General features: G+C 38.4%; 6 protein-coding genes across 8 annotated transcripts in view; 2 read left to right on the forward strand and 4 right to left on the reverse strand.

Annotated features, from left to right (window-relative positions):
* Positions 1-440: 440 nt before the first annotated feature.
* Positions 441-4428, forward strand: grpr (gastrin-releasing peptide receptor). Its single transcript, XM_085411598.1, has 4 exons — positions 441-1039; positions 2028-2379; positions 2693-2806; positions 3500-4428. Exons 1-4 carry the CDS (start codon positions 669-671, stop codon positions 3767-3769), a joined length of 1107 nt encoding a protein of 368 aa, XP_085267724.1. The 5' UTR covers positions 441-668; the 3' UTR covers positions 3770-4428.
* An 8206-nt stretch (positions 4429-12634) lies between these two features.
* On the reverse strand, positions 12635-20748 carry vegfd (vascular endothelial growth factor D). The gene is made up of 8 exons (XM_085411610.1): positions 19859-20748; positions 16742-16946; positions 16542-16662; positions 15041-15110; positions 14781-14908; positions 14580-14692; positions 13554-13719; positions 12635-12825 (listed from the first exon to the last, which is right to left on the reverse strand). Exons 1-8 carry the CDS (start codon positions 19970-19972, stop codon positions 12807-12809), a joined length of 936 nt encoding a protein of 311 aa, XP_085267736.1. The 5' UTR covers positions 19973-20748; the 3' UTR covers positions 12635-12806.
* Positions 20749-21283: 535 nt separating this feature from the next.
* pir (pirin) lies at positions 21284-36098 on the reverse strand. Of its 3 annotated transcripts, none has more exons than XM_085404414.1 (10): positions 35928-36098; positions 34776-34894; positions 34600-34692; positions 33035-33115; positions 27376-27582; positions 25777-25861; positions 25004-25048; positions 23544-23626; positions 23037-23103; positions 21284-22903 (listed from the first exon to the last, which is right to left on the reverse strand). In XM_085404414.1, exons 1-10 carry the CDS (start codon positions 36046-36048, stop codon positions 22785-22787), a joined length of 1020 nt encoding a protein of 339 aa, XP_085260540.1. In that variant the 5' UTR covers positions 36049-36098; the 3' UTR covers positions 21284-22784. The 3 variants fall into 3 exon arrangements, with proteins under 3 accessions (XP_085260540.1, XP_085260548.1, XP_085260555.1); XM_085404422.1 differs by having other exon boundaries at positions 34776-34872; positions 35928-36062; XM_085404429.1 differs by lacking the exon at positions 35928-36098 and adding an exon at positions 35746-35865 and having other exon boundaries at positions 34776-34872.
* A 1594-nt stretch (positions 36099-37692) lies between these two features.
* Positions 37693-43084, reverse strand: LOC146678892 (uncharacterized). Its single transcript, XM_085404442.1, has 10 exons — positions 42953-43084; positions 42409-42619; positions 41602-41786; positions 41303-41518; positions 39738-40152; positions 39373-39494; positions 39038-39277; positions 38641-38802; positions 38363-38452; positions 37693-38274 (listed from the first exon to the last, which is right to left on the reverse strand). Exons 1-10 carry the CDS (start codon positions 43076-43078, stop codon positions 38104-38106), a joined length of 1938 nt encoding a protein of 645 aa, XP_085260568.1. The 5' UTR covers positions 43079-43084; the 3' UTR covers positions 37693-38103.
* A 4070-nt stretch (positions 43085-47154) lies between these two features.
* LOC146678893 (uncharacterized) lies at positions 47155-52751 on the forward strand. The gene is made up of 7 exons (XM_085411621.1): positions 47155-47230; positions 47361-47479; positions 48425-48521; positions 48784-49126; positions 49607-49732; positions 49900-50039; positions 51664-52751. Exons 1-7 carry the CDS (start codon positions 47219-47221, stop codon positions 51880-51882), a joined length of 1056 nt encoding a protein of 351 aa, XP_085267747.1. The 5' UTR covers positions 47155-47218; the 3' UTR covers positions 51883-52751.
* Positions 52752-53179: 428 nt separating this feature from the next.
* ace2 (angiotensin I converting enzyme 2) overlaps positions 53180-58687 on the reverse strand; it is an 11109-nt gene continuing 5601 nt past the window's right edge. The window contains exons 9-18 of the mRNA XM_085411634.1: positions 58560-58687; positions 57725-57869; positions 56498-56596; positions 56134-56256; positions 55811-55983; positions 55168-55226; positions 54954-55051; positions 54756-54872; positions 54062-54256; positions 53180-53603 (exon numbers count right to left, since the gene is read on the reverse strand). The exon at positions 58560-58687 is cut by the window's right edge and continues 99 nt beyond it. Coding sequence (XP_085267760.1) covers positions 53507-53603; positions 54062-54256; positions 54756-54872; positions 54954-55051; positions 55168-55226; positions 55811-55983; positions 56134-56256; positions 56498-56596; positions 57725-57869; positions 58560-58687 — 1234 coding nt within the window. The 3' untranslated portion in view covers positions 53180-53506. The remainder of the gene's footprint in view (positions 53604-54061; positions 54257-54755; positions 54873-54953; positions 55052-55167; positions 55227-55810; positions 55984-56133; positions 56257-56497; positions 56597-57724; positions 57870-58559) is intronic.

Genomic DNA, 58687 nt, shown 5'->3' on the forward strand with positions numbered 1-58687 from the left:
TCACTTGCAACGTTGAACCTGGAACAACATTTTCATGATGGTCTGGGAACAACACCAATTTTGTGTCTACTTGTGTTTTCTTTGTTAATATCAAAATGTAATTGAAGATCATTTTAGTGTGACAAACATACAAAAACATTTTCTATCTATCTATCTATCTATCTATCTATCTATCTATCTATCTATCTATCTATCTATCTATAGTGTAAAAACAGACTTAATATGACCTTTGTTTACATGTTTTCTACAGTACATACCCTCCGTGCTTCATAAAGTAAATACATAGACAAGACTATTTTAGTGATACTTAAAGTTATACAATTATAAAACGTCTTTCTAGTTTGATCCACCTTTAGAGAAAAATGTAACTGTGAAATAATAGATTTTTTTTTTTTTTGCTTCTTTTGTGTGTTTCATTTTCAGGCTTTCTCTCTAAAATCAAATACCACTGACACACTTATTGATTGCTCTTTATTGGTGCACTTTGAGTTCCGCTAAGCGCACCGGGTGGCCGCTTGAGACCTGCACACGTCATCAAAATATCACTATAACTTCTCCAGTTGTTTTATTTTTTGGAAACCCTGAAAGGACGTGTTGTCATATCTCAGAGTTTAAACATTTATCCCAAATTATCTCTGGAACAGTCCGTTGGCTTGACGGTGGGGGAGATGGAGCATCAGCATACAAACGCGTCGCGCAGCCTCATTTCTCCTCCAACCCCGGCGCAGACGATGTTGTACACCGGTGTAGCCATCGCTTCTGTTTACGGTGTAATCATTGTGTTGGGGCTAATCGGCAACATCACACTCATCAAGACGTTTTACTCTGCCAAATCCGTCCGAAATGTGCCGAATCTCTTCATGTCGAGTCTTGCGCTCGGGGATGTTTTACTGCTGGTGACCTGCGCTCCGGTGGATGCCAGCCGCTACCTGTCAGAGGAGTGGCTGTTCGGCAGACTGGGCTGTAAAGTCATCCCCTTCATCCAGCTCACCTCGGTTGGGGTTTCTGTGTTCACTCTCACAGCCCTGTCCGCTGACAGGTAGGTTTTTACCAGTGTAACTCATCATAACTAGGATAACTTAAAGCAGCATCCATAAAGAAGTTAAACGACTGTATGTCTTCTATTGAAACCACAGGACGTAAAAACTTAATGTCTAAGTAGATATTTACCTGTGTATCGATCCTCGGAAAATTACGCATGACAGAGCTTCTGCTCTGGTCTGTTGCCACGTGTAAGGCTATAAATGCAATCAATAGCTACACAATCATAATTATTTGTTATAAATGTATTAGTTAGAATTAGGAAACTATTGCTATTATATATAACAGTCACTGGTACAGCTTCGTAAAGCAATTAAAAGATGTTCTAAGTTTCGGCTTTTGGTGAAAAACATAAATGCTGCACCTATAATGTTCCTGTGCATCCTGTGCTTCAAGAGTTTGTTATCTGAATAGCCTATAATGCAATCCTAAACCTGATAGAGGAAAAAAATACCTTAAACATATCTTTGACAAGAAACACGATTGTTTACATGTTTGAATGTAAGTATGCGAGGACAATCAATTCATTTTGCTGCACATTTCCTAGACCTCTTTTCTCCACTCCTCTCTAAATAAACAATGTTAAAGGATTTTACATAGAAAGTTTGTTCACAAAAAGCTGCTGACCTCTGAGTTTTCCCAGCTCCAGACTGTTAATGGGACAGGAACACACCTTTGAAAACAACAGACGCTGTAGATTCCAAACTGGTCTGAGTCAGTCACTATTAAGGAACACTGGTCAATAAGATGGAAATAACGTGAAACGTACTTTGATGGAAACAGGCAATGGGAGATCCTTTATGGGACAAAACCCTGTTTTAGATGCAAGGATGTGGTAGGTTTAATTAATGTCTACTTTTAGATTTCACTTAGAAAGCACTGACTGCCTTGCATGCCTCTACAGAACACACAAGGTCTCTTTGTCTCCTTGTCTAACTGCGCATGCATGTGTGTGTGTTTAATTTACCTCTGTCTGTGTCTTTTAGGTACAGGGCCATTGTAAGACCCTTGGATGTTCAAACATCAACCTCCACTACCAGCATTGTCCTGCAAGCATTGCTTATCTGGGTCTTGTCCCTGATCCTGGCAATACCTGAGGCTGTGTTCTCTGACCTCCACACCTTCAACATCACCTCCACTAATGAGAGTTTTGTTACCTGTGCTCCTTATCCCCATGGAGTTGAACTGCACCCTCAGATTCACTCCATGGCCTCTTTCCTCATTTTCTACATAATACCACTGCTGGTCATATCTGTGTACTACAGTTTCATGGCTCAGAGCCTGATGAGGAGCACCTGCAACCTGCCAGTGGAGGGAAATGTGCATGCAAGACGACAGGCTAGTGTTAAATTTGTTACTTGGCAAGCTATAGATCAGTTTAGGTTATTCTTATGACATGAATCCCCACTAGAAATTTACTGTCAACTTAAAAATGATCGTTGCTTGTCTCTTGTCTTTATTATGCTACCAAGGAAACAAAAACAGTCAAAACAAAAAATTAGGGGAATAATTCTCCATACTGGAAAAAAATGTATTTCCACCATGTTTGTAGTCTTTTAAAATGTACCATATATTTCCCCTGTAAATGTTTGTTATGGTCCTCAAAATCTGAATTAATCTAAACATTTTGTTTTTTGTATGTGAACAGCAGATTGAATCAAGAAAACGCTTGGCCAAGACAGTGCTGGTGTTTGTTGGTCTGTTTGCACTATGCTGGCTACCCAGTCACGTTATATACTTATACCGCTCCTATCACTACTCCCAGGTAGGCAAATATTATTATTATTATTTTTTTATCAGAATCAGAATACTTTATTGATCCCTAGGAGAAATATTGTTGGTTACAGTGCTCCAGTACAAACAGTAACAAAAATAGACAATACAAGAAGTAAGAAATATCTATCTATCTATCTATCTATCTATCTATCTATCTATCTATCTATCTATCTATCTATCTATCTATCTATCTATCTATCTATCTATCTATCTATCTATCTATCTATCTATCTATCTATCTATCTATCTATCTATCGTGCAAAACGAGTGTAGCTATTGCAGTATTTGCACTGTTACAACTCATCCATCTAACACACTGTGTGTTAGGTGGATGAGTTGTAACAGTGCAAATCAGTTTATTTGTTTCTGTCTTTTTGTGTATTGTAAGTGGAACATATCTCAACTTTAAAAAAAATCTATTCTGCACAAAGTTATCTGATATATCCATTGATTTATTAATTTTGGTTCCATCCCTGATCTGAAAATGCCGTCAGCGCTTTTTGATTTAAAATATGCTATTTAAATAGAAATTGTTGTTTTGGAGTGTATGAGAAATCTGTTCCTGTTGGCTCACATAAAGTAGATCTTTTTAAAAAGAGTCAAGTCAGATGAATTTAGGTTTTTTAAAAAATATTTTTAGATACCTCAAATCTAATCTTTTAATCTCTTTCTCGCCTGCCAGGTGGACACCTCGTTGCTTCATTTCGTCTGCAGCGTTGTAGCTCGTATCCTGGCCTTCACCAACTCCTGCCTGAACCCCTTTGCCCTCTATCTGCTGAGCAAGTCCTTCAAGAAGCAGTTCAACCAGCACCTGTGCTGTTGCTGTCGCATCATCATCAAACACTCACAGAGCCCGATACATTACAGTACACGTGTGACTTCTGTCCGCAGCTCAAATCACTCTATGACTGTCATTAATGGTAGGCAGCTCGGACAGGAGGACTGTGTGTGAGCGTGAAAGTGAACTGCATCATGCATGTAGCATATGTTTGTGTGGTTTTCTTGTGGTTTCAGTTCTCCACATGATACAATAAGCCCAAAGAGTGATGTCTTCTCGAAAAACATTACACATCTACACAGTCAATTCAATCAATCTTTTGTTGATGTCCTTGAATCTTTTGCGGTGTGTAATATTTGTCTTTGTTAACTGTTAACTGTCACAAAAAACACAACAGAAATAGAAAAAAACACAAGGAAAGTGTTTCTGGGGAGACAATAAACCGACGGACCAGTTGCAGGAACCCAAAACATGGTAGGTGTGTTTTATCATGATTCATATAATACTGATGACGGATTTTTAGGCTAATAGTTAGGCTAACACCCTTACCTCTCATATTTTCTTTCCTCACAAAACTGATAAATCCTTCACTTCTTTTAAGTGTCTCCCAGTGCAATTCTTAGCATATTTTGGTTCCTGCAACTGGTCTGTTGGGTTATTGTCTCCCCAGAAACACTTCCCTTGTGCTTTTGGAAATCTGTTTTTTCCTATTTCCGTTGTGTTTTGTGTGCTTTTGCAGCGTTTTTCTTATTGCTGGTGTTTTCGTAAGTTGCAGTCCGTTTGGCCTCTCAGGGCCACCGTAGAATAATCATTTTCCTTAAATAAGAAATTTACACAATATATTAATGTTTTCTATAACTGTTATAGGAAGCGAACAGTTATTCAGTGCAACTCATTTTTAATTTTACAGGGCCAATTCACAACAGTACAACATCTCAAAGCGGTTTGCATTGCTGGGTAACGACCCTGCAATACTAGAAGGAAAACCCCAACAATCAGTTTAGCTCCTGTGAGCAAACACTTGGTGACAGTGGAAATGAAAAACTGAAAAGGAGAATACGTGGGCAAATTTAGCTTAAAGACACCAGAATTCAACAAAAGCAAATCTTGAACTAATAATTCAACAGTGTCCTGTTCTTTTAATGACAAAGAAACGGTCCCTAGTGAAAATGTGACCTTTTCATTTCCTACAGACTTAGTGGACTTGCTTTTTTATATAGAGGAGAGGAACAAAAGAGTTTTTTCCTCTCTCTCTTATTTCCCTTGTTTCATGTTGCTGTGTCATCAGCAACATGACTGATTAGTTGGCCAATCATTTTAATTAATATGATGAATTAGAAACAACACCAGCACTGTGTAATTGGATATATCTGGTACTTTTGTCTTCTGCCTTATTTCCCAAAGGAAACAAGAAGGTGAGAAAAACCTCAAGCCTGGATAAATGTTCTGCTTCTTGAGAAATATCTCAAGCTTTAATTCCCAAAGGGAATGAAGCAGACCATTTATCCAGGCTTGAGTCTGGTAGTAGAAGTATACTAGCTTGTGACTCCCCGAGGTTGTTTGCGTCTCCTCCTGGTTTGAACCAGGGATCTTTTGTGTGTTAGCTACCGTACATGTTTTAACCACTGTACCACAAACGGGAAAACAGCTATTGAAACGTTGACACATTCAACAGTATTGTATGCATTTGCTATTATTTTGTTTTTAAAAATAAGCTTATCCTATGTAATCCGTATGCAGCCCCACTGATTTATATGTAAAACTTTGACCAAAACCAAATACAGCTGTGATGCTCACCCTCAGAAATGTATTTTGAATATTAACTGCCTCAGTTGGCATCGTGAGTAGTAAACAGTGAATGTAAATCCACACCTGTGGTATTTGGCAGCACAAGCCACAGCGATATTTTTGTTATGTAATTTTGCATTTAAATGCATTTCTTGGGCAAGTTAAATTTCGAAAACGTCATATAATTTGTCAGACTATCATGTATTGATCACTTTTCTCTTACAACAGGATAAAACTCATTCAAAACCAGAGCCCTTAGTCCTGTTGACCCTGTATATGCTACATATTTTCTACGCCAGCATGCTCACTGGCCATGATTATTCTGTACTGTCACATAACTAGATTTACCATCAGCATGTCACATCCCAATGTCCTAATTTGGTGTTTCACAGTGGGAGAAGATGTTGCCTGTAGTTGTAATACGTGTGTGCATATTTCAGTTTGGGTAGTGTTTGTTTAGTTGTGGTTTGAGCACTTTGCCAAATTTCTGTCCTGCATGGTCTTAACCCCCTACTTAACATGTCATCTGTACAGACAGGCTCATTCGATGATGAGTCTCAAATGTAAATAGGTTATTAACTTTAACAGTTAAATAAAGTCAGATACAGACCAAATCCGGACACACACTTTCATTTACGATCTGGAGGCTCCCCTAAAAAGCTCTCGGGTTATTTGTTGTATGTTAAATGTTCTGCCAAATGGTGAGATGTCTTCCCAGCATCTCCTCCTGTTCCTCTGTTGCTGTTTGACTTGCTGCTTCTGTAAGCAGTGAAATTATCAATAAATTCCAGCGTGTCTGTTCCATTTGCAGCTGTATACAATGTGTCCAAAGTGTAAATAGACCACCATGTTTGGCAGATAAGGAGGCATGGTCTGGGCCATGAGCTGTTCCTGTTCCTGTTTTTTTCCCTGCGGTTTTTACTCTGTTAGCTTTGTTTCTGTTGATTGTTCATCTGGAAATGTACATCTAAATCCTGCAGAACAGCCTGCATCTTAATGAGCTGTGCAGTCTTACAAGGGGTTTTCTTCACCATCAAAATGATTTCTGTTCATTTTTTAGTTACTGCTGCGCTCTGGTTAAGTTTAAGTAATGCAATTCAATTAACTTGGTACAAATTTTAACTGTAATTCAACCACTGGCTCTCACTCCTGTTCTCACTGAATGTAGAAAAACTGGGTTTACAAGCTTAAAAAAAATCTAACTGCAGTTAAATTTTCACATGGTTTTTTCAAGCCTGAAAATATGAATCTTGGTGTTTTAGTGTGCATGGCTCTCCCAAGATGCTGACCACATCGAGACATGCTTTAATAAACAGTTTATAATAGTTTAGTGAAAAGTTTATTTTGGCAAATTAACCACCTCTGAATGCTCTTTTCGTCATCTGCACGGTCACGTCTGTCCTCCTCATACATGCCTGTGCAAAAAGTATGTCTCATTGCCTTATATTTTGCTTTCAAAGAGTCACACTTTCTTGCAGCTTTTTAAAAAATGATCTCGAGCAATCGTTCTCTAGGCTTTCGGAAAGTCTTTCGAAGTTTTGGCTGATTTTTCACTCATTTTAATTCTCGTCCTTGTATATGACCGAAGGTTTTGTTGTTTGTTTCTTAAGCCACTTAACACCGACCTATGAATTATTCAAGCATAAAAAGGCATCAAAGTGCTATTATCTGAAGACTTGGCATATCCCATCATAGCTTGCAGCATGTTCATAAAAACTTTAAGGAAATAGGCAAATGGAGGGGAAAAGAAGAATGGTAAGGCCTGAAAAACTATCTGCAGCAGATGAACAGTATCTGAAAGTCATGTCCTTAAGAAATAGGAAAAGCCAAAGGAGAGATGCATCTGCTTATTCATCTACTCTTTACTGAAGTCTCATCACAGTATCAGTGGTAACAGGTCTGATGTAGTGTTTGCGCACTACTACTGTGATCTAGTGACAACTCATTCTCAAGCTAACTTATATTTTTTCTTTTCATTTTTCCATCTTCCTCTTCTTCTTTTGTTTTAAGAGTGTCGATTTATGAACAGAGCCTGAAGAACACTTTGAGTTCTCCTGAACTCGTCACACTTTTCACTCAGCTTCAAGGTCTGCGTTTGTGTAGGTGTGACATCCGTTTACTGAAATCTGTATCGATCTATGTGGCTGGCCACCTTGTTATAGTTAAGTGTTAGAAGACAAGCATTTGACATGTGAAAACTGTCAAATGTCATCATGTTTCCTTTTTGTCTGACTTGATGTCAGTATCCTTTAACATGAACTGTGTCTGATGAACTCACTCCTTTAGTCCTCCTGTAACAAAAGAGTGACACATTTTCAAATTCCATGTACATTTTTACCTGATAGTTGACTGATCGATCAGTGACACAAATCCAGTAACCAATCTTTAAAATGTGACTTAACTTTTAAAATATCACAATGTCTACTGCTCACCTCTGTACTGTATCGGACCCAGTAAATTAATGAAAAGGTTAAAGAAATGAAGAAATACTGTGAAGCTCCGACTCTCTGAAAGAAAGATCATTCATGCAGAAGCAAAAACCTTTCTCTGTTCAACAATGTGCTACACTGTAACAAAATTACAGATTATTTCCACTTAATGCACCATATCTTGAATCTTGAATCTTTTAAACAACAGCGCTTTATTTAGTCATTTTCACTTTGTTCACCTCAGGGAGTCAATGATGTAGCACCAATCCCTTCTTTTGGCCGGTGATGTGAGTCTTATATATGGCTGAACACCTTGAGCTTCAGGTAAGATAAGAGATTGAATAAACTGACATCCCTAAAATGAATAAATTGATCTAACTTAGTCACCTTAGGCAAATTGTACTTAGTTTTTCAAATAGATTTTGCAGTGCACCTGTTTCTGACCAGCTAACTCGTTTTTTTCTCCTTAGACCCTAAATTTAGTTTTTTTTTAAAAAATAAATTTTATTTGAGTTTAAAAGTTAATTTTAGGTATAATTGAAATGAGTATGTTTAAAGAATACTGTAGTTCAGCATTGCTACAATGAATACTTACACATTCAATCTTTTACATAAGTGGTTGTTGTGCCCAAAATGTTGGACAGGATTGGAAGAACAGAAGATAGAAGTTTGAATTAGTTCAAGAAATCTGCTCAAATTTCAGATAAAATAATGCATAATAATGTCACACAAAATATTCACATCATTTTAGTCGAAATGAAATCATCACTGTCATTTTTTCAGTGTTGTAGCTTTAAGTTCTTCATGATATGAAATTTCTACACTTCTCTCATATCCATTTAATATTTTCGAGAAGTAAGAATTAATGGATTTTAATGGATTCAGTTAGCAGAAAATTGGTGAATTAATGCTTGCTTGTAAAAGTGCAAAAATAGCTGTTTCCAATTATGTTTCTCTGCAATTCAAACAGATGAGTGAGGAAAAAGTCATCGCTCAAATTCTGCAGCAAGGGGGAGACAAAACTCTGTGTAGCTGAACTGACCTTTATGAATTTGTTTCCCTGAACTGTGAGACGCGATGACATTCAAACATCGTGGCATTTTGACTCTTTGTGATGAGTGCAAAATCAATTCTGACGCTGCCTAAAACATGTAGGAGACAAAACTGGTGTGCACGACTGAAAATCAATACATCCGCTGAACAACAACAGTAACACATAAATAACCACATTTACAAATGAGAAGTTGTGTTTGTTTTCTGTCTGATTAATTTAAACACTGTTAGAGATGATGGAGGTTATCTGGATGCACATATATAGGACGTCAGATAACAGACAGTATGTCAAATATCACACAAATGGAGATGTTTATTTATATGACAGTCATCAACAATGGAAAAATGGATGTCACGGGTAAATTTCTACAAGGTTATCTAAATTAAAGACACAAATACAATACACAATTATTATTATTTTTTGCAGTTAAATTCACTTTCCCCAAACCAGCATTCAGTAGATGCAGCAGTTTCAGTCTCGAGTGAGGACAGGCCTCTAACACATAGCACATGAGCAATCACCTCATTCTTTGCAAAATTGATTAAGCTGTCAGTTTGCATTGGGGTTGTGAATGAACAACCTTTTTTCAAGTGCAGTTATTGAGCTGTTGTCTCAGCAGCTGCTCAAGGACACAAAAAAGCTGTTTTGAAGTGAAGTTCTTGTTCTTGCTTCGTTAGAAAACAAGCTTCAGGTTTCCTGGAGACAGCATTGGGTTTTCTTTCCAGAAACGCCCTTTAATACATTCATTTTATCCTCTAAGTCAGTGTATCCCAACTACTGTGCCCTGGAACATAGGTGCGCCGTGGAAGATTATCTGGATCCACCTGGTTAGTACTCTAAGCAATCAGCGTAACGGGTAGAACAATTACATTCTTTTCCACTAGAGGGCAGTACAACTACCTGCTTTAATTAAATGGGTTGCCAGCTTCCAGTAAAAAAGAAGAAGATAAAGAAGAAATTACATAATAGTCATACTGTGTTACAAAACCTATTAGCAATAGATAAACATTTGAAAAGAAAGAGTAGTCAGTCTGAGCTGGATCCTGGAGAAAACTCAGACCCATATGAAGGCCCTAGCATAGTGGTCAGAAGAAAGCAAAAAAGGTATACTGGGGACAAACCGAGCCAACTCCACTATGTCTGGTGCGTGGGGAAAAATTATCAATTCGTTTTTTGTGACATTTTGGTTTGGTGGTGTGCTGTGTGATTTTTCTTATCTGAAATATGTGCTGTGGCTCCAAATGGTCTTACTGCTCTAAGCAGTGGCACAGCATGTCAGCAGGGTAAGAGTGCCTTGGCAGTCTCTACTTATAAGCAAAGATTCCAAGGCTTGCTTTTGAATCAATCTTCCACTGATATGCAGATTCTGATTATGTCATGTTTCATCCGTGCAAATGCTTCCGATGTACGCTGTAGAGCAGGGGTGTCAAACTCAAATACACAGTGGGCCAAAATTCAAAACTGGAACAAAGTCGCGGGCTAACAGTAATATTTATTGAAAAACTTCTCCAGATATAAGAATGAATCTTTTCTTATGGACTCAAATAAGTTTTGCTGGAAAACTGAATATGGAACAAGCAAAGCTTAATACTAAACAATATATATATTAGCTGTATAATACCAGTAGGCCAGCTGCGGGCCAAATTTGGCCCGCGGGCCAGAGTTTGACACCTATGCTGTAGAGTAATTTAACATGTTCGCCAGGTACCAAGAAGAACCAGGACCAGGAAGTCTTCATTCAGTGGGTATTATCATGTTAAATTCTCCTGCTTGGGACATTTTTATGCTGAAGTCAAATATTTTGTTCATCACTTCATGCAGATAGGGTACTTTCTCACCTTTTGCCCACAGCTCAGCTTATTGAAATCTCCATAGCTGACAATGCAAGAGTACTCTTTCCAGTAGAAAAGGGGATATCTTATCTTTAAAATCAGTATGACTCACTTACCTCCTTAAAACATGCCGCATCTTTCACAGTTAATCGCACTAATTAAAGAATAAATTCACCATCAATGGCTCTGTGCACCAAAGTGTTCCTTGAATTTTCTCTATCTGATGGGATTAAATACAATGTAATATGAGCAGCAGATCATAAAACCTCAAAAGATCTGCAAACAGCCAAACAGGGCACAGCACTGCTTAAATGAAATGACTACTGGATTACACGCTGTTGCTCTGTGCTTGACAGAATCTGCAGATTTTAATAAGGTGGGAAACACCTGCTTTTTATCAGGGCTGGGTGAAGCACAGCTCCCAGTTTTAGCACTAGCAGGTGTCTTTGAATCTGTACGTCTGCTGCCACTGACGTTCCTGGGAATATTGCTTTCTTTTTTTCAGTTGCAGTTTTCTTTTTTAAGCCTGACCTTTGTGTTTATATTCAACTACTGCTCAGAAGCTTGTCTTTCTTATGAATGTGCATTTTGCTGTTGGTGGCAGGTCCATATACATCCAGCATTCTGCTTTGATGTCTTGAATTTAATCGATATATTTACACGAGTTATTGGCAAATGAATAGCATCAAGGACTTGAACTCATGGAGCAGCAGACTTGGCTGTCAGAGGAGTATAACCAAGGGCTCATTCAAAAATGCATTTGCAAAAACATAAACTCCTGATATAATCCTCACTGTATGATGTCAAACTGGCAAGCTATGTTATAGCAGTGGTTCCCAAACCTTTTTTGCTAGGCCCCCCACGTCCTCCAACCACACACACCCATATTTTGTTTTCAAACTCCATTGCAGTTTATTCCACACCTCAAACCTTTTGTAAACAATTAAAAAAATAAAAGTTAACTGCAATAGAGTACAGGTTGCAATTAAATAAACCACTACCTTTTTTGAAAAAGCAGAAAAACAAACATCTTTAATTATTTTACGTATAGTTGTTTTTGTTTTGTTTTGACTGTGTAAGAATATTCAACATTGTTATCAATATATTTTTCAAAAAATGTCTCTCTGTGCAAAATGGGTTTAAAAACAACTGTGGGATACTGTTTGTCTGTGATTTGAACCGAGCGAACAAATATTGGCAGGATCAGTGTTTTGCCAAGGTGGATCCGGTTTACTCCACCTCCATTACAGACAATTAGACGTGGAAGTAGTGATGCTTTTGGGAACCACTGTGTTATAGCAGTTAAGAGAAGGGCTTTTGAACTCACAGGCCAAACATATTCATGTGCATTTAAGTTTGAAACTTCTTGGGTCATCATGCAGGGGCCCTGCATTTCACTAATTACAGGGTTCAGCAGTCACAATTTACATTTCCCACACTATATGACAAATGCTTTCTGTTTTATTTTACAGATTAATACATGGCTATGCTGACATTAAAACAAAAAATTAACACAAAATATTTTTTTAATTAATTATTTTTGACTGAATATTTAAAAATATTTAAAAACATGAACTAAAGTCAAAGGAACAAGATAGTCGGGATTTAAACATGCATCTGAAATAACAACCCTTGACTCAGTGGGTGTTGCTGACTGTATGACTGCATTTTTTAAGAGTGACATGTTTAAAAAACATTTCAAATAGATATCTAAGACAAGCTGAGGTTGTCTTATTTCGCTGGGGCAACTTGTAATTCCTGGTTATATCAGTCTTTATTTTCAATAGGGAAAATTAACCAGTACCTAAAAGGAACAAAACACTTTTTAGTTACTTATGAAACAGTCCAAACATTAAGTTCAAATTATAAAAATAGTCTTTTAATATAAACTATTCAGTGCATAAAACAAATGTACAAATCTTCAATTTTACACATTGATTAAAACAAAATTAAGCATGTTAAACATCAATTAACATGGTCATGTGAGCTAATATAATTAGTTAAAGTGATCTGCATAAATAGGACTGTAAATAAATTATAAGTCTTTTTTCTCTGCCTCCAAACATCCTTGGAGGGAAGGTCGTTGTAGTTTATTCCACAGTGGACGTCTACTTGGGCCATCTGCATCTGTGAAGACAAGAGGAGTCGTTTAGTTCACGCCTCCTTCACCCTGCATGAACCTGCACTCAGCAGGAGTGGATGTTGACATTCATCCTGCATAAATAGCTGCTAGGAATAACATTTTACTTTATACAGCATCTCTCTTGTGTTTTAGTCATCTTCATCTCAAAATTTCTGTATTTTCTGTTTGGAGACTGGCTTGTTATATGTGTAATGATACTTTCCATTGCAGATTAGTATATCTGAAAAACCCATCATTAGTCAGACAAGCCTTGGAGACATGTGCCATTTGCTGTGGCACATCATTTCAGCTCAAACAAACTCTCACCCATCTTTGCCCATACTGGGCTAATCACTGTGGCAGTGATAAAGATGGCTGCTGCCGATGTGAATCTGCTCGCTTGCTGGAAAATGGGGGGATACTTTTTGCTGAACAGAAGCATTTTGGTTAGCGGTAAGTACATTCGCCCTCAAGGTTTTCTGTAAGCAATTCCCAATAAGATCTAATCAAACGGGCCATTTTAAACCAAACCATAATCATTCCCCAAACCAATTATTTTTATTGCCTGAACCCAAGGAAACTGTGACTGAAATGTAAAATTATTATCCAATGAAGCTTTCTGGGAGGCTAAATTCTCCCATGAGTGCCTGTTGATAACTTCCCTTATAGATAAAACCTGAACAGAGATGTCCCAGACTAATTTGCATACTGTTAAGGTCCCTCCCTGGTCTACCTGCATGATGCCTCGTCAAAGCGTTGATGCTTGTGGGCACAGATAGAGGAGTTCACTTGACAGCGATGGGAGGTTCTTGACTGGAGTGTTGGCTCAGTTCTAGGAAGACAGTCACAGCGTTCCACGTCTATCTCACAATCTGGCATCCACGAACTGAGCGGAAGCTCTAAGAAAGACAAAATAATGAGGTAATTTTAGAGCACAAGCAAAGTACGACACAATTAGCTGAATCACTGTATTGTCACAGGGTTATACTTTGATAATCACCTTGCTGAAAAATGAATTTACAACTTTGATTTAAAAAACTGGAATTATGTGTAAAATGTAAATAAAATCTTAATAATAAATAACCCAGATTTTACTCACAAAAGAGCACAGAAAATATATCAAATATTTAAACTGAGTTTAAAAATGAGTTATTTTAAGAAAATACTAGCTAATCCATCCGGATTGTTATCAGTGCTCATTTCAAAAGCCTCCATCTCTGCTGGTGTATCTGTGCATTAGTGCCTCAGGAATTGTCAGTTTGCACATCTGAAATGTACTTTTAAGATCCACATATGCTCCCATTGACATCATTCCTCTCCCAAATATCCATCAGCTGAACTCATCACTTTAATGACCTTTGCAGATTGTTGTTAAAAGAAGAGTGGACGCTAAACAGACATGGTTGCGTTCCCATTTTTTTGTGATGTGCTACTGCATCAATTTCAAAATAATTTAAACTTTTTATGTATTTATGTATTTTATGTATGTTTAAAAGTTGTTCTCAGTTTAAACATTTGATAGGTTGTCTGTGCTGTGAAAATATGGGTTTGGAAAATTTGCAAATCATCACATTCTGCCTTTATTTGCATTTTACAGTGTCCCAAGTTTTTTAGATTCGATGTTGAAGTACTAGTTCACACAAACAGAGAATTAGACCTTGTAAGGTGGGATCTCATGCCAGTCCCGTCTGTTGCTCACAGCCACACATTTGATCCTAACAATGGAACTATTTGAAACGACAGGAACATGTTTGCATACCCGGTGTACTGGAAGGGTAAGGTATGCATCTTTCAGACGAACAGTCCCAAATGAATCCACTGGCACACAGTCTCTTGGAGTCCTCTGCCTGTGACAGCTGGCCCAAAGCACAGCTGCAAACAAACAAAATCACTTGAAAAAGAGGAAAACAAAAGATCAAACAGATTCAGCTGAGAGACACGAGTGGGGTTTGAGACTCACCCATTGCCCCTGTGAGGTTGAGCGTTCCGTCGTATTATTGCAGGCTCCAAACACTTGCACTCTGTATGGTTCGCAACTTTTACTAGCACAGGTTCTGGTACAAACTTGAATGGGATTACACTGAGGACCTAATAATATAAAAATACACACACATAATCACAAATATGCAGGTTTCACTGACTGACTGATGACAAATCGTGGTGTAATTAAAGGATAACTGAAAAGAAAATCTCTTAGTCTTCTGAGATGTGATCACTTACAGTTTTATTGACATATTCAGTAGTTGTGTTTCTGCAGGTGACGCCCTCTTGATTGCAGCAGCCACTACATCTGTCAGCAGCAGCAAAACAAGTAAAGTGAAATGTATGCACCTCCAAGTACGCGGACTGAGCACCTATCATTTTTCTTGTTTGAAGATAGTTCTTCATGTCTAAATGATCATAAAATATAACAGGTATGGAGGACCAAAACTGCCAAAATGAAATGGATGTGCTAGTAAATGCATCAGAACATCAGCAATGTTCTTGGAGAAACAACTGTTGGTGTCCATCAGTCTGGGAAAGTTTATACAGCCATTTCCAAACAATCTGACGTCTGCCATTCTACAGCTAGAAAGATTATTCGCAAGTGGAAAACATTCAAGATTGTTGCCAATCCTTCCAGGAGTGGATGTCTCAGGACACTGAGTCCGAGGTCAGTTACTGTAAGGCACGGAGGCATTTTTGCAGAACTGGAGTCTAATTAACTCCTCTCTATACAGTGTTGGGGAGTAACAGAATACGTATTTAAAATACAAAATATGTACAAAAAAATACAAAATAAAAACTGTATTCCTTTACAGTTACCATTTAAAAAGGTGGTATTCAGAATACAGTTAATTGTTGAAATAAATGGATTACATGGCGGTCTTTTCCTGTTTCATAAGGCTATGCTGTTGAGGTAGGTTAGCAGGGCATAGCCTTATGAATTGTTTTTCCTCCAAAACAATAAGTTCAGTTAGAGCACGCCTCTCTCTCTGTCTCTTGCTAGCAAAGCTGACCCAGATAACAAAGTAAAGCTAGTTGTCAGCTACGAGCCCGACACAGTACCCAACGTATTAGCCAGAGGTGCCTTTACTATGGTTCGGAGCCGCGGACCTGTTTTATATACGCGCGGAATAGTTTTCTATACGAGATCACTGCAAACAGTGCAGGCTTACCTAATGTCCACCTACTGTTACTCATTTTATATTAAGATTTAAAAATGTAGTTGGTATTGTTAAGGCGAATAACCTTCAGTAATAGTAATAAATCACACAGCAAGAGTACATTCATGTAGTTGTAAAATACTAATATAATGATAATATATTAAGTAATCCAAAGTATTCAGAATACGTTACTCTCATTAAGTAACGTACCAGAATACGTTACAAAATACATTTTGGGCCATGTATTCTGTAATCTGTAGTGGAATACATTTTAAAAGTAACTTTCCCAACACTGTCTCTGTATAGAGATTTGAATGTGAAGCGATCTGTCCAACATCTAAAAGTTGGATCAAAAAGGGTTATGCAACAGGACAATGATCGCAAGCACAACTCTATAACAGAAAGGATGAAAAAGAAAAGTGTTGCAGTCAAAGACCAGGCCTTAACCTGATTGAAATGCTATGATGAGAACTACACAAGTCCTGTGAAAACCTTTCAGTTTTTTCAGTGTATACGGTGATGATCCCTTTTGTTATTGGTGTCATTTCTGGATTCATGCTCCATCTTAAACAAACCTGTGGACAGACACACAAGGTGGCTTGAAGAACACTGAGTGGTCGGTGCCCAGCTCCTTAGCCACGTCAACACAGCTTTCCCTGGGCATGCACTGTGTACGCTGCCACTCTTCGTCTATGGCTTAATAGGAAAAATGCAATGTTTCAATGCAAATAAAACATAAAGCCTTGCACATTACACGAAATATGTAGATATCAACCTGTAAGAATCTCCAAGCTGTAGGATTCAGCAGCAAAGCGCGTGGAACGGTGTGACCCCACTGAGAGAGGAGAAGTGAGGGTCTCTGGCTGCTGTAGTCTAAGTCGACACTTCCACAGTTTCCAGTCAGGAAAGTCTGCGAGTCGTAGCAGCTCATCCAGGCTCGAGGACGACCGCACCTTCCTTTCCCACTGTTGGATTACTTGCTGCAATGACAGACATTCTATTTGAGATCTTTGGTTGTTTTGGGATGGAGGTTTTAAATCGATCCAATACTGGGCATTTATATAGCTTAAATAGGTACACTAGATCTATTAGGAGGAGCGCACAAGTATGATTAGAGCCACCTCAGTGATAAATGGAATTTCTTATTCAGCAAGTTTAATTAAGACACCATGCTTTAAAAGATAAAATACAGGTAGCTCCTTTATTTTGTTTTTATTTATTTATTTATTTATTTAATTTTTCTCATTTTTGCCTCACTAGTGTTTGAAGTGCAGACCTGGAGCATCAGTTTAAGGGGTTTGACAAAAGTTTTGGAGTAACTGCTTGAGGCTTACAACCATTTTTAGAGGCTCAAAACAAAAGTACTAGAATTTAAGGATTGAGTTTAATACTTGGATGAAAATCCTTTGCAGTCAATGAATGCTTTAAGACTGGACCCTGTGAACATCATCATGTGCTGCATTAGGTCTTTACTGAAGCCACCTTCAGTTTCTCCCTGTTTTGGGGTCTTTCTGCCTTCAGTTTTGACTTTCCTAACTGCCAACCAGATGGTTGACTAGGCCACTGAAGAAAATCCAATTTTCCCATTATCCTTAGTTAATCTTGGTTTCATCTGTCTAAAGAATTTTGTTTCTACCAGAACTGATCAGGCTCTTGTAGATGTTTTAAGGCAAATTGTGTATTTAATGTTCTTGAATGTGACCAGTGGTTTGCATCACATTGTATTCACACTGCAGTTACATTTATGAGTCTATTGATTGTGGACTTTTTTCCTATTCAAGTAACTTCAAGGTAAACTTCAAGGTTAACCTTGGGTTTTTTGTACTACAAAGGTAGCTCAGTGTTAGACACCATGGTAATTTATGCTGCAAATCTAGATTAGAGATCAACAGGTATGGATTATTCAGTCACCAGATACTGATTCGGTTTTTCAGAGAATGCTGATACTACAGCTGATCTCTGTGCATGAATAGTAGGAGGGTCTACAGTAATTCATTAGTGTCAAATGTCTGTGTTTCCCTGGTGATCGGTAAGAAACATATATTAGATGAAAGTTACCAACTTGGTTTTTTCCCTCTGTTTGCAAACAATTTTACAACAACTAATGTTGTTCTACTAGAAGAAATCTATTATCTTAAACAGAGCACCTATTTGCAACCTACTTGCTGAATTTATACGAAATGCATATGTAGACTAAGCCGACATTTGAATTTTATTTTTATAATTTATTCTGTACTCCAACACTAAGCCTGCCGCGGAAAAAAAATTGATCTGTCTTTCAATTTCATTTAATGAAATACTTTCTTTTAATCCACTAGACAAAGTCAGTCAATTATTCAGTTATGTTTTAGCCTCTTAAAATTGGGAACTATTCATAAAAATGTCTGTTAATTAGGAAAGTTTTGTAAAATTCCTTGAATTAAAGGTGACAGTCTGCACATCTTGATTCTTTGATGTAAAATCCCCTGTAGTGGTATACGGGTGCAAAACTGCAACAAAAATGAATCTTTGCCAATAAATTATAGGAGTAACTTAATTCTTTTCACTTCATGTTTGGCAAAGTTTCATACTTTCAACTTCCGACATCTTGACAGTCACATGGGGGTATAAGCAACTTTTAGTGAACAATGAAGGATTTCCTGGGAAAATCCCATATGCTGATCATTAGCATGTTAGCCGTTTCACCGTTAGCATTCTACAAAAACACTGCCTATCCTGTATGCACATCCTTCGAGAGCTGCTAGTGTGGCGTCAGACGCACTGGGTTAAAAAACAACCAAATGGAGCATAAAACTAAATTCAGTAACAGCTGCCACAGAATACTTGCTTGTTACATTTCCCTGCCTCTGAAGACTGCTTAAAGTTTCCTAACTGTGCTTCCTGTAAGCGGTTTCCTTGTTAACCATTTAAGCCCATGTTGGCCAACATGCATATGCCAGACTTACATGAACACTTTTTTTGTTTGGAACTCCATAAACAGCTGTGACTCAAAACCAAAACGCTGTACGTCATGCCACCGCAGAAGTGATGATGTTGACAGAATAAATTGAAAATACAATGAATAAGACATGTGAGTAACCTTTTATGAAACACAACCAAGTTTTTTTCTCACTCCTCGTAAATCCTGTAAAGGATTACAATTTTTAGCGCTCTGTTGTTGTGTTGACATGCTAAAATAGAGTAAAACACTAAAGAGCAGAGGATGTGAACTACCCAAGCAGGAGAAAGGAGAGAGTTGAGTTAAAATTTTGGAATTCCCCAGTCCCATTTTTTGTGGGGTGTAAGTCAAAGCGTGACACCAGATGGTAGGTCTATAACAGGGGTGGCGGCACGGCAGGATGGATGGTCACGGGCTCCACAGTGCTCGGTTTATTTCCTCTGGACGGCTATATGGATCGAAACCCTCTGATGGGATCAGAGTGTTACAAAAGAGGAGGGTGGGGCAGGTTTGCTTCTACTTAAATGTGAAAGACGTCAACAAAAAAACGGGAAGGGACAGAGAAGGAAGATGGGAACCTAAAAGAGGCTGAATTTTTTGGTGTGGAAATGACTAGTGATGAAGGAAATTATGTAAAAAAAAGAAAGAGTTAAATTATTTTAAAAAAATCCCTCAAATGTAACTACCATGTTAGCTGCACATTTACAATTGTGGTTTCAGCTGCAAATAAACATGTTCACATGTGAATTTAATGGGATCGCAGTAACTGTGGCAGTATAAGTTTGTAAGGCAAAAACAAGGACGAAAGAAGGAAAGAAGCAGCAAAAAAAAAAAAATGAAATGGCTCACTTCAATCAGCTGAAGTTACAGATCAACTTGCACTTTTTCTCACAGACGTTTTACATGTTTTCATAGTTTAGACAGAACATAAACGTACAAACGAGCCGCACTCACCCTGTTTGCTTCCTCCCTGTGTGCGCTGTGGCCCACATGTATCCAGCTGAGCTCCACCACTAGAGTCACCAAGCAAGAAATTCTCCACAGAGTCCGTTTCATCTTCATCATCATCCTTTGACGTTCTTTCTGAGGAAGCAATATGATCTTGGTTCCTTATGCTGCTGGCAGAGAGCACTTAGAGCTGGCTGCCTCTCTGACTCGGTTTCCCAGACCAGCTGAGTCCTTCAGACCACACACAAACACAAAGTCCTCTCAGACCAGGTATGTCCAAAACAAACTCTTGGTCTTACAGACAAAAACTAGTGTGCGTGAGCCAGGCGTAACCTGTCACGGCCACCCAGACACCCTCAAGCCAAATGGAGAAAGGGGGTGTTTAAAACAAGCACCTCTTCCTGTTGAAGCTTTAATAAGAAGTTGAGACGTCCAGTTAAGTGCTGAGGCTATTACAAGTTAAACCTTGCAAATTACCTCAGACAAAAAGAAAATGAAGGTTATCCTGAAGACTTCTTATCAACACACTCTGTTTTAGATTCAAGGCCGATGATATGCTTAAAGGCCTGTGGCTGGATAAACTAAACAAAAACCTCTGTGTTCAGACTTCTAGGTTCCTTGTAACTGCTATGTTACAGTATCCGTATTGAAAATTCTCCACTATCTGTCTTCATTTCTTCCTGCTGTGGTGTTTCGATGCCTCTTGAGTTCCAGGAGGCTTGAATGCCTGTCTTTCCTTCACTGCTGCCGGTCTTGCAGCCTCAAAGTGCAGCTTTTTATGTTCCTCGTGTTCCCGTTTTCCCTTTTTTAATGTCCGTCTGTCAAGTGATCAAGTCCCCTGCCTGTTAAATCCCCCTACCAATGTCCTTTCTTCTGAAGCTGCCAAACCACACACAGCCAAAGAGCAACACCATGTGTTTTAAATGTGATCCAGACCGCTATAACATGTAAGGGGAAACAAGATGCCGGCACCACCCCTGTCTCACAGACACCACACCCACACACCCCTCCAAGCCCATTTGTCTTTGAATGTAATCCACTAGCAACATGTGTGCTGTGAGGACATATAAATAAAATCAATTATTTGTATGACTATGGATTGCTTTGAAGACTTTCATGTGGTTTATTAGGTTTTAACTGGGCACAAACCAGTACATTTAAAGAATCTCACTTTACTTTTGTTAAATTATTCCCTTATAAAAGCAGTGATCCTAAGACAAGAGCACATGCTAAGCGTCCCCCAAATTATCATGTTATATTATGCTAAAACTTTTATTTGTGATGTTGAGAGAGATGAGAAGGCAGAGCAAACTGGGAATTGAAATTGTGTTTAGATGTTTGTGGAAAATGAACCTCAGACGCTGGCTGAGAAGAGACAGCAAGAAGGGGAGAGAAGTAGGAGCACAAGGCTTGCAATAATGTACATTTTATTTAGCATAGAAACTTTTATTGTGGTTAAATTTGGACAGAAATGCTGACAAACCAGTAAAATAACACGGATGATTCTTATAGTGGTCATTGATCAAACCTTAAATCTTTCACTTTCATTTCCGGCACCAAAGAAAGCACGAGTACATCTGAGAAGAGCATTTACACATGGCATCTAGTCTATTAATCTGCTATGACTATGCAGAAGTCACCACTCATGTCTTTATATTTTGCCAGGAAAATGGGAAATAGGTGCAACAATTTACTGAAACATATTTATACATACATGGAAATACAGTATAAGGCAAATCTAACAAGTTTGAAGGTCAATTTGTGCTTTAAAGCTTTCCAAAGATGGATCAAATGAAAGGTCAGATACATCTCTAAGCTCCTGTGTCAGGTTTTTCTCCTATTTCTTAAGAACATGACTTTCTGATACTACTCATTTCCTGTAGATAATTTGCCCAGTTTCTGCAGTTTGTTTCAAGGACACACTGCACATCATGCTGATACCTCTTCGGAAATCACCTTGCTGGTACATAATTACTAATTTCTGTCTGTCAAACTATGTTTTCTTTGGCATTTTTCAGAGATTCAGCTACAAAAATGGGAATAAATTGTGTGTTTTTGTGAGAGGCTGCTAGTAACAAAGTGCCAATTTAAAATAGGTTCTTTGTTAAGTTGCCTGTTATGTGTAACAACAACACTGGCTTATCTCTTGAATGATTAATTGGTCAGTATTAAATGGCTTTACAAAAAATAAAACAGTCAAGGAAGTCTGGAGAATTGTTGGTTCAGACTTTGGAAGCAAAATATAAAGAAATGAGGTGTGGCTCAAGACTTTTGCACAGTGCTGTAACTCTCACATAAATGATAATGATTGCCCCCCGATTGAAACAGCTCCACAGGTTGTTTGTGCAAACAGCAACCCTTTGAAACACTTGACAGTGACCTGTAGTGGCCATAATAACTCTGGGAGTGTTATAGAGTTACTCTCAGTTGAGTGAGGAGGTCAGGGTAGTCTATCCATTTCCTGTTTCAAACTGATAGCCAGTGTCTCTTCTTACCATGGCCACTGCATTACTGTAACCTTAACTTCATGTTAAATGATTCAAACCCTGCTACTTTGTACCAAAACACAACGAAGTTCTTACAAGCATATTTCCTGCTGTGGTCATTTCATGTAACAAGTTTAATTTAATCACACATAAATCAAAGATTAATAAATAAAAACAAGTTCTCAAAAACTAAACTTTTCCCATCTTTATATGATTATCCCAAACTAAAACCACCTTATGTTTTTTCTGTAGTAACAAATGTTTTCTGTGCATTGGAGTCACACTGGGTTAAATATGTACACTTGGGTTTTAAGGGGTATTTATTATTTTCTTCTTTTTTTTGGGTTGTATGGAAGCCCCAAACGCAATTTCATTGTTCTTGACAATGACAATAAATAAATAAATACTAAATACTAAAATACTAAAAGAGTGTCAGGATATGGTGGTCAAACAGAATCCCTGATCTTGGATCTCCAGTTTGGAGCCCTCTCAAAGCCATTTCTGCCATTCTGGTAGTCTCTGAAAGCTTCTCTGATCTCGTCCTCTGTGGTCATGACAAATGGACCTGAACAGCAGACACAACACGAGTGTTACATCACAGCTGTGTTACATCAACTATACCCTAAAAACACAAAGCATCTTTTTTTGTCTGTCAGTGACTTTGTGCCGGCATGGAGGAAAGGACACCAATGACTAACCGTGTTGTACCACAGGCTCGTTGATTGGTTGTCCAGCGATCAGCACAAAATGGGAAACCTCGGAGCCCTAAGGAAAAAAACACAAGAAGAAATGAAGTAATATTTGTTTGAATTTAAAGTGGACAGACTAACGTTTTTCACAATTCAAAGTCAGTAGCTCCCCGCTTAGAGATAGGGACTAAAGACATGTTCACCATTTGGTAAATGGACTGGTGCTTTAATAGCACTTTTACTACAAGTCTCATTTACAAGGCACTTTATTCTAAAGCTTTAAGTGCTTTCTACCAATCACACTGCATGAGGAAAGATCTAGGGTTCAGCACCTTGCATCTTGACAGTTCACACTAAAAACACCTCACAAAGGCAGAAAAATCACCACTAGAGCTTCTTCGCAAGCTCCTTTGACTACGATGACCTGGATGACTGAGAACCTTCACAGACACCACTAGATGACATGGGGGTGGAAAATTCCCATAGCATACTACTGGTGAAAGACATTTTTCTAACCTTGTTTTCAAATTTGACACAGTCTCCATCCCCAAACACCACAGTGTGATGAGGCTCCACCTGCTGCTGCTCCTCATCTGGGCCTTGAAAAGAAAGGGAAGTCCAATATTCCAGGCATGATATTTGTGAGCGAGTAAAAGCAAAGCACAAGTTCAGCTGCGTGATATTTGTATCTTTTACCGTGCTGCAAAACAATTCAATGTGATGATCTCACGTTTTATACTGACATCAGTTTATATATTTTTGCTTTGAGTAAAGGTATTCATACTTGTTTTAAGATGCCATAAATGATCTCAAACATATTATAAGTTTGACATATTGATAATGATAATAATAATATTTGTTAAATTCTTCATTTATATTTCTAAATGTGACAGTTTCCCAGCATTTTGCCACATTAATCCCATTTTTTCTTATGACGAATGAAACTGAGTACACATTTCATCCATAGAATTGTACTTCGCCATAAATCATGTACAGAGCAACACAAAATACAAATATAAGTGATTAAGTTTGTGGCTTGTGAGTCGAAATAAGCATCATTAGCAACAAAGAGTAAATTTGCCACCTCCATGTTTCAGCCATTTACACTTTCAACCTGCTTGAGCAGTTTGTTCGCAACACCAACACTAAATGCTGAGAAACACAGCCAATCCCACTTGTGTTGGATTCATTCATCAAAGCCAGCTGGTGCTGATTTGGGAGGACTGCCTGTAGAGTTAGAGACTTTAAAATCAAATAACTTCTTTAATCTTAGAACTCATTTTCATCCTCTCGTGTCATCAAACATCTGCTCGAAATTATAGCCAGTCTGAGAGACCCTGCAGTGTAACAATGGAGCAACTGAATCATAATGAAGGATATTAAAAGGGAAATTCTGACAGAACACAACAGGTTTCAACAAACTAACAAAGCCTCTGAAAATGAGTTCATTCTCTGAGAGAGTTTGTTCGCATGTGAGGGGAATTCCCTGATCACACCATGCTGTTCAATAAGCATGAAACAATATAGTTCACAGACCAAACAGGAATACTGATGCAGCATAAGAAGCCAAGCAGTGAGATGATGGTATTTTACACACAGGTGCACTATTATATTTCCAGAGATGCTGGATCACCTGCAGTGATCTAGTCTAAAGAGATCATAGCTGAGTGACAGTCGATATCCATCAAGCTGAAAGGAAGATGCAGCTGGACTGAGATCACACACATTTTTGTAACGTTGATAAGGCCCCAGGACGAGCGAGGAGGGAAACCAGTGCACAAATCCAAACAGAGCACTACCCTCGAAAGGCTGTCTGCCTGCCAGCAAGCTCACACAAAAATGACCAGATCAACTTTCAGAAGAATTCAGGTGGAGCACAACCAATCTCCTTACATTAATCTGAGCTGTTAAACAATAAGAAACAATAAAATAGGTATTAGGAAAGTAATAATTAGTCAAATAAAGAAGAAACTTACCAACATGAGTGGATCCTGATAGTGTGTAGATGAACGTGGTCCAACCTGTCAAGCACAGAAACATCATATCTTAAGTACAGGCGTAATAACAAAATAGGTCAATTGTTTTAAAAGACAATTCACCTCCACCTGAATTTATTGTGTTTTTGGACATTTGTAGGCATCGGAAAAAAGGTTGTTGACACTGACATAAATTTAATTTAATTCACAACTTCTCAGTTTTAACATTTGACAGGTCATTTATGTTTTAATGAAATAAAGCCTTATAATTATTTGCAGATGCATTTTGCTATTTACATTTTGTGCTGTGATCTAGGATTTGTATTTATTTATTTATTGGAAAAAGGAACATATGAAAATTTGAAGATTATAGAATACCAAGTCTCAAAGTGGTATCATGGATAGAAACAAGAGGCTTTATTAATCATGGATTCAACCTAATTTTTATTCTAAAAAGTCTTATTTTAAAAGCCAAACATTTGTTTGGAGTTTGTTTTACTGTTGCTTTAGAAAAAAGTAGTTTGAAACACTTCTTATATCCAGAAGCATTACTCATTGTTCTGTCTCTTTTACAAATATGCCAATATTCAACACAGCCTGTGGAGAACACAGTCCCCTCCTGGCAACAACACTGGAGAACCAATAGTTCAGTAACAGACGGCGTCATTCCCAGAGTGACCACAAGATGTTTATGTAAGCATCATCAAAGACATGATTAAGAATTTTATTATTATCAACTCATGTTAGAGAAACTAGTTTCTAATTTTTCCTACCTTGAGGGACAGGCTGCACATGCGTGGCCTCTGCCTGCAATTTGAAGTCCAGGTATAACGTCGGAGTTCTCGTGTAGATCTTGGACTAAACAAAAGAAAAAGGAAACAGAAAAAGAAAACAAGAGAGAGCAAGACAGCAACAAGGAGAGTTACACAGTTATTCTTTTGTTTGAAGATATAAAATATTTGAGTATATTTGAGTAATTGTTAAACAGTTATTATATTTGCGAGTATTGCACCGGTACGTGTTACATAGGTGCCTGGTGGAGTGCGATGTGGAGTCAGCTATGGTAAATTAAGACTAGTCTTAGTCTTAATTTACCATAGCTGACTAGTGCTTTGACATAAATGCATTAAGATAAGGAAAAAGTCTCCTTCAAATGTGAATGTCATCACATTCATGTAGTACTTTGTTTATTTATGTCTTACTTTGAGGGACTCAGTAACAGTCATAGGCTACATTTTTTCCACTTTGGTCTCTTTATTTTTGTTCCAGATGTGTATTGTGACATGGTTGCTGTCCCAAGAAGGCTGTACTGTAAACAGCAATTAAAAGTGTATTGTGAAAACATTTACAAAGTGTGGGAATAAAACTGGGCACAATTAAATTTAAACTAACTTGCCGGTTTAAAAAAATAGATACGATGGCAGGAGACCAAAGTGATGAGCTTAACCAATAAATGTAATGTTGGTGTCATTTGAGGCTTTTAATGCTTTCTTTGAACTGTTCTTTTTACACAGCACACATCAGAGGATTTAATGTTACCAGCAGTAACCTTGTTCATCACACACACACACACACACACACACACACACACACACACACACACACACACACACACACACACACACACACACACACACACACACGTATATCACAAGCAGCAAACTGTTTCCAAGTCCTTTTACTATGGCCTTGGGAACTTTGATCATTTCTCACTATACAATCCCTCACTGTACAAGTGTGTAATATATTGTATTATTTAATTTCGTTTGTTTAGTTACTTTTCTTACTGTCGTGAGGAACACTGACAACATAATGTCTTCTGGTATTAATAAAACATTCTGATTGTCGGTATATTAGAGTCCACATACATGGATGAACACAAACACATACTTCAAACAACTAGTTGGATCAATTTCCTTCACTTTCAGTCTTACATTTAACCTAAAATGTGTCAATAGTGCCCACTTCCTTAAACAACCTCCACATCAACTTCCACCGATGTTCACAAAAGTATTAGAACAAGCACAAAGGCAAACCACAACTAACTAACAAGTCAACCCTCACAGCGCCGAACAATCTGCTTCTTATTTGTAGTTTCCTCTTTTCAGACACTCACTCTGGTCAAACAGTGCAGTAACAGGCTCCTTCCCCTATCCTAGATGCACACACACACCCACATACTGTTTGTAGGCTTTTCCTTTTTGCCTCAAGCATCCAGCAAATGAGCAATCATCATGAGATCAGCAGCTAACAGGAAACTAAACACCATGCCCAGTTTTAGGGTGGTAGTCTGATAGACTTGGTAGGACAAAGGTTTTAGTGACATCAGATCCCTGCAGATGAATTACAAAAACAAACACACATGCACACACCTTTGCTCCTAAAGCTTCTCCAGATATCACAGTGACTGCAACTCCTCCCTGGCTGGGTTTGGGGATATCTGAGCCTTTAAGCTCCTGGTACGCAGGTTCCACCATCTTTTCTTGCCTTGACAGGTTAACCCACAACTGTAAGCCCACTACCGGCTCCTCTGACATGGGCATCTCAGCATGGACCACCCCCCGTCCTGCAGTCATCCACTGGTGGACAAGGAGAAATAATTCACATGTACAAAAGACACACTCACAAATGATGTGCAAGCATGTGTATGATAGGACTAATGAAAAGAATTACAGTTTATTATTGTCTGTTTGAATTTTGTGTTTGGATTAGAGGTGGGCTGGATACTATTTGCATTTCAATGGTTTGGTGTAGGGCCTAACACGTGTGGATGGTGATGATCAGCGACTGATTCATCACTTTGGAAAAAACAGCTTTGAAAAGCTGACAGTGGATGTTGAAATTTTGTACAGACATAAATCTCCCTGAGAGGATGTGTTGAAACCTTGGTGATCCCCTCATTTTTGGTCTGGTTTCACCAGTATGCCAATGTGTGTTTTTTAGATAGAAGAGTGTGTATGTACACAAATAATGAAATATAACTTAAACTAAGTGCAACTATATTTATTGGGTTCTTCTAGGCGGGTGTCCTGTAATACTGTTTGACAGCCACCTAAACAAAAAAACCCCCCAAAAAAACACCCACACAGCACAGCCCAGAAGGAACTAGAACCACTGATAGACTTTGAAAAAAATTGCAAATTTAGATTGGGAGTCTCTCCTCATCTCCTTTAGAAATTTGAGCTCACAACCTTGTTTAACTATATCTGCCCACTTATCATTTATCTAAGAGTGTTCATCATGCAGGTTTTTATTTATCAGTTACTTGATGTAAACTGGAAAATTAAAAATGTATAAATGTAGCAGAAAATTAGTACAAACCCTTAGGAAATCCCAGAGAATAAAATTTGAAAATTAATAATAATAATATCTGTTATCATTAAATAGGTATGAAATATCTGTAACTTAGAACAAAGCTTCTGGTTTGGATTTAAAAAATGAGTCACCATCTAAAATCATTACGACGCTCCATCGTATCTGAACTTAACCCAAGAACATTCTCAAACATTTTCTTTGCTGATCGCTTCTTCACCTCTTCCTCTAATGAAAACCTGCTTTCATCTACATAGTCTAGATTTTCAGTTAGGACAGGCAGGCGTCTGTTTGAGCATCTGCAGCTCCCACAAGAGCCAACTGAGGGTGCACGGGGTGGGTTAGAACAAATCCAGCTGAACGGACTAAACCTCTGCTGCACACTGAAGCTGAGTCAGTGGGCTGTGTTTGTGTGAATATTGCTTTACTACTTTAAAACAGAGGAAACATCCCAGAGGCCACAATATCCAATTAGTGTGAGTGCACAACATTGTAATGCATATGTAATGAGTTTTGTGAGGATTCATATGCTCTCATAAACTTAAGTCTTGTTCTACTGTTGAAGCCTTACTGCATAGGTGTCAAACTCTGGCCCGCGGGCCAAATTTGGCCCGCAGCCTAATTACATTTGGCCCGCAAAGCCATACCAAATTACTATTAGAGCTGGCCTACTGGTATTATACAGCTAATATATATATTGTTTAGTATTAAGCTTTGCTTGTTCCATATTCAGTTTTCCAGCAAAACTTATTTGAGTCCATAAGAAAAGAGTCATTCTTAAATCTGGAGGAAGTTTTTTTTCAATAAATATTATTGTTAGCCCGCGACTTTGTTCCAGTTTTGAATTTTGGCCCACTGTGTATTTGAGTTTGACACCCCTGCCTTACTGAATCCAAATATGAGGCTATAGTCAATAGAGGCTTAGCGCAAACACTGGATATACTGGGAAACAGCTGTGCTTGGTTCAAAATCCACATATCAGTGCCAACTGGCAGCCTCTGGGACTGGAAAATTAAGCCACTGTGGGAGTGAAAAAAAAAAGAACAGCTACCTGAATGACCACTTGAGGCTGTCTTGAAGAGTGAATGAATCCATAAAATCTCCAGATTTATAAGGGCTATATCCAAGTTTGGTTTTGGTCTCTAAAACTAATTTCCCTTTTTATGACAACTATAGAGTGTTGATTTGTTAGCACTCTTGTTTAAATTGTGATAAAAATATTGAACTTACCAAATGGAGTCAGCTAAAGTCTTAGTTGTCTCTCAAAACTTCGGCATTGCTAATTCAAATGGCTGAAATATACCACGTTTGGCATTGGTGGAACATTTTAGTTGAATCATCGGAATTTTAGTATTTTCTTTGACTGTTGCACTAATTAGCTGGTATGTACGGTGGCTGGGAAGTGCAAAGCGCAAGAAATTAAAAATCCGTAACAAATTAAAAATCCACAACAAATTAAAAATCCGCAACAAATTAAAAAACGGCAACAAATTAAAAAACCGCAACAAATTAAAAAACCGCAACAAATTAAAAAACCGCAACAAATTAAAAATCCACAACAAATTAAAAATCCACAACAAATTAAAAAAAACGCAACAAATTAAAAATCCGCAACAAATTAAAAAACCACAACAAATTAAAAATCCTTGACGGAAAGGGATTGTCTGAAATACCGGAAGTGACACAACGATTAGCCTAATAGGGCTTTTGGAGAGTGATGTCACGAGAGGGGGTGTGGCCAGGATTTTTGGTTGAGGCGCCATGTTTCTGGGCCGAACAAAGCGCTAGTGAAAGAGGAGCGAAAGTACACGGATAACCCCAGCTATGGTTCGTACTTGCTGTGCGGTCGGTTGTAAAGTTAGATCGCACGACCGGCAAGGGAATAAGGTTGAAAATGGTTTATCTTTTCATTCTTTCCCCACCTGGAAGCAACATGAGGCAGCTCATGTATCGGATGTTACCAAAAGAAGGCGTCTAGTCTGGATAGCAGCTGTGAGATGAGCTGATATCCAGTTCTCTTCCATCTCCAAATATCTGTTGGTGTGCTCCAGACATTTTCATTCCGGTAAGTTATAGATATGTTCATATCACTCTTTATCCGGTCTTTTAAGTCTGACATCACTAGCCGTGTCTTGGTCAAACTCCGCTGCAGGTCCATAAATCACACGATCACTGTGGCATCACTGAGTGTTGAAAAACTGTCTAAAGTCTTTCATCTGTAATAAAATGATCAGCGTTCTGCTCTACCATGTGTAACAATTGAGTTTATCATCCAGGCATCCATGAAAACGAAATTAGCAGGAAGTTAGCTCGCTAGATTCCATCTAAATACAATATAGCATGTCCTAACTGAGGGATTTTGGAAACAAATTCTATACAGCACAAGACTTAAGAATATTTAACAGGAGCAAGTTTCATTTTTCCCTGGTTTTACTACCACACTGTTCACCAAAACGGCAGCAAACCTTTACTGTCTTATCCAGAAGGGTCACCTCTTCACCCTCACATGGAAGAAGTAATCTGATTGGCATGGTGGTATGTTTGAAGCAGGTCCCTTGTGTAGCGCTGGAACCCAGTCACGATGTTTCATCTATTTCATTGGCTGGTTTGCTGCAATAATGCCAAATTAGCAAGTCTATAAATAGAACGTAGTTCTGCAAAATCACTCATTAGGATGTTTTTTTTTTCTAATTTGCTATGACCTCAGAGTGCATCGAAAAGAAAACTAATAGGCTATCTGGTCTTTAAGTGATGGTGTGACAAATCCTGCTTCCAGGCCTAAAGTAGTCTGCGTTTAATATGGGTTTTGTGTTGTTAACATGTTTAAAGTTTTGTATTGTCTTCTATTTAATCTCAAAAAACTCCTAAAAACAGTAAGTGATCACTGTTGGCCTCCCTCTGCTTCTATCACCACTAATCATTTGAAAGCTCAGTTTTTAAAACCTTACGATGTAGCTACAGCCCAGCCCATGCAGCAGTATATGAATGACTAATCCTATTCATCCTTGTGGATGGATTATCTCAGTTGTTCTCCTGGCTGAAATTTGGTCCGTTTACAGCATCCTGCCATGAGATTACATTTGTTCCTGACCACCGAGAATCCTCACGATAACTTTTATCAAGTGGAAAAAGTTAGAGTGTTTATATATTGCTCACATAGCTGTGTCGCTAGCCGTCACGTAGCACATCATTATACGCCAGCTAGCCAAACTTCAGTAACCCTACAAACGTCACTGCTGTTTAGTTTTCTGTCTTCATTTATGTTGGAAGTGATAACAGAGCTGTACGTTTGAATTTGTTTCCAAAATCCCTCAGTTAGGACATGCTATATTGTATTTAGATGGAATCTAGCGAGCTAACTTCCAGCTAATTTCGTTTTCATGGATGCCTGGATGATAAACTCAATTGTTACACATGGTAGAGCAGAACGCTGATCATTTTATTACAGATGAAAGACTTTAGATAGTTTTTCAACACTCAGTGATGCCACAGTGATCGTGTGATTTATGGACCTGCAGCGGAGTTTGACCAAGACACGGCTAGTGATGTCAGACTTAAAAGACCGGATAAAGAGTGATATGAACATATCCATAACTTACCGGAATGAAAATGTCTGGAGCACACCAACAGATATTTGGAGATGGAAGAGAACTGGATATCAGCTCGTCTCACAGCTGCTATCCAGACTAGACGCCTTCTTTTGGTAACATCCGATACATGAGCTGCCTCATGTTGCTTCCAGGTGGGGAAAGAATGAAAAGATAAACCATTTTCAACCTTATTCCCTTGCCGGTCGTGCGATCTAACTTTACAACCGACCGCACAGCAAGTACGAACCATAGCTGGGGTTATCCGTGTACTTTCGCTCCTCTTTCACTAGCGCTTTGTTCGGCCCAGAAACATGGCGCCTCAACCAAAAATCCTGGCCACACCCCCTCTCGCGACATCACTCTCCAAAAGCCCTATTAGGCTAATCGTTGTGTCGCTTCCGGTATTTCAGACAATCCCTTTCCGTCAAGGATTTTTAATTTGTTGCGGATTTTTAATTTGTTGCGTTTTTTTAATTTGTTGCATTTTTTTAATTTGTTGTGAATTTTTAATTTGTTGTGGATTTTTAATTTGTTGCGGTTTTTTAATTTGTTGCGTTTTTTTTAAATTTTTTGTGGATTTTTAATTTGTTGCGGTTTTTTAATTTGTTGCGTTTTTTTTAATTTGTTGTGGATTTTTAATTTGTTGTGGATTTTTATTTGTTGTGGATTTTTAATTTGTTGCCGTTTTTTAAATTTGTTGTGGATTTTTAATTTGTTGTGGTTTTTTAATTTGTTGCGGATTTTTTATTTGTTTTTAATTTGTTGCCGTTTTTTAATTTGTTGCGCTTTGCACTTCCCAGCCACCGTAGGTATGTCATATATGGAGGTACCTTGCTAGCCAAGCTTAGCTGGTAACTTATGAACTCTGGCTAACTTTCTAGTCGAAGTCAGTTACAAAAACGCGGCATAAAAATTAAAGGGTGACATCATGATGGCTCTTTCCATCTTTTATGTACAGTGTATGATTTGTTGAACAAGGTCTGAGTTTTTAGCTCAGAGGGAATACTCCTGCCAGTGCAGAACTCCTTATTTAAAACTTTGACCTTGTTTAATATGAGCATCCACCACTTTAACAGTATACTGTATACATATGAAAAATCATTAGAGGTCCCCTTGTAGAAAGCCATACTTGCAGATCTCCAGATTTCAGTCGTCCTGAATGGCCGCAAAAGTCTTCATGCGCTATGCTCCCCTCTAAAAGATATGTTACCTGAAAGACACATATAAACAGCATAATCACCCATTATCAGTATTTAGTCACAGTTAAAATTGAAAAAAGGCATGATTAGAGTTTTTCCCTTTTATGGCACCTTTACTAAACAGGTTTTGGCAAAATCCTTTATAAAACATAAAAAAAATTTTCATTAACTCTACCATTGTTTTATTTGCTTCATTAACACAAAAAGGCTTGTTTTCACTTATTTTTAAGCAGGAACTTTTAAAAATATGGACTTTTTTTCAGAGTGGTCAGAGTAGACAGGAAGAGAAGTACTGACAGTAAGGTCAAAAGCTCAAAGGTGAACATCTGTGTAAGAGAGGAACGCTTGGGCTCCCGCAGTGAACTGCATGCGATCTGTCTCCACAGCTGTGTGATTTCAAAAGTCATGTAAGTGTGTACAAACACACCTGCTGAAAGGCATGCTGGGAGTGAAGCCTAGTCCTGTCCACCCACACCAGGAGATTTAAGTCGCATCTGCCAAATCAAATAAAGTTGGGGGAAGTCCGGCAATCTAAGGACAACGTCTGGGTTTTCAAGACTATGAAGACACAAGTCAAGCCTGCCACACTTCATTGATTCATAGCTATGGTAGCAGCTTTGCTGATGTTTTGTGTAAATTGTGATATCCATTCTAGAAAGAGCTTTGGCTACTTCATATTTAATTTGTGTGATCCATAAAACGATTAATGAGTAAAATGCAAAAGGTGAAGACAACATCACCTTTTAGAAAATAATTTGCTTTAAAAAAAATCACATTTAGACCTTCAAGCTTCTAAATGTGGATCACAAATTCAGTAAAAAAATATGCACAAATATTTGGCATTTATTTTAAAATAACCTCTCCCACAAAAGTAAAGTTGCTCCACTAATAGCTGGGGCATTTGGTCATTTCAAAATAGGGGATTTTTTTTTTCTTCATTTGATTCTTTGCACGTTTCCTTGCAAAGCATTCTGGGTAAAAGGTGAGTTTATGCAAACTTTACAGTGGCATGAAATATTAGTGTTTTTTCTACCTTGGACTTTATCTATGTTTTAAAAAGGTCAATCAACCTGAAATAATGTTTGTATAAATGAAGGTGGTACATTTATCTCCTGGGCCTTGTCCTAATGTCACCATCTAGTGACAAAAAGGAGGAATTTCACCTGCTGGTGATGTACTAGTTAAACTGTGTGACAACGTTTAGTTGAAAGGTTGACAACTGCAGTACTTTCACGTTGTACATTCATACGCTGCTTTGCAACCTGTTGCAGATTTTGATTTTAAAAATGCAAATTTTAAATCTTTTCTTTTTTTGTCTATTAAGTGTTGTAAAACACTGAAAGAATTCTCATAATTTTCTAAAGGAAAAATACAAAACTGATTGCTCCCCCCCCCCCAAACAGAAAGACCAAACGCAGGAAGGAAGAGCAGCAAATTCCCAAACTTGAGAATCTGGAACTTGTAAATCTTTGGTCACACACTCACACAGCCTCACCGTCTCAAATCCTCTGTGAGGATGGTCTGGAAATCCCGCTGGCTTGCTCACTCTAAACTCATCCAGCATCAAAAAAGGATCCAGGTTCCTCAGCTGGAAATAAAATATGCAGCATATGTTTGAGGAGTGCTGTTGAGTGCATTTTCAGCAAGCAGCATGACAGCTGAAGAGCGTACCTCCTTTCTCCCAATGCTCCTGCGGACCCGAGCGCCGAGCCCCTCTTCCTGTTCCACACTCAGAACTGTCTTTTGCACTCTCCTCACATTCATCGTTCTGGGGAAGATTTCGGTAGTCACTACAACGTATACAACATATACATAAACATTCAAAACAATGATATAAAACAATACATAACATACCTCAGCATTCACTAAAAAAAGGATAATAATAAGAAGAAAATCTTTATTTTACCCGTGACATGCCTTTTTTATTTGTTGATTTGCTACTTGTAATAACTTTTGTGAATAATTTTCATTTTATATCTATTACTCAGATTTCAACTCTCCATCTTTATTAAAGCACTTCCTTACTCTTAAAATGCACCAGTGTAAGTTTCAGTTCACCTTTCTTTTCTAAAAAAAAAATATCTGTATTTATTGACTGTAGTGTCTCAAATGACTTAGAAGTCTCAAAGTAAAAAAACGTTTTTAATAGATTATTAATTATTTCATCCTGAAGAAAAAACCTCAACTCTGCTGTAGGCGACTATTCTGAAATAAAATACTGTAAAATAGCAAGATATGACAAAATAGCCCCTATTTCATTCCCCGATTTTTAAACACTTGATTGGGCGAACTGGAGGATCTCAGCTGATCTGGCGCCACTGCGAAAAGCTCATAGAGTCTGACGGCAGTGATCAGCTGATCGGTCAGCTGATCATCAGTTCTCGCTGTCGGCTCGGTCCTGTAACTTTCGCTGTATTCATTTGATACTTCTTCAGACCTTGTTAGGCCTACGCCGTCTCTTTTCGCTCCCGGCTCTGTTGTGTGATCACTTCCTGAAACGATGTCCGTTGATGATTTGAAGCCGATTTGCAGGCTGGTCTGGTGATCACGTGACCAGCAGTCCCTTGTTTTCTGTTCAGTGAACAACTTTAACAACACTGCGTCATTTTCTAGGAAATAAAGGCGCACCGTACTGCATTACCTGCCATGAAAACCCCTTTCGGCAATGTTTAAATGCGACTGGAGAATGACGTTTACAGAAAAAAAGCATACCACGGTAAAGAACAAGCCCGTTCTCACTCTGTGTAGAAGCACTAGCCGTCTACTTCTTTTTAGAGGCTATATCCAGCTCATACAAGCTTGTTAGCTTGTAGTTACACTCACCTGCCGGACAGGAGCGAGTTTTTTTCTGGAACTTCACCTGCTCAGATTGCAGCCTACTATAACAAGCCAGGGGCGGAAGCGGGTGTATGTTTGTGTTTTGGGCGGAGGGATGACTAATCATTTTTCAGCCTTATGATTAAATGCCGCAACGGTTGTGTCCCTAGGCGCAGGTATTTGCCCACTGCGGGCACACGGGGCGCGGTTTTCAACCTCTTTAAACCGTTTCTATCGCCCCCTGCCATCTGGCTGCAGTATAGGTCACAAGCCACAAGCATTGCTTCAAACCTGCTCTCCTGCAGTCCTCAAAAATCCCAACAGCAGGTGGTTGAGCAGTTTCGTGAAATATACTGAAGTATCGACTCCTCCCATAGCAGATATTTATGTTCAAGAATCGATTCTCATATTAACATATCAATATTTTAGTAATCTGGGCAAATTTGGATTTTATCAGTAACATGAACAAAATAGAAAGTAATTAGGAATGGTAGGAACTACTTCTTTCCCCCCCTGTCGTCGTGATACGCAAAATACGGCTGTATAAATGGAGCCGTATAAATTTATACAGACTCACGCGTGTTCGCTTATTTAGTTAGTCTTAAGTGGAGTCGTGTAAACAGCCAATATACAGTCTGTGACATATGCGGCAACACCACAAACCTTATCAAACACAAAAAAGTAAATTATAATACGGAATATGATGATAAATTTATGATGGACAGGCGCTGCTAGCGCGAGACAGACATCGCTCGCGCTCGCTTTGTTGCAGGCAGGCACGAGTACAGAGGGAGAACGTGGAGCTGTTGGCGGACGTGTAGCAGGTGACGATTTGTCACCTAGTGTAAAATGTTACGCTTTGGGAGTGAGAACGGGTTGGCTCTGCCACCTGGGCTACAGCCAGGGAGCATTTTGAGTTGGTTTTTGGTCAGTTGGGTGGGTTTGCCAGCTTTCAGTTCTTGTTTGTTTTTGTTTTGTGTGTTTATTTTTTTATCTTAAAATGTGAAAAACTTAAAATGTCAGAAATCTGCTTTTCATAATATAAATATCCTTATATAACTTAAGAAACACTTCCATTTGACTTAAATTTAATATTAAAAAAATATGCATTTTTAAAATAATCTTAAAATGTTATTCTACAAAATGCGCAACAATTTAATTTTTTTTAAAATCGTTTTAGCTGTCTGTGGGACCCAGGAAGACGGTATACCTGTATATCTACACTTTCTGCACTCCAGCGTCTTCTGTTCCATGTGAGAGGATTTTCTCTGAGGCAGGAGAAACTATCTCCAAGAAAAGAAACTCGGCCATCACACAGTGGAACAAATTCTCGTCTTAAATAAAAACCAAACGGGATGACCTTAAATGCATCCATCCATCCATCCATTCGCTTCCGCTTATCCTTTTCAGGGTCGCGGGGGGCGCTGGAGCCTATCCCAGCTGTCATAGGGCGAATGCATCACGTTTTTAATTTGCAAGTTCATAAGCATTTTCTCTTTCCGGTTCACAATCAATTCTACCCTCAGGTCAAAAAGTATGGATAAGAAAATTGGCCTAATTTAATATTATTTATAAACACACCTGTCCAGCTGTCCTGTGATTAATTGCATAAGTACATGGAGGCAGGACCTCAGAGCAGAAGCATAATGTGTTGAACATTATTATGTATATTATATATATTTTTTCCACTTACTGTATTTATCAACATCAAGAAGTCACAAGTAAAGAAAGACCACACCGTGGGGCATGATTAGACAAGGAAAGTTTGTTGATCAAAATTTATTAAACAAATAAACAACAATTTTTTCACTCAGTGCTGGTGAAATTTTTTAGGTCTTCCACTTGACGTTTTTGTTCCATGATCCTCAGGATCATTTAAGAAATTCCAAATGACTATCTTACTGCGCCCCATCTCAGTAGTGATGGCGTGCTGCGAGAGACCCTGTTTATGCAGTTCAACATCAGGACTGTATGTCTGACAGCCCATAAATAAAGTACCCATAAAAATCAACGTTTTATTAAAACCACATTTGTTGAAGTTCCCAAACTTGATCATATATTCAGTCATCCACATTTATTATTCTCCAAGTACACCTTGACCAAGATAAACAGGAAGAGATGACTTCTATTTTTGAGCAATGGCTAGCAGCTATTTTTGACTTTCTCAGGCTAAGTGGTCATTTTACAGCCAAAACAGACCTCGCATCTGTTGAATGTATTCTTCAGTTTTTGGTTTTTGTCCACTTAGTTCAACAGCCTGCCCACCCTTCTGCTGATGACGGCCTATAATGTCCTTGGCAATCCTCATGCTGGCAGCCTGTCCTCCAGCGAGGTTTACTGCATGAGGTCCAACCTATGTGAGAAATTGGGGGGAAAGGCACGGCCAGCCTGTAATATAACTAAAAAAAAACATCACTACAAATACAATTTGTAAAACTTACCTGAAGAGCTGCGTACTGCCCCATCAGGTAGAGTGGGCATTCTTCTGTCCACTGTAAGCTTTCCGTTATGCACGGCCATCCGTCTATCACCTAAAGAACACAAAACACATGTCATCAATAATTTATTTTTATATCCAGAGACTGATTGCAGAAAAAAACTACATGAAAACATAAAAAAATTCCTCATCATCCAAGTAATTTCCAAAACCTTTGTGCATGTACAATACACTTCTGTGTTGTACATGCACAAACACTACACATTTCTCTACATAACACACCTGAATTGGGAATTCCTTCATCACTTCAGAAAGTAATGGGTCCTGTTTCACATCAAGTTTGCAGCCAGTGGCAATCCAAATCTTATCTCCAGTCCAGTGCTCCCCGGTGGTGAGGGAAAGGCTCCAGACCTGGTTTCTGTAGCACCAGCTGGCTTCACTCACCTAGACGGTGTGAGATTCTTTATCTCCCTGTTCATTATAGGCCTTATTTGACATACAATGCACACAATGCAGTTATCACACTGTCAAGCCAGTGAGGTAACTGCATTGTGCAACTCCAACATGGGTGACTTGTCCACATTAGGATGCTGGAAAGGTAGTAGAACTCAGAAGTTTGTCATTACTTGGTGGGTCATATCTCATTTTACTCTTGGGACCTTCTACACTGAATACAAACCTGACAGTACGTCTTCACATCCACCTGTCCGTTCACTATGAATGGCTGCAGATGGATGTAGGCCTCCGGGGTGACGGCCCCTCCCTTCCTTGCCTGATGAATCATTGCAAGGCGTTTGTGGAGACTCCTCTCATTGTAGAACTGCCGTAGGTAGGCTTGGCCATCCATCTTGATGCCGTGCTCCACATGAGAGTAACGACCCACCAAACTCTCAACGTCACCCACGTCAAACTGTTTCAGCTGTGGAAGAAAACAACACGAGCTAAAATGTGTACTCGAGTTGGACAGAATTATTATTAATTTTTGGTTCATGTGCCGTTTTACAGTCTCTAAACCTGGAGGTGTTTTCTCATAACCCATGTCACATGGCTGGCACCTTGTTGCAGTGCAACTGAGATGACGTGAGCGCTGGTCAGACCTCCACCAATGACCATTACTCTCTGGCCGGGCTCACAGACTACATACAATGACAGAAACACACAAGCACACAGTATTTGCACAGGGAGGAGCAGGTGTGAGGATAGGTGCCAAATGGCCAACGAAGTCTGCAGAAGCAAAGACATTTATCAGAAAGCAAAGGTTATAACATTCTAGGAAACGTGCAAACAACTCACAAAGCGGAGTTTTACTTTATGATACTGGGTCACTAAAGCTTTAATGTTTATGTAATCAAATTATTTCTAAAAGAAATCTCACATACCTTGAGGAGCGAAAGTATCTTTGTCTCTCACACAATTTGTTTCTCGAGGTTTTTGCTTAGAATTCGGCAGATGATGCATGAGATGAACTGTATGCAGTAAACGCTCCTCTGGGTAGCTTTCACCAATGCTTTTCACCCACGATGGGATGTTTGCCATCTGGGCACGGGTTGGACCTGTTGCCATGACGACCTGGTAGGCTCTTAGGATGGTGCCATCTTCAAGTTGGACTTGAAAATATTTAGCTGTCTTCCCCGCCCCATTTCTCTTTGCATCAGACACCTTGAAGACGTCACTCTGATTTTCCTCCTCCTGTTTCAAGTTCTCGTCTTTCATCTCTGTCTCGTCTTCCTTCACAGGGGTGATGTGCTCCACTGTTCCCTTCAGCAGCACTTTGTCCAACTTGTATCTCTCCACCTGTGTTTTAACTGAAATAGCTAAGGAAACAGCAATTCTCAAATTTTGGTGCTCATGCTGCTTAAATTTGGTAGGATAAGTGGTAGCAATTAGCAATTTATTGTTGCCGTTGGTGTTTTGGTGAGTTTCTCGAAGCAGCAGAAGATGTCATCCAACATTAGTTACATTATTGCAAAGTTTTTTTTAATAGTGAACTAAACTCAAACCTAAAAGTAGGTGTGAAAAAAATATTTGAGTTGACCAAAATAAAAGATAAAAACTACAACTGTTAAAAACAAATTTAACATTGAAACTAACTAAACTAATTTTGTGAAGTTGTAAAACCAACTAAAATAAAATATGGAGGATATAAAATTAGTTGGATTATTTCTTAAATTATAAGAATAAGGTTTGATGAGTCTTTGATGGATGTCTATAAGACCACGAGTCAATTGTTTTCAAATATTGATGTTCTTATTGTATTAGCTTCAAGTCAAGTCAAGTTGGCTTTATTGTCATTTCAACCATATACAGTTTAACAGTACACAGTGAGACGAAACAATGTTCCTCCAGGAACCAAGGTGCTACATGCAACATAAATTTACAACATAAATTAACAGAAAACACTAAACTAGCTAACTAAGAGGCCTAGTTAGCTGGCTAGCAGAGACAAGACAGACTGACCTAACATAAATTACAACATAAATTAACAAAAAAAAAGCTTGCTGGTTTTCTTACATTCTTAAATGTTGCCTCTGGCATATGTCCTCCATATATTAAAAATTAAAAAGACTTAACTATGAAGCTAATAAAAACTAAACTAAAACTAGACATCTTCAAAATAATAAAAGCTGACAAGAAATCCCACTGTTTGAACAAGCTGAATCTAAAAACAAAATAAAATCCTAAAGCACAGCTCTGTTCCAAACTTTGATGCTCCCCCAACAGCAACAGGTAGAGAAGAAATCACATTGTCTAAAAGAAATGTCTCATTTTAGGATTCAAAGTTTCAAAGTTTATATTCTGTTTTGCATGCAAACTTCTCTTATTCAGTAACACAAATGTGGTGTTAAAAGAGCAGCAATCAAAGCTTACAAAGTGTACCAATCAATGCAGTGTAACTTCAAACAAGACAAGCACACATGCTATTTACACGCACAGCTGCTCTCACCTGCTCCTTGAAGAAATCCACACTTAGTTTTGTTCCTGGCAGACTGAAGGACAAACTCTTCTTTAGCCCAGAGCTGATGTTTAGACGTTTCCTCTCTTTCTTGCCGAGCCTCATGTCGTTAAAGAACGCATTTTCATCCAGAATATAAACCTGCTCTGGGAGGCTATGAAGCTCTGCCGAGCGCTCGCACCTTAAAGCAAATTCCTGCAGCGCTTTCTGTCAGGATAAATATTCACACGTTAACACCGTTCTTATTCGTACCTCATTTCCACAGTAGGGGAAGTCGATTGTGCTTCTACCTTATTAAGAGGGTCTGTGTGCACCAGCGAGTGTGAGCGCAGATGAGGGATGTTCAGAGCTGTGAACTGGCTCTCCCACAGAGCAGTCCACTCTCCATAGGTGTCCACCACTCTGAGACTCAGTGGGGAACAAACTGTCCTCTCCGATGTGGTTAACTTTGCATGTTGCACCTCCATCGCCTGGCCTGCAGAATATTTAATTTGTCAACAAAGAGAACAGAGAGAACTGTTCATTCTTATTTACAGCATCAGTGGATATCAAAATAAGTGCGTCTTCAGTCTCATTATCATGTTCACATAAAACTCAGTTATGTCTGAAAAATTGGCGAATTACAAAAGCCGGCTTTTTTTTTTAAACAGTCAATTTAAAAACTATCCAGAAAAAGTCTAAATGACTAAAAAAAAATCAAAATTATCTGGTTCAGTTTGTGTGGATACTTGAATTTTATTTATTCGTAATAAGATACTTTCGATTTTTATCATTTTTAGTTTAGTTAACAAAATATTACAAAACTATGAAAAACTCCCAGTTTCTCATCACTCATGTTCTTCAATCTACTTGTTTTGTCTGACCAACAGCCCAATAATATTCTCTGCTTTTTAAAATAAAGTGCAAACCCTTTATAAACAGATCTACATTACGTCTGGTATTTCTGCTTAAAATGGTTCAAACAATCTGTCTTCAGTTCATTTTGCCTGGACGGTTTGGTTAATTGCCTGAAAATGTTTCCCTGTGAACACTCAGATTCTCAGTAACAATCCTAACATCTTCCCAGTTTTGAGAAAGTAAAGATAAGCACACCATACCATCTGTTACCCTCTTCTTCCTCTTCATCTTGCTAGTATTGGGCTTGTTGCTGGATGTTTCTGTGCTTGGCTGAGACTTGGTGGTGGAGGTGGAGAACAGCGAGTCATGTCTAACATCTGATTTTGGGTCCCAGTCATTGCTACATAGCAAGCTAGCCAGGGTTAGGGCATGAGGGCCACTTCCTATTATTAACACATCGTGTATCACCATCTGAAACACACATACAGTAATGATGTCAAACAGTACAACTCTTATATTGCTGATTTTATTAAAGACAACACCGAGAAAGTTGGTATGAGTTTCTGAAAAGCAATTTAGGAAACTTCAAACAACACAGTTTGTCAAAGTTCACTCGTACATGCAAATACAGACTTAAGCTGTCTTGTTTTCTTGCCAAGATTTAAGCAGATAAAATGCTACATACTTATCAATACTGCAAGAGTCTTTAAAACTCTCCCAGGTAGAGTTTTAAAAAACTTCTCAGGAGGCAGACACACACTTTCATGCACAATTTCTCATTGTATGTTTAGTATGTCACAGTACCTGTTTGGATTTATTCATCAGCTTATTTTGGCTTCTGAGATGGTGAAAAACTGGCCAGTACACTGGATTGAGGGTCCACCGTGTGCCGCTGTTACCAATGTTGCAACAGTGGAGTGGGCTTCTCATGTAATTCAATCCACCTGAACATCTACGGATTTAGCTGGATGTCAGTGGCTCCACAGGGCACGCTGGAAATAACTGCAGAATGTGTGGTTGCTTGTTTGTGTGTGCGCCCTTGTATAAATTTAGTAACAACTCATCATAGCAGCAAAGCATCAAAGTCCCTGCATAACAGATATGTTTGCAGTCATACAGTTATGTGAAAAAGAAAGTTTTTACAGGCTTCTAGCTGTGGACAGCGCTGATATTCTCTGGAGGCTTTAAAACAGGTGTGTCAAACATAAAGCCCAGGGGCCAGAATTGTCCCAACAAAGACTAATAATAAGTGAAGGAGGGTATACATTTTCATGAGTTTTACGGACTGTCTTATTGATGAAGACCTCCCCCAAGGCTATTTATACAGCACTAAAGTAATTAAGTAACAGATAAATAACTAAATGAGAAAAAAATTCTTTTTTCACTGCCTAAGGAAATTTGTTTGTGTGGGTTTTTTTTTTTGTTTTCTTTGGAGAAAAACAATAAATGAAGACAAAAAGAAGGACATTTTCTGTGAATTAACAAAACATTCTGTTTCATAATTACAGGACAGTCTGCACAATGAGCCGCCATGACCTTCTTGTCACAAACTGTCTCACTGACCATTATTTTTGTTGAATTACTAGGTTTGGGTCCAGGTGACCTTCATCTTTACAATAAAGCAATGTTCACACAGTCGCTTACAGACAGTAATATATATTTACTCCCATCCGCACAATGAAATCAACCAGTTAGAAAATACTAACTCACTCCTGGTGGCCGATTGGCGGGACCTGGTGCCTGTGGCCCGGCTGGGCCCCTTCCGGGGGGTGGGGTGCCCTCAAGCCTCTGGCCTCTGGGCCTGAGGCCTGGTCCTCTCTGGCACAGATGGCTGCCGGAAGAGCCCGCGGGCACGTCACAGCAACCCCCTCTGGCCTCTGCTCCGCGGCTGCTGGGTGACCTCTCGTTTGGGGCTCTCCTCAGCTCTTCCCAGGAGGGTGGCACAGTTGCCCCTGTGGTGGTCCTCCTTGGGTCCTCGTACTCTGGGGCCTCTGGATGTCTGGGGCCTGGATCTCCTCAATACCTGCTTCATGCCCTGGGGCACGGGGCTATGGCTCCCCACACTCCCTAGCAGATCGTTACATGGAGAAACCTTTTGAATAGAAGTCAAAGGAGCTTGCAAAGAAAAGCGTCTGGACTTCTTTAAGTTGTTTGAAGACGTTTCACCTCTCATCCGAGAAGCTTCTTCAGTTCTGAATAGAAGCGTGCTGATCCACACAGGTGTGCACACGGGTGTTCACAGACACAAACTACACCTTTCTTGGGTGCTACCTCAAAGCACATTGTGCGCTGTCGATCTTGTGTACTGCACAATAACATTTAGTATTTAGTATCTACTGTTATCTACTGTTAGCTAGTTTATTGTGATGGTGTTGTATTTATTATGTTACTCTTTTTGGTTTGTTTTCTCTTCTGTTTTTTCTTATACAGGTGATCCAGGTGTTGTATTTGTTTTTTCTTTTTTTTCTTCCCCCCTTTCTCACCGTCTCTTCTCCCCTCTATTTTTCTTTCTCTCCCTCTCTTTCTTTCATTTTTTCTCCCTGTCCTATCCCCCAGTCATGTCTGTCCCGTCTGTAACAACCGAAAATCAAAGCAAATAAATACATAATTATAATTAAATACATAATTAAATGGACCAATATGGCAAGGCCATGATGATCCAATTGGTAAAGTAAATTCGCTTGGCATCTTTCTTGGCCTTCAGACAACAATTCTGATGGCTAAAGATCCAAAAGGGACAGGCAAATCAAATAAATAAATAAAAATAAAAATAAAAAAATGCCCAAAAAAAAGAAAAAAAGAGAGAAAAGAAAACTAACTCTTACAGACACATCACACATGTGTGACTGGATAATTAGATTCAAAAACAACATTGGTTTTGTTATTGGGTCTCTAGAAGGCAAAAGGAAAGACAAGCAAACTGCCATTTATCAATAACATCAAGATCCAAAGAGGGATAAAAAAAAATCTATTAAATATTCTAAAACCATCATTTAAAATGAGTTCATATCAATTGTTAATACTTTCTTTCATCCATTTGGTGATGATGTGCAGTGTTAAAAGAATGAAAAACAGCTTTATGATTTATTCAAATAATAAATCAAACAATGATCCACATAAACAGGCTCTTGTGGAAAATTTCAAAATTACTTTAAATAGGAGTTCAGCATTCAATGCTGTAAAGTAAATATCCAGAAACCCTCTCTTCTCTTCTCTAATAAATCATGGTGTCCTCCACTAGGTGGTGCTGAGGACAAAAATTGTGAGGACACTGAGCTTGTTCTCACTCCCGAGGCGGAACATCCCAACGTTTTTGTTGCGACACTATATCACGTTTCATGTCATTAAAGTGGGCTAAAACACTGTAATTCAACACAAATAATGATAAGCAATACACTGTGTGGAGGTCAAATTATAAATATGTATATACATTATAAGCTCAGAGATTTGTGCTGACTTCTTTTTTTTTTATAATAAGATAGTAATTAAATGTGTATTAAAATGACAACCCTGCTTTAAATCCATCTCTCTCAGTTGGGTAGCCATGGCTGCTGGTAGCATGGAGGCATCACAAAAATCACCTTCTTAAAATAAACTTAAGAAAAATTGTTTTTCTGAACTCATGATAGGTTGACCTTTTTTGAGCAAGAATATGAAATATGTACTGTACAGCAAGGGGTGCATCCAGAATTTTTTCATAGGGGTGGCCTTATAGGGGCCCCTAAAAATATGGGGGGGGCACACCAAAAACTGAATTTCCAGTTTTAATATGCTGTCATCAAATATAGGTTACTTGAAAAACATGCCCTATATGAGACTGAAGAAGTTACTTGGATGAGTGACATAATGTTTCTCCCACTGAAAAAAGTCCAGATGAACAGAATCCACTTTTTGGGAGTTGTATGCCTGGTTAATTTCCCGCTATTAAAGTTGATGTGACATAAAATAGGTACATATGAAAATCAAAAAACATTTGGAAATCCATGTTAATCTGTTTTAATTGACTGGAAGTCCCAACCATCACTTTAATGATTGTCAGCAGAAGCAGCTTAAGATTCACTTTCTCAGAGTGGAGTTAACTTTAAGAGCAAACTTGTTCAGGAAAGAAAAATAAGCATTCGATCATGTTGCCTGTCTCTGTGTTGTCCCTGAGATGCACCAGCGATCTGTCCAGGGATTGGCACCAGCTTTTCTGCAACATTTTTACATTATTAGGACAGTTTTGCCAGGGGGTTGGCCAGGGCCCCCCGGCCCCCCGTTGGTAGCGTCTCTGTTTAAAGCAGTGAAATGTACAAATTAAGAAGTGGCATCTTTTTACTTTTTAAGCGTTAAATTAATAGTGAACGTTGTACTTACGGTTTTGAATGGAGGAATTTTACTTGCATTAGACGTTCACAATCTGGTACTGTGTTTTTTCTAATGTACCGGCAGACACGGGTAAAAATGAACTGATATTTAGTTACATTATATATTTCCATCATAACTGTCACAGGGGAAGAGATTTTTTTTTCCAACAGCTTACATGTGATCTGTGATACACTGTAAATCTGACTGTTGGGATTTATATTTGAAGCTTTTCAGGTTTTCATGCTAATTTTTTAATCCTTATTATTGGTGTTTTTAAGGAAGTTTAAACGCAGTGAAAGAAAAAAAGGGATGTTATATGAGTAATATTATATAGTAATACTATGTGATAATATTTTAGTCTCTATCAGTTTTGAAAAGGGGAAGTGTGTGGCTTATCAAAGCACTGTATTTGTTGCTATTGAAAAGATATTTTACAGTTAAATCATAACCTTCTTCTTCCACATGCTTCACAAGTTCTGCTTTCAAACAAACCATATACTGTGTCCACTTTTCATCAAAAATGTTCTAATCTTCTCTTACTTCCTTTTTTGACAGCAGTTCCCCATCCACGACAGTGTCAGTGTTTTCTCACTCACAGTTCCCCTTTTTGTTCTATAATAAGTTGAAGCACAGACACACTGGAAGACTTATAAACTGCCACTTTCACCGGAGTCTGTTTCAGTCAGTGGTATAACGCTATCTAGAGCGGACATTGGTGCCACCATGGACATGAAGGTAGGTGACAACGCTTAACTGTCCCCTAACAATAAGTACAACATGTAGTGAGATACACTTAAAAGATAATCCTGGCATGATTGTCTTTGTTGAGAAAAGTTAAAGTTTGTGTTCTTTTTGTACATTTTAGGATTCTCTGGTTAAGGGCGGTGTGCTGATTGCACACAAGATCCATGAGGGAAAGCATCAATATGTAGTGGAGAATGTGGTGAAGTACAAAATGGAGAATGAAGGAAAACTTTATGTCAGGTATAATTTGCTCTCTGTTTAGCGGATTCTTTCTCTTCAACTATTTTCCAGGTACTGCTATGAAAGAAGCTAAGACAGTTTTACTGTAGAGCCTCAAAAGTTGTAGTCATATAACGTTGCACAGACATCCAACTTCATGTTATGGATTTTTAAAAAATTTTTTTAGCAAGACCATGTTTTTGGTAAAAACATATAACTCTCTTAGTTTTTATTTATATTTACATTGAGGTTTTCTCTCCAGTTTACATGTTGAGCCTTCTATTTTTCACCCTCATTAAACATGAAGCAGTGATGAAAGATGTTTATTTATTGCAATAATTAATTCTTAAGGAATAAACTGAAATAAACTTGGTATAAAATGAACATATACCAGTCAAGTACATTGACATTCGACCAGATCCCATTAAATGGAACATTTTACATCGTAAAATGTAACAAAATTACAAAATTTAAATGTGATAAAATTACTTAAAGTCAGCATTTTGTGCAGAATTTCTTTTTCTTTTCTTTCTTTCTTTGAGCATGAGTTCAGTTTGGAGTATCTCAGTTTGTTGCATACCTAATTATGTAATCCTGTTTTTTCTCTTATTTTCACTGTTTTCAAATTCTACCACTTAATCGTTTCAACATGATGCCAGAAAAGTTTGAAACTGTGAAATATTATAGGTGAATTGAGCAAATGAACTAAGATGTATTATATAATTCTGTTGCCTTATTTTGTAATTTTATTCCAATTTTGGGTGGATTTTTTTTGTGTTCATCTCTAGCTCAGTGTACTCACGAGACCTTCTGTAGTGGAAAAAATAACCCCTTTAAAGAGTAAAACTAGTAAATTATTATTTATGAACACACTCTAACTCCTTTTATTACATCTGCCAAACACAAAAGGGCTCAGTAAAGCACATTGTACATTTATTTTATTTATTTACTGTTTATTTTTATCAGAAAAGGAGACAAGCTTCTGCAGATAAATGGCATGGACCTGAATGATCTTACACCTGAGGAGCTGGCAAAGATGATAGCTGAGGGGAGTCCAATGCTGGTGAGTTGACGACTTCTAGTTTAGCGATATTATTTCAGATACAGTCTTAGAAGATTAAAAATAAAAATAAAAATAAAATAAACAATTCATTGTGTTTCACTTTATATATGTAAACATTATGAAATTGTGTAATGTGATTCAAATTTCTGTGCTTATGTTCTTCATAATCTTGGTAAATGCTACCTGCGAACATCTTTTTTCTGTGTTTATTTTGGTTTTGGGGGGTATTTTATATTATCCTGTTTCTCTTCGTTCTCTTCAGACAGTGTGCAAACCAGCCAAGGAAGAGGACCACACTGAGCAGACATCCCTGACTGAAGACACTTTACAACCAGTCTCTAAAGAGCCCACACTCATCAGCTTTAGCTGGGAGATGACAAGGGAGGATGACCCGGAGGGAACTGTAGTGGAGCCGCAGGAAAAAGAAAAGGAGACGGGGAATATTGAAGAGGATCTTTGCCAAGCGAAAACTGAGGAGAATGAGATGTTTGTTGTTGAGATGACAAAAACTAGCATCTCTCTGGTGAGAGGCAGGGGCTGTGATAAGACAGGATGTACATTTAATGACATCATCATGGTGGCAGAATCCAGCACGGTGACGCTCGGTGAGTAAAAGCAGTTTTACTCTCCTGCCTTTTCTCCCAGCTTTTCTTCTTTTCCCATAATTAACTTTGCTAACAGCAATATTTACAGTATTTAATGCATTAAAGTGTTTGAATGTTGTGAGGCAACTGGGTATTTCTTTTGCTTCTGTATATTTGTGGTTATCTAAAGAGGAAGCTACTGAGAATGGTCGCATGTTTACACCCATGAACCAAAATGTGTTCTGGCAGCTGTTATGACCTTGACTAGGCAGTTTTTCTGCAGACCCCTATAGATAACTTATGTGTTGTACAACTGCCTTCAACTGGCAAAATTAAATCTCATAAAGGAAAAATGAAACCTGTGAAAGTCGAGATCGATGTAAAGAACACAAGACCACTGCTGTGAAATCACAGTTTGAAAACGGTCAGTGCAGTCACCTTTGTTTTTAAAAAGGGATATGACTTATAAACAGGGGCCCTTGTTCCCATTCTTACTTTCAGTTCCGAGAGGAGGCGGCAGTTTCCGGCAGGAAAAGTTGTCGAATGTTTTAATTGAAAATCTGGCCACTCGCCAATACCTCCGAGGTATCTGTTCTGAGAAGATCGTCTATGCTTCTCCAAATCCAGGTTTGTCTTTCAGAGCAGGACACATCAACGTGGCACTCGTGGTTTTCAGATGAGTTTTTACTGAAGCTGTCATCATTCACATTTACTCCAGTGTTAGGTAGAGTAAGAAAATACTCTGTTCTGATAGAGAAACTGCTCTCATTATTTTGGTTTCCTTTTGTGCTCAGAGAAAATTACTATCTACTACTACAAGTCAAGCGGTTTCAGAAGGGGTTCCAGTGGGATGCCAGTGGTGCTAAACCTCACCGATTCCAACTGCTTCCTCATGTGCTGCAAGCAAGCGGACAGGGTGTTCCTTAAAGTGGAGGTAATAAGTGTACGCTATTGATTTTGACTGAATCATGGCAGTGAAAAAAAAGGCTTGATAAACATTTGTTTCTCTGGACTCAGCCATCATTGTTCAGGGGATGAAAGCATTGCATGCCTGTTTCTGTCCTTTGTTCTATGTAGATACACTTCTCACTTTAAAAGATTTGCTTAGACAGAGTTATGTTACAAAAAGTATATAATAGCAGAATAATTAGCATCTCAAATTAGTAGTAATATCAAAATTTTAAATACACACAGATTAGGCATAACATTACGACCACCTGCCTAATATTGTGTTGGTCCCAAAATTAGCATTCCCCACTGAGGCATGGACTGTGGTATCAGGCACCAAGATGTTAGCAACAGATCCCTTTAGTTATGAGGTGAGACCTTCATGGGTCAGACTTTTTGTCCAGCACATCCTAGAGATGCTCAATTGGATTTAGATCTGGGGCAATTTGGAGACCAAGTCAATACCTCAAACTGAAGATATGCTCCTCAAACCATTCCTGATACACTTTTGCTTTGTGGAAGAGCATTTTAGCCTGTTGAAAGAGGCCACAGTCTTCAGAAAGTACCATTTCTATTAAAGGGTGTACATGGTCTGCAACAAAACTTAGGTATGTGGTACTTGTCAAAAATTACATCCACATGAATGGCAGGACCCAATGTTTCCCAGAAGAATATATATAAAAGCATCACACTGCCTCACTGGCGTGCCTTCTTCCCATAGAACATCCTGGTGCCAGGTGTTTCCAGGTACGTAATGTAAAACAAAACCAGACCATCATCTGTAGCTGCTCCACAGTCTAATTCTGATGCTCACATGCCCATTGCTGGTGTTTTCAGTGGTGAACAGCAGGGGCTGTGGCTATGCAGTCCCTTACACAACAAACTGCGATGCACTCTGCATTCTCACGCCTTTCTAGTTCTTTCACTTTGTTTAGGACCAGCATCGACTTTTTCAGCAGTCTGATGCATGTAGGGTCAGCTTTCGCTCCCTACGTTCATCAGTGAGCCTTGGCTGCCCATGAGCCTGTCACTGGGTCACTGGTGTTCCTTCTTTAGACCATGTTTGATACTGACCACTGCAGCCCAGGAACACAAGAGCTGCAGTTGTGGAGCTGTGCTGACCCACTCATCTAGCCATCACAATTTGGCCCTTGTCACACTCACTGAAATACTTACTGTTTCCCATTTTTCCCGCTTTTAACCCATCAACTTTGAGGACAAAATGTTCACTTGCTGGTGAATATATCCCACCCACTAACAGGTGCCACAATGAAGAGATCATCTTCATCAGAATTGAAATCATTTGCAAAATGAAATAATTAGGAGATTGAGTTAGAGTTAAGTATTAGTCAAAGGAGCTTGCAAAGAAAAGCGTCTGGACTTCTTTAAGTTACTTGAAGACCTCTCATCCGAGAAGCTTCTTCAGTTCTAGTTAGTTAGAACTGAAGAAGCTTCTCGGATGAGAGGTGAAACGTCTTGTTGTCTCAGTTCGTTGTCTCAGTTCGACAATCGTTGTTGTCTCAGTTGTACTTCATTTCATTGTGACTTGAAGATGTTTATAAGGAAATTGCCATTTTCAAGCAAACTAATCCACGCTTTCATCCCTTTAGACATGTGAGAAGCAGAGGCTGAAGCAGATCTCCAAGAGCGATGAGAGTACCCTCTCCTTTGTGTTTTACATGAAGGGTGACTCAGCGAGACGACGGAGATTTGAGTCAGCATTGTATAGCGGTTGGTTCATCAACGTTTGCAACACAGACACAGTGGGCGTGGCAACCCTGGATGGACATACAGTGGATCAGTCCTTCCTCTTCATCATTCAAAAGTGACGGAGAGTCATTTTCCTCTGCATTTTCAGGACTCAGAAAAGTCAGTTACATTTTTAAAAAAAATTCTTGTAAATATTTCGTGTGACCTGGTTCAACAACACAAACCAACATCCATGTTTCAAATTCTGCTGCTGCAGAAATCCATAGTTCTCTAACTCTTTAAGGCTATGCCTTTACACAGCTGTCATTCCACATGTCCCTACCTGAGAGATGACGTGGAAAATGATCTCAGACACCAACTGTAGTGTTACGCTTTCATTTTTTACTTGCCTCAGTGACCTTACCCCAAGTGATGAATGGGTCATCCTTCTTGTACCCAGGCTCTGCTTCCTCTACAGAAGGTAAGTCTGTGGGATTGAGGAGATCCTCAAAGTATTCCTTCCGCCATCTGACTTACATCCTCAGTTGAAACTGGCAGCACCCGTACCACACACCGCAAGTTTCTGAGTTGCCTGAAGATTTGCTAGAATCACTTTGAGGCTGACTGAAAGTCTTAATGCATGCTCTCACCAAACACATTCAAGTTTTTGCTTCAGAGCCACACTTCTTTTTTGAATTCATATTGTATAATCTATATGTTTGATACAACAATACTGTTTCCAATATATTATAAGACATTGTAAGGAAAAATGACACATTACATGAATGATAAATAATGGCCCAATGCATTAACACAACCAAACATATTTAGAATTCTTTTTTAATAACACATCTCAGACGTCCTGGAAATCACACCTTTAGGCTTTGATTGTATAATATCAACTCATGCAAATGTACTACTCTCCTTTTCGCTTAATGGTCACTCACTGCTTGCGAAAGAAATGTCTTCTTTTTTTGTACACATGCGCAGCTGACAAGTAAAAAAAAGTTCCATTGGTAAACTGTGTAGCAGAATTTTTTTAATGCAACATTCATGTTTTTATTTGATCATTTTTCTTTAGCATCTAGGTGTATAATGACAAGATTTGATACTTTAGGAAATCTCTCAGGTTTGATATGAAAACACAGTAAACTAGACTAAAACGAAATGTGTGCTGTGATTGAAGTGTGCATTTTGACACGTAGGTGGCATCATCATAAATGTGACTTGAATTTGCCTAACTTTTTCAATTATGAACTTTATTTTTAAAATGATACTTTAAACCGGTTATTATTATTATTATTATTATTATTATTATTATTATTATTATTATTATTATTATTATTATTATTATTATTATTATTATTTTATTACCAAAACAGTTAAATATACATAATTGCACAGGTAAGTAAAAAGGGTTTCAAAAAGGGAGGTAAGGCAGTGTGTTAAACTTGTTACTTATTGTATCACAAAATACTGTATAATAACACTTTAATGACACTCACATGGAAGTATACTATGTAAATGTCAATTAAGGATACTGTTCATTAACAGGGTTATTCACTGTTGCCAATTAACAACCTTCAGCATAATGCTTCACATTTAGCACTGTTAATGTTCTGTTATTGTTGATTGGAGGCCATGCAGCACTGATGAAAGAAGAAGAGAACTTTTAAAGCTTTACTTTCCCATTTCTGGGAAGGCTATGAGATCACTGGACACAAGTACTGATCTTCCCTCTGATCTACTACGACAGCGGTAGACTCAGAATCCAGTTTGCTCATTGTCACTGTCATCATAGGCTTTGTTGTTTTGTCCATCAGTGGATGACTCATAGGGGTTCTCCACACCAGGTTTTTTCCTATAAACACAGAAAACAATATTCCTTAACATTATGCACATAATTAATTTAATTGGAATATTTTTATTTTACTCATTTAGTCACCAAGTCTATGTGAAGTCAAGATATCATTTGTGAAAACGGGCAGACTAAAGCTCTGATGGTAAAAACATACAACTGCATAGACAGACTTGTAATATCTACATATAATTAAAACACACATACACAACTCATCCTGTTAAACCTGCAGCTCGAAGTCTTCTCTTCACAGTTGAAACTGAGACTTGCAGAACAGCTTTAAATTTTAACCCATTTTATGTTCCCTGAAAAAGGCCTTTTTGTATAATTCTGAAATGTACATTATTTTTCAGTTATCAAGCTATTCATTGGACTTGAATGACTTGAATTGCAGTAAATAACTGGAAAAATTGAGCAGTTCTAAAACTTTTAACCGGTAGTGTATATTTGGGTCTACTCACTTCCTGCGCTCCTTGACACCAGAGACGACAAGGTAGACGCCGGCTACCACCACAATGCCCATAACCACACCAAATACCACCAGCCACACCTGCACAGGTTGCTCAGTGGGTGAGGCCAGTGTTGGTAGGATACCGGCAAACTCCAGAGTATTATCACCTAACTTGAAGGCGTCGTTGATCCGGCCTCGAGCTAACCTGGAATAGATTTTAAATGACTTTACTATTGCTTTACAACTCATAAACAGGCACAGGCGACATGACTGCCAGGTTGGTTATTTCAGGTGTAGCAGGAGGCAGTTAAATTACAACTCTTATAATAAAAAATAAAAAAAATAATATGTTATAAATTTATGCTGTTGTTATAGCTGTGCCAAGACATTTTTAAAAATATTTTAAAGAGTTTACAATTCATTTCATAAGAAAAAGGTTTGAGCCATAGTATGGATGAAAAGTCAGATGATCACCAAAGACACCCGCAACTAATCCTGTAAAGACCATGGATGTGTGAATAAATGAGCAATTTGATGGCAATTTGTGCCATGTTACTGAAGTTCAACATTTCCATCCAGCTAAAAACTGCAACTAAAAAGATTTTAAATAAATGAATTAGCTTGGCTACTGCAGCTACCTTAGGATGCTGAGCTCAGTGCTTTTGGATATTCTGTATTTAGCCACTCACGCACTTGATCCTCACCTGATGGCTTCCTTCAGCTCATTCTTTGGGATGAATTCAGTGGGTGTATTTGGGTTTTTGGCGAAAACGTAGAAAGAGATTCTGGGAGTCTCCTTATAGGTGATGACATTAGTTGTTCTGCATGTGCAAACAGAGAAAACTCAAACCAAACAATTTTTTTGTTTTGCTTAAAGCACAAAATATCGACCTCATACTGACGTGAAAGGAAGAGTCTTGTTCTTCTGGCTGTAGTACTGCCTCAAGGCATAAGCAATGTTGGCCCGGAACAGGTAAAGCTCATTGGCATTCCAGGGGTACTGAAACACATAAAAAAAGCAAAACAATGGGCATGACGTTAAACAGACAGTATTTAACTTCATAAGTGCAGAATTCCTGCAAAATTTCTAGCTCAATGACAATTTTTAGTACTCACAGCATCATCGCCCATTGCAGAATTTAAACTTAGTCTCACTTTAATTGAATATTCTGGATCTGTAATGGGAACAACAATCAGTTAAAGACATTTTAAAGATGTATACCTGTATGATAAATGTGCTCCAGCATATTACATTAACTAGCTTAAAGTCTAGAAATAAGGAAGAACAGATAGCTGTAGGGGTGAGGACCCAAAAGCTGACTTTTGATTTTAAGATTTTAAGAATCGATGAAAGCTTAAAGGCTAACAGGACCAGGAAAAGTGTGAGAAGTTAGGTGATAAATTAAGGACATATGGTTGGGAACAGAAGACTGTGACACTAATTAAAATGTTGTCTTATTTGAGTATAAAAAGCAAATTGTAAAAAAAAAACCCGGCATTTTGAAAGCTGTATTATGCTGGACGATGACAACTAGATTCAAGTAAATTACTGTCAGTTCTAAAGTTTGTGTACAAATAATTCAATGCACTTTACACGTGCAAGTACAGACTACAGAGAGTTTCCTTCCCACATCCAGTCTTTTATCAAGTAGTGGCATCAGGAAGAGCGGTATCAATCTCAAGAAACACTAAATACTATTACTTCAGATAGATGATTTTAGTGCTAATAACTTTCATTTTGGGTATCTTTTGTACTTACATGGATCTTCACTCCAGCCTACCACCCTGTTGCGTTTCTTGTTATCTGCCTGCAACCACTCATAAAGTTTATGGAAATAGTCCAGCAGAGGTTGGGCATCCATCTTTGTGGCACCAGATATTGCTTGCAAAGCCCTGGTCCAAGACTTAGACCTTCCAAGTTCTAACATATTCCTAGAAGAAAACAATGAGGATGATGATGATGATAAATTATTCCACCACTTTTAGATGTGAAGAACAAAAAAGTAATACAATGTGCTAGAGCAAAATTGAAATCCTGAAGAAATGAAGAATGAAGAATGAAGAAAGGGAAGTTGTATGCACCTTAGCTTGGTTCCTGCTTCGATAGAATTAGTGATGTCACATGCAGACAGGTCGCCTGTGTGACCGGCCGCATCACAGAGCGCTTTTTGGAACTGAAACTGGTAGATGGTTCGTGTGAAGTACCTGGATCGAAAGCAGTAACAAATGGACACACACACACACACACACACACACACACACACACACACACACACACACACACACACACACACACACACACACACACACACACACACACAGGTTCAGTTTAAAGTGAACTGGGAACTGCACCAAATGGTCATAACTGCTATAATTTAAGAATTAAGTCAATCCACAATCTGCAGTGTTACTGACACAAAATGCAGCTTTAGATTGGGATTGTTACCTGATGAATGAATAGTCTCCAGACACATGGAACAGAGCGGGTGGGTCACAGTAAGTCTCATCTCTTGGCACTGGCTCCATCACCCCAACCATCTCTCTCCTATTAAAACAACACAGAATCAATAATACAAGCTGTCAGGCCTGCAGTGAAGCAGCTGCTAAACTGCACAAAATGAAGACCTTCTTTTATTTCTCTAGTTTTCAAGTCACTTCCCTACAGTTATGCCTGCTTTGTAATAACATTTCTGTTGTGTTTTTGTTGTAATTTTGCCCAGCTGCCAGCAGAACCAATCCACAATGGATTTTAACTTGAACAATTAAGATGTGGTTGAAGTGCTGACTTTAATTCGAAGGATTAACTACGGTTTTGCATTTACAGTTTAGGAGTTAGAGACAAAGGCAGAGGCAAACTTTTACATTTAAGGACTGTTATTAAAACTTGGATTAAAAACTCCTTTGTTCTTGGTGGCTGCTTGAAGTCTAAAACCCATGGAAATCAAAAACCGTGTCTTCACTTAAAATGTTCTCACAGGTCTTTATTGCATCAATATTCAGTTGCTGCATTGCATTTAATAACTACAAAGAAGGCTCTGTTGTGTTGAGATTAGGTGACTGGTTTGCACCTTGTTGTAAACTCTTTGCATTTCCAGTAAAGAAGGCACATCTACGTTATAGACTTCCATAATGGTACAATGACCTTCTTGAGAGTGTTGTGATGTTGTGGAGGAAACATTTTTGCCATGATCTCCTTTAGTTGTCTTCTGTGCTCTTTTAAGCCTTTTGGTGTTATCGAGCTGGCCTGTGCATTAATTCTTTTTAATAACTTTGATTTGGTCACTCCTATTCTTTTTAACAGGTTTATGTTGGTTTATTCAGCATAATTTGGCCTACTTTACTTTAAGTCTTTGAACATCAAATTGAGATTCTAGTGAAAAGCAGACAAATTTAAATTCAACACTTCAAATGAACTCTAAATCTTTGGATTCATTTTTCATGAAATTGAATTCTTTCTTTTTTTAAAAATGGCTGTAATTCCTAAGTTTGCATGAACAGTTTGCATTAAGTGCAAGAAATTCTGCACCTCATTTGCATATTGTTTGATTTTAAAATCTCTATAGGGATTTTAAAATCAGATGCAAAAAAAATAGTTTAAAAAAAGTATGAACCTAACTGTAATCTGATGACATTGAAGTAAACTTTATACTAAATATTGCATAACTCTGCTCACTTCATCTGCCACCAGCGTTGCATCCATTCATCCTTGGTGATGTTCCCTGCAAACACCTGCCACCTCCATTCCTCCAGCATGTAGGTGAAAGGCAGGGTGGCCACAATAGTGAGTGCCTGTTTCAGCAGAAAGTTGATCTCTGTGTCTGTAAAGCATTAAACACAAAGACAGTTTATGATTCAGAGTGAGAACGTAATTACATTTTACAAATGCTTTATTTTTATGTTTATGGCCTCTTTATCAGAGACTGTAAATCGATGACAGTTTGAATACCAGTTAGCATAAGGCTGCAGGTCATCTTATCCTGATATCGCATGTAGTGCTTAAGTTATCTTAACCCTACATTTAATAATCCAGACACATTGCAAAATTAAATCTGCAATAAATTATTATTTTTTTTGCTACGCAGAGGCAATAAAAACAAGGTCAACGTGTTCATAATATCTAAGTTCATGTTGACAACTTGGTTACTGGCCAACAGCTTATTATGCAACAAGGGGCAAGCATCAGGACAGAAAAATCAAGCCAGTGCCCAAATGCCAAAAACGGCAGTTCCTCAGGTTGTCCTTTGAGGTTGTCTGTAGAAGTGAGACACCAGCAATTGCGACTACCTGAGTTCTAATGTTGGGTATATATTGAATGCTCCTGTAAAATTGAGGGGACAGAAAACTAAAACAATGAGCTGAAAGAAGTTAAAATGCTGCATACAAAAACTGCAGAGTTAGGTGATTGCTCTCTGTAGCTTACTCGTTCACCTGTTTCTTGTTATTATAAATCTATTGGTTAAAGCAGCTTTAATGTTTTGAAGCACCAGTGCTGCCCGCAACGGCTGTACCTTGATCATAAACAAAGTCAGCAGGCAGGAGATTCAGGCTCTGTAGGTGTTTGGGTGTTGCAGCAGAGAGGGACATGATTTCTCCAACAGCCTCGTGGAAACCCTCATTGGCTCCGTCCCTCAGAAGG

This window comes from Rhamphochromis longiceps, linkage group LG1, assembly GCF_057381845.1.
Source record: "Rhamphochromis longiceps isolate RC_006_pf linkage group LG1, R_longiceps_female_GT1.1, whole genome shotgun sequence".
Taxonomy (NCBI): Eukaryota; Metazoa; Chordata; class Actinopteri; order Cichliformes; family Cichlidae; genus Rhamphochromis; species Rhamphochromis longiceps.

Excerpts from the sequence above, each read along its gene's own strand:
- LOC146678893 (XM_085411621.1), top strand. Across the intron at positions 49,733-49,899 it reads CTATGCTTCTCCAAATCCAG|AGAAAATTACTATCTACTAC; the intron begins GTTTGTCTTTCA and ends TTTTGTGCTCAG. Across the intron at positions 50,040-51,663 it reads GGGTGTTCCTTAAAGTGGAG|ACATGTGAGAAGCAGAGGCT; the intron begins GTAATAAGTGTA and ends TCATCCCTTTAG.
- vegfd (XM_085411610.1), bottom strand. The coding sequence starts at position 19,972 with ATGATGATGAAGATGAAACGGACTCTGTGGAGAATTTCTTGCTTGGTG. Across the intron at positions 15,111-16,541 it reads CCTTGTGTGTCTGTCCACAG|ATGTAGTGGCTGCTGCAATC; the intron begins GTTTGTTTAAGA and ends TGCTGCTGACAG. Across the intron at positions 14,693-14,780 it reads CAACCTCACAGGGGCAATGG|CTGTGCTTTGGGCCAGCTGT; the intron begins GTGAGTCTCAAA and ends GTTTGTTTGCAG.
- grpr (XM_085411598.1), top strand. The coding sequence starts at position 669 with ATGGAGCATCAGCATACAAACGCGTCGCGCAGCCTCATTTCTCCTCCA. Across the intron at positions 1,040-2,027 it reads ACAGCCCTGTCCGCTGACAG|GTACAGGGCCATTGTAAGAC; the intron begins GTAGGTTTTTAC and ends TGTGTCTTTTAG. Across the intron at positions 2,380-2,692 it reads ATGTGCATGCAAGACGACAG|ATTGAATCAAGAAAACGCTT; the intron begins GCTAGTGTTAAA and ends TGTGAACAGCAG.
- LOC146678892 (XM_085404442.1), bottom strand. The coding sequence starts at position 43,078 with ATGAGAAGCCCACTCCACTGTTGCAACATTGGTAACAGCGGCACACGG. Across the intron at positions 39,278-39,372 it reads TTATGAGAAAACACCTCCAG|CTGAAACAGTTTGACGTGGG; the intron begins GTTTAGAGACTG and ends TTTCTTCCACAG. Across the intron at positions 38,803-39,037 it reads ATGTGAAGACGTACTGTCAG|GTGAGTGAAGCCAGCTGGTG; the intron begins GTTTGTATTCAG and ends CACACCGTCTAG.
- pir (XM_085404414.1), bottom strand. The coding sequence starts at position 36,048 with ATGATTAGTCATCCCTCCGCCCAAAACACAAACATACACCCGCTTCCG. Across the intron at positions 27,583-33,034 it reads TGAAATCTGGAGATCTGCAA|TGGATGACTGCAGGACGGGG; the intron begins GTATGGCTTTCT and ends CTTGTCCACCAG. Across the intron at positions 23,104-23,543 it reads GTGTCAAATTTGAAAACAAG|GGCTCCGAGGTTTCCCATTT; the intron begins GTTAGAAAAATG and ends TTTTTTCCTTAG.